The sequence below is a fragment of the Salmo salar genome, chromosome 14, assembly GCF_965601325.2.
Source record: "Salmo salar chromosome 14, fSalSal1, whole genome shotgun sequence".
NCBI lineage: Eukaryota > Metazoa > Chordata > Actinopteri > Salmoniformes > Salmonidae > Salmo > Salmo salar.
In genome coordinates this window covers 34,365,110-34,429,771 of record NC_138304.1, presented here as the reverse complement: position 1 = coordinate 34,429,771, position 64,662 = coordinate 34,365,110, and the positions used below count along the sequence as shown (strand labels likewise).

Below are 64,662 nucleotides of genomic sequence, written 5' to 3'. Positions count from 1 at the left end.
CGAATTGGGGACCCGAAACATCGACCTCTTGGTCACCGCCCCAAGCTCCCAACCGCCAGGCCACTAACCATCCCAAGATCCCCCCACAGTTCCCCTCGAGAGCTGCCCCTCAACCAACCAAGCCACCCCCACAGTCCCCCCTGAAAAACCTCCCACTCCACTCCCCCAAACCCTCCCATCTCCATCCCCCCAAGCCACCATCCCCCTCCAACCCAACCAAAATGTTATAACAATATGGAGGGCTCCGTGAGGCTCCGCATTGAGATGATTGGCTGATGGTTTGTGGGGAAGGTACGTCCTGCATAAACACAAACTCACTTCCTTGACAACTTCCTGCTCCGCTAAGAGCAAGAAGTATGAAATCTGTGACGTCTGTAGACGCTGCATCACAGTAGATGCTGTACGGCCACTTCAGAGGTCAGATGGACCATGCAGATCCAATCCGACGTCTGCATTGGCTGTACAGCATTTACAGTGATATGGCCTCTGCAGAAGTCAAGACATTCATACTTCTTGCGCTTCGCCGACCAGCACAGAACTGTTGTGAAGGAAGTTGTCAAGGAAGTGAGTTTCTGTTTATACAGGACCTCACGCCCTCACCTACCGTCAACCAAACATGTCAATGCGGAGCTATGCGGAGCCCTCCACATTGTTACAAAATTTGAAAGGTGCACAGCGATGCAGTACGGAGCTCAATTTGGCGTCTGCATGCCTCCGGAGGCTCCACAAATTGCGTCACACAATCCATAGGGTGCCTCTGACCACATTTTTGGATCAAGCAAAAATTGGCTCTTAGCAACACCAAGTTGGGTTCCAGCAAATCCGTAAACGCAGTCACTCTGCTCTTTTTATAGGCTACAAGATAGATTTTCTTCTAACTGAATTATTAAACTGAAGTTTATAGTAAAGGCTACAAAAATGCTAATATTGAGGATGCCCACTGTTTTGAGCAATGTGGGTTAAATTTACAACCCACTACCTCGTTTTATTTAGGACACAGGAGTTTGGCACTGAAACAATCATCTGATAGGAGCTGGGCCACTCCATTTATTTGCTCAACTTGTTGGTATTTGTATTTCCCGCACCTTTTCATACGCTTTCTAGGATCACAATATTAAACATTTCTTCATTTTTTGTTATATTGGTTTACACTTAGACATATTGGGTTTTAATGGTATTATTTTACCATAGTTTCACTCTTGGTTTATTCTTGGTCCATCTGCATGGAATTACTTTTGTGCCTTTAACTTGTATTTTTCATTAGGTACAGCACATGGGAAGTTAATGGAAAAAGTTATTTGTATGTACACTACGTTATCACGCACAGCCTTTTATCAGTTTGATGGAAACATCTCTGGTGGGAAAATGCAAATATTGTTTTATGAAAATGTTTGAATATTCGCATTAAAATCTGTTGCAAATTGGATGGAAACCAAGCTAATGATATCATGATTGCATGAAACGCTTTCCTCTTTGCCTGCAATTTTCTGGTTAAGTTACCCTGCTCTTTTTTTTGGAGTGACAGGTCAGCCTCACCCAATGATCCAGTTTGTTTACATCCTAGCTAAATATTGGTACTATGTTAGATAGGCTACTGTGCACCTGGATAACTTGCACGCAACTCGTTTGTTACTGTATAAAGTACCTTGATTGCTAGTTCCAGAAGCTAGATTTGTCGATTGTATCCGCTGAACTATTATCTATCTTCAGCCCCTAACTATGTTAGCTAGCTAACAGGCTAAGACGTTGAATCACACAAATGACTGTGGTCATTTCTAGATACAGTAGCTGCAGTAAAATATAACCAAAGCCAAAACCAATTTTTCTAACCACACCAATCTATGCATATATGTCCAGTAACAATAGCTCCAAGTTATGTGTACTTGCCCAATTTGAAGAGAGTAGATGGATAACTTTGCCATAACATTCTTTAAGTTAGTCCTTGGTGAGACAGTTGACAAAGGTCTTGCTTGACTCAACACTGTTAAAGCTGCAAGACATGGGCATTATAGCATACAGAGTTTTGTCACATGCGCCGAATACATAAGGTGTAGACCTTGCAGTGAAATGCTTACTTACGCGCCCTAACCAACAGTGCAATTTTTAAGTAAAAAATAGGTATTAGGTGAACAATAGATAAGAAATAAAAAAAACAGTAAAAAGACAGTGAAAATAACAGTAGCGAGGCTATATACAGTAGCGAGGCAATAACAGTAGTGAGGCTATATACAGGCACCGGTGAGGCAATATGTACATATAGGTATGGTTAAAGTAACTATGCGTATATGATAAACAGAGAGTAGCAGCAGCGTAAAAGAGATATTGGCGGGTTGAGGGTGGCGGGACACAATGCAGATAGTCCGGGTAGCCAATATGCGGGTCACCGGTTAGTCGGGCTAATTAAGGTAATATGTACATGAATGTATAGTTAAAGTGACTATGCATAGATGATAAACAGAGAGTAGCAGCAGCGTAAAAGAGGGGTTGGGAGGGTGGGACACAATGCAAATACTCCAGGTAGCCATTTGATTAGCTGTTCAGGAGTCTTATGGCTTGGGGGTAAAAGCTGTTAAGAAGCCTTTTGGTCCTAGACTTGGCGCTCCGGTACCGTTTGCCATGCGGTAGTAGAGAGAACAGTCTATGACTGGTGTGGCTGGGGTTTTTGACAATTTTGAGGGCCTTCCTCTGACACCGCCTGGTGTAGAGGTCCTGGATAGCAGGCAGCTTAGCCCCAGTGATGTACTGGGCTGTACGAACTACCCTCTGTAGTGCCTTGTGGTCAGAGGCCGAGCAGTTACCATACCAGGCAGGGATGCAACCAGTCAGGATGCTCTCGATGGTGCAGCTGTAGAACCTTTTGAGGATCTGAGGACCCATGCCAAATCTTTTTAGTTTCCTGAGGAGGAATAGGCTTTGTTGTGCCCTCTTCACAACTCTCTTGGTGTATTTGGACCATTCTAGTTTGTTGGTGATGTGGACACCAATGAACTTGAAGCTCTCAACCTGCTCCACTACAGCCCCACTGATGAGAATGGGGGCATGCTTGGTCCTTCTTTTCCTGTAGTCCACAATCATCTCCTTTGTCTTGATTACGTTGAGGGATAGGTTGTTATTCTGGCACCATCCGGCCAGGTCTCTGACCACCTCCCTATAGGCTGTCTCGTCGTTGTCAGTGATCAGGACTACTACCACTGTTGTGTCGTCTGCAAACTTAATGATGGTGTTGGAGTCGTGCCTGGCCACACAGTCGTGGGTGAACAGGGAGTACAGGAGGGGGCTGAGCATGCACCCCTTTGGGGCCCCTGTGTTAAGGATCAGCGTGGCGGATGTGTTGTTAAATATCCTTACCACCTGGGGGCGGCCCGTCAGGAAGTCCAGGATCCAGTTGCAGAGGGAGGTGTTTAGTCCCAGGGTCCTTAGCTTAGTGATGAGCTTTGAGGGCACTATGGTGTTGAACGCTAAGTCAATGAATAGCATTCTCACGTAGGTGTTCCTTTTGCCCAGGTGGGAAAGGGTTTCTGGGATAATGGTGTTAATGTGAGCCATTACCAGCCTTTCAAAGCACTTCATTGTAATCATTGTGATTATATTAGCAGAATACCTTATTGAACATGTGACTAGTGGCTGATAACATTTTGGCACTGTAAAATTGTCTGAACACAGTTCAGCGACAATGGATAAGTCTGCCCTTCTCTTTCTCACCGGTACAGTTAGAAATATTTGTAGTATTATTGGGGACGAAGTGATACCCCTCCTCGGCTTCTCTCAGCTATGGAGACACCAGGCAGTGTCAGAGGAAGGCCCTAAAAATTGTCAAAGATCCCAGCCACACCAGTCATAGACTGTTCTCTTTACTACCGCATGGCAAATGGTACCGGAGCGCCAAGTCTAGGACCAAAAGGCTTGTCAGAACTGCCTGTGAAAAAGCAGGTAAATTATGCAAAAAGTTTAACATGGGGGGGAAACATATAACAAATAATCAATAGCTAGGCTTCCATCCAATTTGCAACCGATTTTCATGTGAATATCCTAAAATCTGCATAAAACAATACGTGCATTTTCCCACCAGAGATGTGTTTCCATCCAAATTACTTTTTGCGGGGAAAAGGTTGTGCGTGATGACGTTGTGCACATAAAAAAAAAGTTGCCGTTAAATTCCCATGTACCAAATGAAAAATACAAGTGAAATGGGTTTCCATCACATTTTCAACTCTACTGATGGTGTTGTCCCAAAATATTTTGCATTATATAGCAAATGTGCCCATTCTGATCTTGACACATGCGCTCTAGCCTAGCCAACATCTTACATATACAGTGCAGATAGGCTAACTACAATATGAGATTATTATGGATAAGAGCGATTTTATTTGTATTTGTCAAACAGCAGCCAAGCATCGATCATCATATCACCAGAATAAGATCCTCAATATTTATTGGAAAGGAGCATCAACCTCATCACCACACAACATATCATCACGTGACTCCAAGTTTATTTCAATATGATGGTTTTTATATCAATATTTGCGTATAAAGGTTTTTCCACCGTCATTTCTCAAATAATTAATTTTACCGACACAAAAAGATCCCACCATGTCAAACGAACAAATTGTATTTATAAAATTGTACTGGCATTTCATGTTTCCATCAGCCGGTTGTGACTTTTTTCATGCATCAAGTAACATGAAATGATTTGATGGAAACATTGTGAATGAAAAAGGAACTAATAAGTGCACGAGTTACAATTCAATAACTGTTTTTTATTGTTCACGATAACTACAGTGCATTTGGAAAGTATTCAGACCCTTAGACTTTTTACACATTTTGTTACACTACAGCCTTATTCTAAAATTGATTAAATAAAAAAACATCCTCATCAATCTACACACAATAACCCCATAATGGTGAATTTATTAATAAAATAACAGAAATACCTTATTTGCATAAGTATTGAGACCATTTGCTATGAAACTCGAAATTGAGCTCATGTGCATCCTGTTTCCATTGATCATCCTTAAGATGTATCTACAACATGATTGGAGTCCACCAGTGGTATATTCAATTGATTGAACACGATTTGGAAAGGCACACACCTGTCTATATAAGGTCCCACAGTTGACAGTGCATGTCAGAGCACAAACCAAGCCATGAGGTCGAAGGAATTGTCCGTAGAGCTCCGAGACAGGATTGTGTCGAGGCACAGATGTGGGGAAAGGTACCAAAACATTTTTGCAGCATTGAAGGTCCACAAGAACACAGTGGCCTCCATATTCCGAAATGGAAGAGGTTTGGAACCACCAAGACTCTTCGTAGAGCTGGCTGCTCGGCCAAATTGAGCAATCGGAGGAGAAGGGCCTTGGTCAGGGAGGTGACCAAGAAGCCAATGGTCACTCTGACAGAGCTCCAGAGTTACTCTGTGGAAATTGGGAGAACCAGAAGGACAACCCTATTTGCAGCACTCCACCAATCAGGCCTTTATGGTAGAGTGGCCAGACAGAAGCCAATCCTCAGTTAAAGGCACATGACAGTCCGCTTGGAGTTTGCCAAAACGCACCTAAAGACTCTCAGACCATGAGAAACAAGATCCCCTGTCTGATGAAACCAAGATTGAACTCTTTGGCCTGAATGCCAAGTGTCACGTCTGGAGGAAACCTGGCCCCATCCCTACGGTGAAGCATGGTGGTGGAAGCATCATACTGTGGGGATGTTGTTCAGCGGCAGTGATTGGGAGACTAGTCAGGTTCGAGGCAAAGATGAAAGGAGCAAAGTACAGTGAGATCATTGATGAAAACCTGCTCCAGACCACTCAGGACCTCAGCCAGGGGCGAAGGTTCACCTTCCAACAGGACAATGACCTTAAGCACACAGCCAAGACAAGGCAGGATTGGCTTCGGGACAAGTCTCTGAATGTCCTTGAGTGGCCTAGCCATAGCCCGGACTTGAACCCAATCGAACATCTCTGGAGAGACCTGAAAATAGCTGTGCAGCAACGCTCCCCATCCAACCTGACAGAGATTGAGAGGATCTGCAGAGAAGAATGGGAGAAACTCCACAAATACAGGTGTGTCAAGCTAGTAGAGTCATACCCAAGAAGACTCGAGCCTGTAATTGCTGTCAAAGGTGATTCACCAAAGTACTGAGTAAAGGGTGTGAATACTTATGTAAATGTGATATTTCAGTTATTTATTTATTTATAAATTTGCATAAATGTCTAAACCTGTTTTGCTTTGTCATTATGGGGTATTGTGTGGAGATTGATCAGGGTAAAAAACTATTTAATCAATTTTAGAATAAGGCTGTAACGGCTTGGGGGTAGAAGCTGTTCAGGGTCCTGTTGGTTCCAGACTTGGTGCATCAGTACCGCTTGCCATGCGGTAGCAGAGAGAACTGTCTATGACTTAGGTGGCTGGAGTCTGACAATTTTTAGGGCCTTCTCTGACTCCGCCTGGTATAGAGGTCCTGGGTGACAGGGAGCTTGGCCCCAGTGATGTACTGGGCCGTACTCACAACCCTTTGTAGGGCCTTGCAGTCGGATGAAATGCAGTTGCCATACCCAGTGGTGATGCAGCCAGTCAAGATGCTCTCAATGCTGCAGCTGTAGAACTTTGAGGATCTGATGTCAGGTTGCAAATCTTGTCAGCCTCCTCAGCCCCCAGCTATGCCCTGGACACCACAAGTGAATTAATTGCCCCCCATCTATCTTCAGAGTTCGTACTGTTAGGTGACCTAAACTTGGATATGCTTAACACCCCGGCCGTCCTACAATCTAAACTAGATGCCTTCAATCTCACACAAATGATCATGGAACCTACCAGGTACAACCCTAAATCCGTAAACACGGGCACCCTCATAGATATCATCCTGACCAACCGGCCTTCTAAATACACTTCTGCTGTCTTCAACCAGGATCTCAGCGATCACTGCCTCATTGCCTGCGTCTGTAATGGGTCTGCGGTCAAACGGCCACCCCTCACCACTGTCAAACGCTCCCTAAAACACTTCAGCGAGCAGGCCTTTTTAATCGACCTGGCCCGGGTATCCTGGAATGATATTGACCTCATTCCGTCAGTAGAGGATGCCTGGTTATTCTTTAAAAGCGCTTAACCTCACCATCTTAAATAAGCATGCCCCATTCAAAAAATGTAGAACTAAGAACAGATATAGACTTGACTGCCCTTGACCAACACAAAAACCTCTTGTGGCATACTGCATTAGCATCGAATAGCCCCCGTGATATGCAACTTTTCAGGGAAGTTAGGAACCAATATACACAGGCAGTTAGGAAAGCAGAGGCTAGCTTTTTCAAATAGAAATTTGCATCCTGTAGCACAAACTCCAAAAAGTTCTGGGACACTGTAAAGTCCATGAAGAATAAGAGCACCTCCTCCCAGCTGACCACTGCACAGAGGCTAAGAAACACTGTCACCACCAATAAATCTACGATAATCGAGAATTACAATAAGCATTTTTCTACGGCTGGCCATGCTTTCCACCTGGCTACCACTACCCAGTCAACAGCTCTGCAAACCCCACAGCAACTTGCCCAAGCCTCCCCCATTTCTCCTTCACCCAAATCCAGATAGCTGATGTTCTGAAAGAGTTGCAAAATCTGGACCCCTACAAATCAGCTGGGATAAACAATCTGACCCTCTCTTTCTAAAACTATCCACCGCAATTGCTGCAACCCCTATTACTAGCCTGTTCAACCTCTCTTTCATATCGTCTGAGATCCCTAAAGATCGGAAAGCTGCCGCGATCATCCCCCTCTTCAAAGGGGGAGACACTCTAGACCCATACTGTTACAGACCAATATCTATCCTACCCTGCCTTTCTAAAGTCTTTGAAAGCCAAGTTAACAAACAGATCACCGACCATTTCGAATCCCACCGTACCTTCTCCGCAATGCAATCTGGTTTCCGAGCTGGTCATGGGTGTACCTCAGCTACGCTCAAGGTCGTAAACAATATCATAACCGCCATCGATAAAAGACAATACTGTGCAGCCGTCTTTATCGACCTGGCCAAGGCTTTCAACTCTGTCAATCACCGCATTCTTATCGGCAGAGTCAATAGCCTTGGTTTCTCAAATGACTGCCTCGCCTGGTTCACCAACTACTTCTCAGATAGAGTTCATTGTGTCAAATCGGAGGGCCTGTTGTCCGGACATCTGGCAGTCTCTATGGGGGTGCCACAGGGTTCAATTCTCAGGCAGACTCTTTTCTCTGATTACATCAATGACGTCGCTCTTGCTGCTGGTGATTCTCTGATCCACCGCTACACAGACAACACCATTCTGTATACTTCTGGCCCTTCTTTGGACAGTGTTAACAAACCTCCAGACGAGCTTCAATGCCATACAACACTCCTTCCATGGCCTCCAACTGCTCTTAAATGCAAGTAAAACTAAATGCATGCTCTTCAACCAATCGCTGCCCACACCCACCCGCCCGTCTAGCATCACTACTGTGGATGGTTCTGACTTAGAATATGTGGACAACTACAAATACCTAGGTGTCTGGTTAGACCATAAAATCTCCTTCCAGACTCACATTAACCTGTTAGGGCTAGGGGGCAGTATTGACACGGCCGGATAAAAAACGTACCCGATTTAATCTGGTTACTACTCCTGCCCAGTAACTAGAATATGCATATAATTATTGGCTTTGGATAGAAAACACCCCAAAGTTTCTAAAACTGTTTGAATGGTGTCTGTGAGTATAACAGAACTCAAATGGCAGGCCAAAACCTGAGAAGATTCCATGCATGAAGTGGCCTGTCTGACAAGTTGTGTTTCATCTTGGCTCTTTTTATTGAAGACTGAGGATCTTTGCTCTAACGTGACACTTCCTACGGCTCCCATAGGCTCTCAGAGCCCGGGAAAAAGCTGAACGATATCGAGGCAGCCTCTGGCTGAAACACATTATCGCTTTTGGCAAGTGGCCGATCAGAGTACTATGGGCTTAGGCGCGTGCCCGAGTCGACCGAATGCTTTATTTTCTTTCGTCTGTTTACCTAAACGCAGATTCCCGGTCGGAATATTATCGCTTTTTTATGAGAAAAATGTCATAAAAATTGATTTTAAACAGCGGTTGACATGCTTCGAAGTACGGTAATGGAATATTTAGAATTTTTTTATCACGAATTGCGCCATGCTCGTCACCCTTATTTACCCTTTCGGATAGTGTCTTGAACGCACGAACAAAACGCCGCTGTTTGGATATAACTATGGATTATTTTCAACCAAACCAACATTTGTTATTGAAGTAGAAGTCCTGGGAGTGCATTCTGACGAAGACAGCAAAGGTAATAACATTTTTCTTATAGTAAATCTGACTTTGGTGAGTGCTAAATTTGCTGGGTGTCTAAATAGCTAGCCCTGTGATGCCGGGCTATCTACTGAGAATATTGCAAAATGTGCTTTCACCGAAAAGCTATTTTAAAATCGGACATATTGAGTGCATAGAGGAGTTCTGTATCTATAATTCTTAAAATAATTGTTATGCTTTTTGTGAACGTTTATCGTGAGTAATTTAGTAAATTCACCGGCAGTGTTCGGTGGGAATGCTAGTCACATGCTAGTCACATGCTAATGTAAAAAGCTGGTTTTTGATATAAATATGAACTTGATTGAACAAAACATGCATGTATTGTATAACATAATGTCCTAGGTGTGTCATCTGATGAAGATCATCAAAGGTTAGTGCTGCATTTAGCTGTGGTTTGGATTTATGTGACATTATATGCTAGCTTGAAAAATGGGTGTCTGATTATTTCTGGCTGGGTACTCTGCTGACATAATCTAATGTTTTGCTTTCGTTGTAAAGCCTTTTTGAAATCGGACAGTGTGGTTAGATTAACGAGAGTCTTGTCTTTAAAATGGTGTAAAATAGTCATATGTTTGAAAAATTTAAGTTTTTGCATTTTTTAGGTTTTTGAATAACACGCCACGGGATTACACTGGCTGTTACGTAGGTGGGGCGATTTGGTGCCACCTACCCTAGCCTCTCTAGGCTAGGCGGGACGAATTCGTCCCACCTACGTAACAGCCACGGCTATCCTGTGGCGCGATTTTCAAAACCTTAAAAATCCTATTACTTCAATTTCTCAAACATATGACTATTTTACAGCAAAACATTAGATTATGTCAGCAGAGTACCAAGCCAGAAATAATCAGACACCCATTTTTCAAGCCAGCATATAATGTCACCAAAACCCAGAAGACAGCTAAATGCAGCACTCACCTTTGATGATCTTCATCAGATGACAACCCTAGGACATTATGTTATACAATACATGCATGTTTTGTTCAATCAAGTTCATATTTATATCAAAAACCAGCTTTTTACATTAGCATGTGACGTTCAGAACTAGCATACCCCCCGCAAACTTCCGGGGAATTCGCTAACATTTTACTAAATTACTCACGATAAACGTTCACAAAAACCATAACAATTATTTTAAGAATTATAGATACAGACCTCCTCTATGCACTCGATATGTCCGATTTTAAAATAGCTTTTTGGTGAAAGCACATTTTGCAATATTCTAAGTACATAGCCCAGGCATCACGGGCTCGCTATTTAGACACCCGGCAAGTTTAGCACTCACCATAATCATATTTACTATTATAAAAATTTCATTACCTTTTGTTGTCTTCGTCAGAATACACACCCAGGACAGCTACTTCAATAACAAATGTTGGTTTGGTCCAAAATAATCCATCGTTATATCCGAATAGCGGCGTTTTGTTCGTGCGTTCCAGACACTATCCGAAATAGTAAAGAAGTGTCACGCGCTTGGCGCAATTCGTGACAATAAAATTCGAAGTATTCCATTACCGTACTTCGAAGCATGTCAACCGCTGTTTAAAATCAATTTTTACGACATTTTTCTCGTAGAAAAGCGATAATATTCCGACAGGGAATCTCCTTTTCGGCAAACAGAGGAAAAAATCCCAAAGGCGGGGGCGGTCGGGGTCACGCGCATAAGCTAGTGTCTCTTGATCGGCCACTTGAGAAAGGCGATAATGTGTTTCAGCCTGGGGCTGGAATGACGACATTCTGTTTTTTCCCGGGCTCTGAGCGCCTATGGACGACGTGGGAAGTGTCACGTTAGAGCAGAGATCCTTAGTAAATGATAGAGATGGAAAAGAAGTTCAACAAATGGTCAGACAGGCCACTTCCTGTAAAGGAATCTCTCAGGTTTTGACCTGCCATTTGAGTTCTGTTATACTCACAGACACCATTCAAACAGTTTTAGAAAATTTAGGGTGTTTTCTATCCATATGTAATAAGTATATGCATATTCTAGTTACTGAGTAGGAGTGGTAACCAGATTAAATCGGGTATGTTTTTTATCCAGCCGTGTCAATGCTGCCCCCTAGCCCTAACAGGCTAGAGAGGTTAAGCATCTCCAATCCAAAATGTATTCTAGAATCGGCTTCCTATTTTTCATCAAAGCATCCTTCACTCATGCTGCCAAACACACCATCATAAAACTGACTAGCCTACCGATCCTTGACTTCGGCGATGTCATTTACAAAATAGCCTCCAACACTCTACTCCGCAAATTGGATGTAGTCTATCACTGTGCCATCTGTTTTGTCACCAAACCCTAATATACTACCCACTACTGCGACCTGTATGCTCTTGTTGGCTGGCCCTCGCTACATATTCGTCGCCAAACCCACTGGCTCCAGGTCATCTATAAGTCTTTGCTAGGTAAAGCCCCGCCTTATCTCAGCTCACTGGTCACCATAGCAGCACCCACCCGTAGGACACGCTCCAGCAGGTATATTTCACTGGTCACCCCCAAAGCCAATTCCTTCTTTGGCCGCCTTTCCTTCCAGTTCTCTGCTGCCAATGACTGTAACGAATTGCAAAAATCACTGAAGCTGGAGTCTTACATCTCCCTCACTAACTTTAAGCATCGGAGCAGCTTACTGATCATTGCACCTGTACACAGCCCATCTGTAAATAGCCAACCCAACTACCTCATCCCCATATTGTTATTTATTTTTTTGCTCCTTTGAACCCCAGCATCTCTACTTGAACATTCATCTTCTACACATCTATCACTTCAGTGTTTAATTGCTAAATTGTAATTATTTCTCCACTATGGCCTATTATTTGCCTTACTTCCCTAATCTTACTACATTTGCACACACTGTAGATATACTTTTCTATTGTGTTATTGATTGTACGTTTGCTTATTCCATGTGTAACTCTGCGTTGTTGTTTATGTCGCACTGCTTTGCTTTATCTTGGCCAGGTCGCAGATGTAAATGAGAACTTGTTCTCAACTGGACTACCTGGTTAACCTCTATGGGCTAGGCGGGACGAATTCGTCCCACCTACGTAACAGCCACTTGAAGCCTGTGGCGCGATTTTCAAAACCTTAAAAATCGAGTACCAAGCCAGAAATAAACAGACACCCATTTTTCAAGCTAGCATATAATGTCACATAAACCCAGAAGACAGCTAAATGCAGTACTAACCTTTGATGATCTTCATCAGATGACAACCCTAGGACATTATGTTATACAATACATGCATGTTTTGTTCAATCAAGTTCATATTTATATCAAAAACCAGCTTTTTACATTAGCATGTGACGTTCAGAACTTGCATACCCCCCACAAACTTCCGGAGGAATTCGCTAACATTTTACTAAATTACTCACGATAAACGTTCACAAAAAGCATAACAATTATTTTAAGAATTATAGATACAGACCTCCTCTATGCACTCGATATGTCCGATTTTAAAATAGCTTTTTGGTGAAAGCACATTTTGCAATATTCTAAGTACATAGCCCAGGCATCACGGGCTAGCTATTTAGACACCCGGCAAGTTTAGCACTCACCATAATCATATTTACTATTATAAAAGTTTGATTACCTTTTGTTGTCTTCGTCAGAATGCACTCCCAGGACTGCTACTTCAATAACAAATGTTGGTTTGGTCCAAAATAATCCATCGTTATATCCGAATAGCGGCGTTTTGTTCGTGCGTCCCAGACACTATCTGAAATGGTAAATCAGGGTCGCGCGCATGGCGCAATTCGTGACAAAAAAAATCTAAATATTCCATTACCGTACTTCGAGGCATGTCAACCGCTGTTTAAAATCAATTTTTATGCCATTTTTCTCGTAAAAAAGCGATAATATTCCGACCGGGAATGTCCATTTAGCTAAACTGAGGAAAGTAAACAAAGCTTTCGGTCGACGCGGGCACGCGCCTGAGTCTCACAGTACTGTAACCAGCCACTACCCAAACGCGCTACTTTGTTTCAGCCAGAGCCTGCAAAGCCACGATTCAGCTTTTTGCCGCCTTCTGAGACCCTATGGCAGCCGTAGGAAGTGTCACGGGACAGCTAAGATCCTCACTCTTCAATAAACAGAGACAAGAAAAACGACACCTTGTCAGACAGGCCACTTCCTGCCTGAAACCTTGTCAGGTTTTTGCCTGCCAAATGAGTTCTGTTATACTCACAGACACCATTCAAACAGTTTTAGAAACTTTAGGGTGTTTTCTATCCATATGTAATAAGTATATGCATATTCTAGTTACTGGGTAGGAGTGGTAACCAGATTAAATCGGGTACGTTTTTTATCCAGCCGTGTCAATACTGCCCCCTATCCTAAACAGGTTAATTAAATAACCTGGTGAAAAATTTATAAATTAATACAAATTACACATTTTGTTGTGTTACAGCCTGCATTTAAAATGGATTGAATTGTGATTTTTGCCACTGGCCTACACACAATACCCCATAATGTCAAAGTGGACTTTTGTTTTTAGACATTTTTACAAATGAATGACAAGCTGAAATGTCTTGAGTCAATAACTATTCAACCTCTTTTGTTATGGCAAGCCTAAATAAGTTCAGGACTTCAAATGTACTTAACAAGTCACATAATAAGTTGCATGGACTCACTGTGTGCAACAATAGTGTTTAACATGATTTTTGAATGACTACCTCACAGAGTTGTGGACTCGAGTCACATGAATGAACCCCAATGACTCGGTGGCGCGTGATGTGTACAAGGAAAGCAGGTACGAGGTCCGCAAATCCATTAGGGACGCAAAAAGACAATACAGACTCAAACTTGAATTGATGTTTGACAACTCAGACATGCATGTGATAACGACTACAGACTATCACAGACAACAAAGGAAAATCCAGCTGTGCGGTGCCCACCGAAGCCTCCCTCCCACACAAGCGTAACACATTCTATGCTTGCGTCAAGGCAGAAAATACTGAGCCATCCTGGAACACTGTCGCTGCTCTGGATGACCAGGTGCTTTTGCTCTCTGAGGCTGACATGAGAAATCTCAAGAGTGAATACTCCCAAAGCCGCTGTCCCAGATTACATCCCTGGCGCGTGCTCAGAGTGTGTTGACCAGCTGGCGGGCATCTTCTCAGACATCTTCAACCTGTCCCTCTCCCAGGCTGTAGCCCCCACCTGCTTTAAGGAGACCACCATCGTTCCAGTACCCAAGAAAAACAAGGTGACATGCCCAAATGACTATCGCCACGTCGCACTCAACTCAATCATCACGAAGTGCTTCGAGAAGCTGGTTTTAGCTCACATCAAGGCCAGCATGCCAGGCACACTGGGCCCATTCAAATTTCCCTAAAGCTCCAACAGATCCATGGAAGATGCCATTTCCATTGCTATTCACACGACCGTAACACATCTGGACAAGAGGAACACCTATGTGAGAATGTTGTTAACTGGCTACAGTTCAGCGTTCAACACTATTATTCCCTCCAAAATCGACACTAAGCTCAGAGCCCTGGGTCTGCACACCAACCTCTGCAACTGGATCCTGGACTTCCTGACGGGCAGACCACATGCTGTGAGAATTGGCAACAATTCCTCATCCACACTGACTCTTAACACAGGGCCCCCCTTGGGGTGTTTCCTCAGTCCTCTGCTGTACTCCCTGTTCACCCACGACTGCGTGTCAGTTTCTGTGTTATTTGATTGTTGTTTCCTTAGGTTACCACTTCGAACTGCAGGCATCAACGTTTCCCACCGAGGGTTCCAGAGTGGCATACGCTATCTCCTTGCTCTCAGGACAGTCTCTGGCCTGGGCCACGGTCATATGGGAGCAGCAATCAGAACGGACTCAGTGAGGTTCTCAAGGATGAACTGGCTTCCCCTGACACTCTGGATGAGTTTATCGTTCTGGCCATCCGGATTGACAACCGGCTTCGGGAACGCTGTCGCGAGAGGACGGAGGGGTTCTGAGTTATTTCCAGTGTTTTGCGTTCCGCTGAGGGAGTCGACTCTTTGTTTGTTCCACTGCCTTAAGCTGTGTCTGCTTGTCCTGTACCCCGTCAGAATTCTCCTTCAGAGGAGCCGATGCAATTGGGACGCACAAGACTTTCCGCTCTGGAGAGAAGGTGCAGGATTAACAAGCAACGTTGTCTTTACTGTGGACAGTCTGGACATTTCCGTGCCTCCTGTCCTGAGCTGATCAGAAACAGGATGACTCGTCAGTAGACGGGAGAATACTTGCGAGTCAGATACAGTCTCCAGCTGCCGACACGGTACGCACCTTGCTTCTGGCCAACCTGCAGTGGGACAATGGGCAGATGAACATTCCTGCTTTCATAGAATCTGGGGCTACCGGCTGTTTTCTGGATCGTTTTCTGGATACATTAGCTCGGCAACAGGGGCTGCCTCTCACTAAGCTGAACAATCCGTTGTCGGTCACTGTGCTGGATGGTCAACCCCTAAGGTCTGGGAAGGTGAAGCAACTCACCATGCCTATTCAGCTACAAGTTCTGGATTATCATGTGGAGTTTATCCAGTTATATTTGGTCTCCTGAGCTTCCCCTGGTTCTTGGACATCCGTGACTTTCTATGCATAATCCTGAAATTGACTGGCCCTCGGGAAGAGTTCTGGGATGGAATCCTTCATGCCAGTCCACCCACCAGCAACTCTCTCCACACCATTCCGGCCCTGCTTGTCTGGAGGCTTCCGATTCTCCTGTTCCCCCGGCTGGGGGTGACAAGCCTGATCTTTCCCACATACCTTGGGAGTACTGGGATCTGGGTCAGGTCTTTAGCAAAGAAGGGCCAGCGAACTGCCTCCTTAGAGATCCTACGATTGTTCCATCAACATCCTGCCCGGCACCACCTCTCAGAGAGGAGGGCTGTATTTTCTCTCAGGTCCAGAGACTGCAGCCATGAACAGTTACAGTTGAAGTCAGAAGTTTACATACACTTAGGTTGGAGTCATTAAAACTTGTTTTTCAACCACTCCACAAATTTCTTGTTAACAAACTATAGTTTTGGCAAGTTGGTTAGGACATCTACTTTGTGCATGACACAAGTAATTTTCCCAACAATTGTTTACAGACAGATTATTTCACTTAAAATTCACTGTATCACAATTCCAGTGGGTCAGAAGTTGACTGTGCCTTTAAATAGCTTGGAAAATTCCAGAAAATTATGTCATGGCTTTAGAAGCTTCTAATAGGTTAATTGACATCATTTGAGTCAATTGGAGGTGTACGTGTGGATGCATTTCAAGGTCTACCTTCAAACCCAGTGCCTCTTTGCTTGACATCACGGGAAAATCAAAAGAAATCAGCCAAGATCTCAGAAAAAAATGGTAGACCTCCACACGTCTGGTTCATCCTTGGGAGCAATTTCCATACGCCTGAAGGTACCATGTTTATCTGTACAAACAATAGTATGCAAGTATAAACACCATGGGACCACGCAGCCGTCCTACCGCTCAGGAAGGAGACGCGTTCTGTCTCCTAGAGATGAACGTACTTTGGTGCGAAATGTGCAAATCAATCCCAGAACAACAGCAAAGGACCTTGTGAAGATGCTGGAGGAAACAGGTACAAAAGTATCTATATCGACAGTAAAACGAGTCCTATATTGACTTAACCTGAAATGCCGCTCAGCAAGGAAGAAGACACTGCTCCAAAACCACCATAAAAAAAGCCAGACTATTGTTTGCAACTGCACATGGGGACAAAGATCGTACTTTTTGGAGAAATGTCCTCTGGTCTGATGAAACAAAAATAGAACTGTTTGGCCATAATGACCATCGCTATGTTTGGAGGAAAAAGAGGGAGGCTTGCAAGCCAAAGAACACCATCCCAACCATGAAGCACAGGGGTGGCAGCATCTTGTTGTGGGGGTGCATTGCTGCAGGAGAGACTGGTGCACTTCACAAAATAAATGGCATCATGAGGCAGGAAAATATGTGGATATATTGAAGCAACATCTCAAGACATCAGTCAGGAAGTTAAAGCTTGGTCGCAAATGGGTCTTCCAAATGGACAATGACCCCAGGCATACTTCCAAAGTTGTGGAAAACAAAGACAAGGTATTGGAGTGGACATCACAAAGCCCTGACCTCAATCCTATAGAACATTTGAGAGCAGAACTGAAAAAGTGTGTGCGAGCAAGGAGGCCTACAAACCTGACTCAGTTACACCAGCTCTGTCAGGATGAATGGGCCAAAATTCACCCAACTTATTGTGGGAAGCTTGTGGAGGGCTACCCGAAACATTAGACCCAAGTTAAACAATTTAAAGGCAATGCTAACAAATAGTAATTGAGTGTATTTAAACTTCTGACCCACTGGAAATGTGATAAACGAAATAAAAGCTGAAATAAAAAATTCTCTACTATTATTCTGACATTTCACATTCTTAAAATAAAGTGGTGATCCTAACTGACCTAAAACAGGGAATTTTTACTAGGATTAAATGTCAGGAATTTTGAAAACTGAGTTTAAATGTATTTGGCTAAGTTGTATGTAAACTTCCAACTTCAACTGATTATTCGGTCGTCCACTTAAACCGCAGGAGCAGGTTTTTTCTTTGTTGGAAAGAGGCATGGGGGATTACATCCCTGTATCGATTACCTGGGTTTAAATAACATTACCATCAAGAACCATTACCGTCTTCCTCTTATGTTGTCAGCCTTTGAGAGACTCCAGGGAGCTACGGTTTTCTCAAAATTGGATTTACGGAACGTGTACAATCTGGTGCACATCAGACAGGGAGACAAGTGGAAGATAGCATTCAACACGCCAAATGGACATTATGAGTACCGTGTCGACTTACAACCGCTCCAGCCGTTTTCCAGGCCCTTGTTAATGATGTGCTGCGTGACTTCCTTAACCAGTTCGTGTTTGTGTACCTTGATGACATCCTCATCTTCTCCAGGTCCATGGTTGAACACATCCAACATGTTCGCCAGGTTCTACAAAGACTCCTCTCTCACCAATTGTTCGTGAAGGCCGAAAAGTGTGAGTTTCACGTTCCACATATCTCCTTCCTTGGGTACATCGTGTCTCAGGGCTGTGTATGGATGGACTCCTAAAAGGTAGAAGTGGTGGTCAACTGGCCGCAACCCAGCACAATCAAGCAAGTCCAGCGTTTTAGGGTTTTTGCTCATTTCTACCGGAGATTTGTGAGAGACTTTACTTTGGTGGCTGCGTCATTGACAGCGCTCACCAAGGGCAACGCTGGGCATGTAAGCTGGACCCCTGCTGCTGAGAAGGCGTTCCAGAACCTGAAACGTTGGTTTTCTTCTGCACCCATTCTAGTTCATGCGGGTCCTTCTCTTCCCTGTGTGTTAGAGGTGGATGCCTCTGCCGTTGGCGTGGTTGCAGTTCTGTCTCAGTGCTCGGCTAAAGACCAAAAGCTTCATTCCTGTGCCTTCTTCTCCAGGCGTCTCACTCCAGCAGAGAGGAACTATTATGTCAGCAATCGGGAGCTGTTTGCAATCAAAATGGCTTTGGAGGAGTGGCGGCACTGGTTGGAGGGTTTGGAACATCCATTCATGGTTTGGACTGACCACAAGAACCTGGCCTACATCCAGGAGGCTAAATGCCTCAGACCCCGACAGGCTCGTTGGGCTCTTTTCTTCACTTGGTTCAGATTCACATTATCTTAATGTCCAGGGTCTAAGAACGTGAAGCCGGATGCCCTTTCTCGCCAGTTCTCCAGCTCCAGTGAGGATTGGCAGCTTGGATCCATCATCCCCAGGTCGCTCATCCTAGCACCAGTGTCCTTGGGTATAGAGACTGTAGTCTAGCACCAGTGTCCCGGGGTATAGAGACTGTAGTGAGGGAGGCGCAGGGTAGGGAGGCAGTTCCTGACGGCTGTCCATCTAACAAACTTTTCTTCCTCTTGAGGCACAGTCCAAGGTACTTCAGTGGGCTAACTCTGTTTCTGAGTTTCTGAGGAGGAGGTTTTGGTGGACCTCTGAGGAGGCGGAAACCCGGACCTTTGTGGCTGCCTGCCCGACATGCATCCGGAACAAGACTTCTCGTCAGCAGCCTCTGGGGCTTCTTCATCTGCTGACAACACCTCCTCAACCCTTCATCACAGGTTTTCCATCCTCAGAGGGCCACACTGTCATCCTGGTCATTGTGGACCACTTTTCCAAGGGGGCACATTTCATTCCACTGCCTAAGCTTCCATCTGCCCATGAGACTGATCAGCTACTTATTCAGCATGTTTTCCGCCTTCACATACTTCCTCTGGACATCGTCTCCGACCGGGGCCCCCAGTTTGCCTCCAGATTCTGTAAGGCGTTCTGTACTCTTCTGTACCCTCAGTCCAACGGTCAAACGGAGTGGGTGAACCAGGATCTGGAGACCGCCTTACGGTGCAGTGTGTCTGCCAACCCTGCCACTTGGAGTCAGCATATTCCCTGGGTGGAGTATGCACACAACACTCTCCAGTGTTCCTCCACCGGCCTGTCACCATTCCAGGTTTTGTTACGGATACCAGCCTTCTCCGTTTCCAGATCAGGAGAATAAGTGCCGGTTCCATCCGCTCAACGTCTCATCTCTCGTTGCCGCCGGACCTGGTAGTGGCTAACCATATGATGGATTGCGGTCTCTCCTTTTCCATAAGAAACAAACATGTAAATATGTAATTCATTTGGGTGAACTATGCTATCCCTTTAAAATAGGACCATAGAAAATTCTGCCTCGAGGTAGCTCTCCAAGAGGGTTGGCTACCACTGATCTATGTTTACAAATACTGGGTGTTTCTACAAATTACTCCACATTTATGATAAGTCTAATGAATATCAATCTTCAGGTGGTTGAGACTGATTTGTAAAACATTTCCATCATCTTACTCTAGGCACTGGGCTATATTATATTGTCATATGCTGTCAAAAGGATGCATTCTGTGACTAATTAATTTGTTGACAATTATGTGTACAAAACAGAGCTACAAGTTGCCTAACTACTCTTTTGACAGTTGAGTTCATCAACTTAGTTCAGAAGATAACAAACATGCCTGTCCAGTCTGCCAGTGGCTGTCTGCTTGACTCTATTCATGAGGGGTCTTTCACTACATTTATAAACTGCGTGGTTTGAGCCCTGAATGCTGATTGGCTGACAGCCGTGGAATATCAGACCATATACCATGGGTATGACAAAACATGTATTTTTACTGCTCTGATTATATTGGTAACCAGTTTATAATAGCAATAAGGCACCTTGGAGGTTTGTGGTATATGGCCAATATACCACGGCTAAGGGCTGTGTCCAGGCATAGCCTGTGTCATGCCTAAGAACAGCCCTTAGCCGTGGTATATTGGCCATATACCACACCCCCTCATGCCTTATTACTTAAACGCGCACCTACTAAACCAAATCACAAGCTTCAATCTGCCGCTTTTCACAGTGCAGTGGCAGGAAAATGAATAAGAAAATAGAAGCAGTACTTTTTTCAATGCCTGAGAAATAAGAGGTGTGGTGCGTGAAGAGGGTCAAATGAGTGAGAGTTGGCAGCACTGAATCAATATTTCAGTTGTATGAAGGCTTAAAAATCCTTCTTAAGCCTATCTCCTCCCCATTATCTAAATTGATTGAAGTGGAAGTAAATGACATCAATAAGGGATCATTGCATTCATCTGGATTCACCTGGTTAGTCTGCCATGGAAAGAGCAGGTGTTCCTAATGTTTTGTACACTGTGTAGTAGACGATCCATGATTCAGAACGTGAGTGGATTACCGTGAAAACAACAGGCGAGCGAACATCTTGGAAGCAGTCTTATTACCTCAGTGAACTGAACACACGAATCTTCTGGAAATTACCCATCGTCGTGACGTAAACGCACGCAGTGCATTGTGGGATTCAAAATGGAGTTTGTTATCAAGATGTCAGCTGAAACGTCCCGTCTCGGACTTATTTAACGCATTTTATTTAAATGTCAAGTTGCTGTTTTTCGCACACGTACCAAACAATGCACTGTATGGGATTGGTTTGTTTCGCTAGGGCCGCGGTTGGTCCAAACTCTTTACTTCGACTCTACTCACGCAATTTCAATGCTAGAAAATGTTCCGATCGCCGGTACCAGTGGACAGGTGCTTGGTGCCCAGCAGGATGGACCAACATCAATAATTACAGTCAGGAAGCACGTAAGAATGTATTGGGACAGTATGTTTGCTATCATCTTCCACACAGGACCTTACTGAAAGTTCAAGGGCACGATACAAGATCGTTTCTTCAAGGTATTGTAACCAATGACATGGAGCTCTTTGCAAAAGAGGAACAGAACGTTTTGTATGCGCACATGCTGAACGTTCAAGGAAGAACACTGTATGACATTATCATATACAGGTAATGCCTTATTGTAACAGCTACATCTTGTTTACAGTCAGGCTAGCCATAACCTCCATTGTGGGCGTGGCTTGCTTATCTAACTACTAAGTTTCACATGGAAGTTACTGTGCAGCAGTTAAGACTGTTTCAATTAGTTACTAGAAACCCAGGCATGGTATACATTTGAAGCACTCCCACATGATGGCTGACATGTTCTTTCTTTTATTGTTATTTAGGTTGAAAGAAGCAGAAGCGGGTTGTGGTGTTCTGGTCGAGTGTGACACCACCATAAAGGACGTCATTTTGAAACATTTGAAGGTGTACAAAATCCGCCGGCAGGTGAAGATCAGCACCTGTCCAGAGCTTTCTCTATGGGCTGTGTTGCCTCAGGGAACAGCCCCAGGCCACGAGAGGCCTAAGCCAGATCTCACTGCCCCAGAAAAAGCTCTGATGTGGGAGGAAGATCCGAGAACTGAAGCCATGGGCTGGAGGTTGGTGGTGGACAACAAAGTCGATCCTCTGGAAATGATTCCATGGTGTCAGCAAGGCGACTCAGAAGAGTACCACAGGCACCGCTATGCAATAGGTAGGATCAGCCAACTAGAGGTTTAAGTGGTTTGCTTGCCTCATCTAATACTATGTGGTGTAGCCAACTCTATGGTTGTATATTGTCAACTACTGGGTTGTTTGTCATGCCATATACAATAGAACAGTTGGTTGCAGCATACGGTATGGGGTGGCAGGTAGCCTAGTGGTTAGAGCGTTGGACTAGTAACCGAAAGGTTGCAAGATCAACTCCCAGAGCTGACAAAGAAAACATCTGTCGTTCTGCCGCTGAACAAGGCAGTTAACCCACTGTTCCTAGGCCGTCATTGAAAATAAGAATTTGTTCTTAACTGACTTGCCTAGTTAAATAAAGGTAAAAAAATAAATAAATGGCTAGCAGGGCTGTTGGATTGAAATGATTCCTGTAATCACCCTATATTTCTCTTAGGACTTCCTGAGGGGGTGAAGGACCTTCCTCCCGGGGTGGCTCTTCCTCTGGAGTCCAACCTGGTCTACATGCAGGGCATCAGCTTCAGTAAGGGCTGTTACATTGGCCAGGAGTTGACCGCCAGGACTCATCACACCGGGGTGGTGCGCAAGCGTCTGATGCCTGTACGCATGTCAGCACCAGCCGAAGGCCTGGAGGAAGGAGTATCGCTACAGACCCAGTCTGGCAAGCCAGCCGGGAAGCACAGAGCTGGGGTTGGAGAGCTGGGCCTGAGCCTGATCCGCCTGGCTCACGCTAAAGAGCCACTGACACTCAAGGCGTCAGAGGACACCACAGTGACTCTAGAGGCCTCCGTGCCAGACTGGTGGCCCAAAGACACTAAAGCAAAATGAGGATAGAGGTATTTATTGACCCCCAACAATATGAAACATACATATGTTCAAAAGAGCCATAGAATTTCAACATGGATAGGGTCCATAGTTACATCTTCTCATTCCAAATCTATCGAATACAGTATTTCACTGGTACCACTAGCAACCATGTCTGACATAGCTTTACTTTGTTTGCAGTATTGAAATTGCTTTAGACTTCCTGAAATTATAATTTGCGTATCTTCCTTGACACTATGCTGTTTGTCAGTTGTGCACCACCATTTACTATCTATTGTCAGAAATATTACTATGCATCTCTGGTGTAATAAACATACAAGGACACAAACTATGGATGTTTCTCATTTTCTCAACATCTTTCACACAAAACATCCATAAACGTATGTATTTCAAGACATCAGGCAAGTCATTTGGGCTACCTATCTCTGAAACCAAAGCCTTATCAACCAAATGTATTGATAAAGATGCTCAGAAAGGGATACAGTGGCCTACTCCTGGTAAAGGGAGTGCTGCCCCCTAGTGGAGTGTATGGTTTCTTTAATCTGCAGCAGTAAACTTTCAGGTTTCTTATTTTTTTATTTCACCTTTATTTAACCAGGTAGGCTAGTTGAGAACAAGTTCTCATTTACAACTGCGACCTGGCCAAGATAAAGCAAAGCAGTTCGACACATACAACAACAGAGTTACACATCGAATTAACAAACATACAGTCAATAATACAGTAGAAAAGTCTATATACAGTGTGTGTGCAAATGAGGTAGGATAAGGGAGGTAAGGCAATAAATAGGCCATGGTGGCAAAGTAATTACAATATAGCAATTAAACACTGGAATGGTAGATGTGCAGAAGATGAATGTGCAAGTAGAGATACTGGGGTGCAAAGGAGCAAGATAAATAAATACAGTATCGGGATGGGCTAATTACAGATGGGCTATGTACAGGTGCAGTGATCTGTGAGCTGCTCTGACAGCTGGTGCTTAAAGCTAGTGAGGGAGATATGAGTCTCCAGCTTCAGTGATTTTTGCAGTTCGTTCCACTCATTGGCAGCAGAGAACTGGAAGGAAAGGCGGCCAAAGGAAGAATTGGCTTTGGGGGTGACCAGTGAGATATACCTGCTGGAGCGCGTGCTACGGGTGGGTGTTGTGTGAGCTCAGAGTTGAATGGTCCAGTTTCTTAAAGTCTTTGCAGAGCATGCATTCTAGAATGTGAGCCACCCTCTGCAGGTCACAGGCAGCGTGGTGAGGTCCTAACGTGGTCAGGGTATCTGAAAGGTGCAGGGGGTAATTTGAGGTGGCGTTTCCAGAGCAAGAGCTCAAGAAAGACATGCGGTTGTCAGTGATGATCTTTAGGAAAGAGGCAAACTCCCTGTAGTCAATCCCAGAGCAAGACTTCATGATGACCTGGAAAACAAAAACACTTTAGTTACTACAGACCACACAGCTTTTTAAAAATAAATCTGCTTTTGACATACAGTATCTCCAAGTGTTCCTCCACTCCTCTATCTCCCTCTGGACAGCAGACAGCTCGTTCTGAAGAAACTGCCACATAATGTACACATTGCAGCCATTCAATCAGTTATGGTTGATAGAGATGGTGTCTTCCTGCAGGATTATGAGACAAAAATGGGGTTATTACAGTTCAAAATTAGCCAGATGAGCTTATATGTGCTTAACTGGCAATGATTTGTAAATAAGCTCTTGCACCACATCCAAACAGCAGCACTTAGCAAATTATAAACCTGATGGTGCCAACCACAGAGCACAAGAATGATCTCCCCCGCTTCCTGAATGATCTCTAGTGGCTGGCAGGCCTCAGAGTGTGGGAACTGCCCCTTGTCTTGAAGCATGGGGGTAGTGATGTCATAAGCAAGGTTGCCATGGCTGTCTCGTAGAAACTCTTGGCCGGGGAATATAGGAGACATTTTTTCCTGCCACAGATATTCACTGACCAGCTGTAGGAGCGAAATGCATCAGTGTGGAATGGCATCCTATAGTGATGAGAGAAACAAGCACATGATGTTAAGGGAGAGTGAGATAAGAGGATATCCATATTAGGGTCTATAATGAAATATGTTTTGTTATACCATGAGTCTTTGGGTCCCATGTAGACGAAGCGGTAGTCGTCCACCTCCAAGGTATTCCAATACTCATTCAGCCAGTCAGAAGAAAAGAAGACTGGGGTGGTGTAAACATGTTCAGGAAAATCCCTGTGGCAGACAGGAGGATACAGTTGAGCAATGTCTAAATCAAATCAAATTTCACATCAAATCAAATTTTATTGGTCACATACACATGGTTAGCAGATGTTAATGCGAGTGTAGCGAAATGCTTGTGCTTCTAGTTCTGACCATGCAGTCATATCTAACAAGTAATCTAACAGTTTCACAACAACGACCTTATACACACAAGTGTAAAGGAATGAATAAGAATATGTACATATAAATATATGGATGAGCGATGGTCGAACGGCATAGGCAAGATGCAGTAGATGGTATAGAGTACAGTATATACATATGAGATGAGTAATGTAGGGTATGTAAACATTATATAAAGTGGCATTGTTTAAAGTGGCTAGTGATACATTTATTACATCCAATTTTTTCTAGTGGCTAGAGATTTGAGTCAGTATATTGGCAGCAGCCACTCAATGTTAGTGATGGCTGTTTAACAGTCTGACGGCCTTGAGATAGAAGCTGTTTTTCTAGTCTCTCGGTCCCAGCTTTGATGCACCTGTACTGACATCGCCTTCTGGATGATAGCGGGGTGAACAGGCAGTGGCTCGGGTGGTTGTTGTCCTTGATGATCTTTTTGGCCTTCCTGTGACATCGGGTGGTGTAGGTGCCCCCAGTGATGCGTTGTGCAGACCTCACTACCCTCTGGAGAGCCTTGCAGTTGTGGGTGGAGCAGTAGCCGTACCAGGCGGTGATACAGCCCGACAGAATGCTCTCGATTGTGCGTCTGTAAAAGTTTGTGATTGTTTTTGCTGACAAGCCAAATTTCTTCAGCCTCCTGAGGTTGAAGAGGAGCTGTTGCGCCTTCTTCACCAAGCTGTCTGTGTGGGTGGCCCATTTCAGTTTGTCCATAATGTGTATGCCGAGGAACTTAAAACTTTCCACCTTCTCCACTACTGTCCTGTCGATGTGGATGGGGGGATGCTCCTTCTGCTGTTTCCTGAAGTCCACGATCCTCTCCTTGGTTTTGTTGACGTTGAGTGTGAGGTTATTTTCCTGACACCACACACCGAGGGCCCACACCTCCTCCCTGTAGGCCATCTCATCGTTGTTGGTAATCAAGCCTACCACTGTAGTGCCATCTGCAAACTTGATGATTGAGTTGGAGGCGTGCATGGCCACGCAGTCGTGGGTGAACAGGGAGTACAGGAGAGGGCTGAGAACGCACCCTTGTGGGGCCCCAGTGTTGAGGATCAGCAGGGTGGAGATGTTGTTTCCTACCCTCACCACTTGGGGGCGTCCCGTCAGAATGTCCAGGACCCAGTTGCACAGGGCGGGGTCGAGACCCAGGGTCTCGAGCTTAATGATGAGTTTGGAGGGTACTATGGTGTTAAATGCTGAGCTGTAGTCGATAAAGAGCATTCTTAAATAGGTATTCCTCTTGTCCAGATGGGTTAGGGTAGTGTGCAGTGTAGAGGTTAACCGATTAATCGGAATGGTCGATTAATTAGGGCCGATTTCAAGTTTTCCTAACAATTGGAAATCGGTATTTTTGGATGCCGATTTGGCCGTTTTTTAGTTTTTTTACACCTTTATTTAACTAGGCAAGTCAGTTAAGAACACAATGACAATTACAACAATACTGAATGAACACTTATTTTAACTTAATATAATACATCAATAAAATCAGTTTAGCCTCAAATAAATAATGAAACGTTCAATTTGGTTTAAATAATGCAAAACAAAGTGTTGGAGAAGAAAGTAAAAGTGCAATATGTGCCATGTAAGAAAGCTAATGTTTAAGTTCCTTGCTCAGAACATGGGAACATATGAAAGCTGGTGGTTCCTTTTAACATGAGTCTTCAATATTCCCAGGTAAGAAGTTTTAGGTTGTAGTTATTATAGGAATTATAGGACTATTTCTCTCTATACGATTTGTATTTCATATACCTTTGACTATTGGATGTTCTTATAGGCACTTTAGTATTGCCAGTGTAACAGTATAGCTTCCGTCCCTCTCCTCGCTCCTACCTGGGCTCAAAACAGGAACACATCAACAACAGCCACCCTCGAAGCAGCGTTACCCATGCAGAGGAAGGGGAACAACTACTCTAAGTCTCAGAGCGAGTGACGTTTGAAACGGTATTAGCGTGCACCCGGCTAACTAGCTAGCCATTTCACATCGGTTACACCAGCCTAATCTTGGGAGTTGACAGGCTTGAAGGGGTGGGTGTAATTTGTGGAACGTTCCAACAGGAATTTGTTCCTAAAAACGTAAAGTAAAAGGTTGCCAACCAACAACGCATACAAAGTAGCAACGCATACAAACCTAGCTAACTAGCTGCCGAATAGGCATCAACTCACCACGTAGCTTATTCTTAATGTTTGTCCATAGGTAAACAGACATGTGAGGAGAGACATTTTTCAGAATAAACGTGATGAGTGAAAAACGCTATGAAATAGACCACTCCCTACCCGGTATCTTATTCTGCCGCTATACAACTTTGTATGCGTTGTTTTTTGGAAACCTTGTTATTTACGAAGTTTTTGGAATAGATTCCTGTTGGAACATTCCACAAATTATACCCACCCAGGTTGAAGTCATAAACAGCGCAATGCCTGAAGCACAGCGAAGGGCTGTTTGAATGAATGCTTACGAGCCTGCTGTTGCTTACCACCGCTCAGTCAGACTGCTCTATCAAATCATAGACTTAATTATAATATAATAAACACACAGAAATACGAGCCTTAGGTCATTAATATGGTCAAATCCGGAAACTATCATCTCGAAAACAAAAGTTTTTTTCTTTCAGTGACATACGGAACCGTTCCGTATTTTATCTAACGGGTGGCTAAGTCTAAATATTCCTGTTAGGCATTGATGTATATGGTTAGGTACATTGGTGCAACGATAGTACTTTTTTTCGCAAATGCGCTTGTTAAATCAACACCCGTTTGTCGAAGTAGGCTGTGATTCAATGAAAATTAACAGGCACCGCATCGATTATATGCAACGCAGGACACGTTAGATAAACTAGTAATATCATCAACCATGTGTAGTTAACTAGTGATTATGTTAAGATTATAAGTCTAATGCTAGCTAGCAACTTACCTTTGCTTCTTGCTGCCCTCGCGTAACAAGTAGTCAGCCTGTTAATCCTTGTGGAGTGCAATGTAAGGCAGGTGGTTAGAGCGTTGGACTGGTAACCGAAGGTTGCAAAAACGAATCCCCCCTGAACAAGGCAGTTAACCCCCGTTTCTAGGCCGTCATTGTAAATAAGAATGTGTTCTTAATCTGACTTGCCTAGTTAAATAAAGGTGTAAAAAATAAATAAAAATCTGCAAATCGGTGGCCAAAAATACCGATTACCGATTGTTATGAAAACTTGAAATCGGCCCTAATTAAACGGCCATTCCGATTAATCGGTCGACCTCTAGTGTGGAGTTGCTGACTAACGGCGAATAAAGTATAAACTATCAAAATAAAGAAAGTCGCACACTCCATGTATAATCTCCCGGCAATTTAATGGGTATTTACCAACGTTTCGGCATCACTGTGCCTTCCTCAGGGTGATGCCGAAACATTGGTAAATACCCATTAAATTGCTGGGAGATTATACATGGAGTGTGCAAGTTTCTTTATTTTGATAGTTTATAATCCTTCAGATAGAGACATCCTTTTGGTGACGAGTGTCCATTCTGGATGTATTCTTTCCAGTAGTGAATAAATTCCTTGAATGGAATAATTTGCTTGGGGTTTGCATTGTATTCTTTCGCATTACTGTTTGCAACAGGAACCAGAGTCTCATCTGCAAGGGTAAAAAATAGAAAAACCTTATGTGAAAACAACTTATAAATGGGTTATTTGTTCATCATAACTGCAGCACGAATTATATCAGATAATTCCACAGACAATGAGATATGGCTGTCAAATCACAGATCAGAACAGCCCATGCATAGGCTAATCAAACTCATTCATTTCACACCAACATTATGAATAGAAAGTTACTGGGCATTGTAATTGATCTGTAACAACATTTATTTACCAAATTGCTGCAGCAGTTTCTGGAAGGTTGGTTTCCCCTCTTCAGTGACCCACTGTTTTCTGCACGTCCAGTCTAGTGAATTTCCTCAAGAACATGCATGGGTGGTTGGGAAGTTAAGTACTTTTTAAAGAATCTGGAATAGCTCAACTCCTTCTCTATGTAATCCACAAAGTGCGAAGACCAGAATTGTTCATAGGATTGCCTTGGTATTTTGACAAGGCTGCAGCAGTTATGGTAAGACTCACTGTCCATGATATTCAATAATGTAAACAAATCCTGGATATAGCTAACTAGTTAGCAAGCAATTAAAACTGGCGACGTACCTACGATATAACCACATAATGACATGGTATGTCACGTGAATCCCACTTCCACCATTTTGGGATTTGCATTACAAAGATACATCGAAAATTTGGAGGGTCTGGTTCGTTTATTCGAACCTAAAAATAGCTTTCTATTTGACATGCTATGATATTCAGTTTGCATTGCAGGGAACACATTTATCGATGCACAAGCCCAATATTAATTACAAAGCTACATTTGTTTTATTTTTTTGCACCTTATTGTTTCCGTACATCTTGGACATTGTCTGCTAATTCAACGTTGTCTTAAAAATACAATGTATGTAGTACATATAAGCAACGAAATTAGACAATCATGTTAATCTACACATTTAAGGTAGCAGGATCATTGTTTCTAGACGGACTGTAAACATGTCTGTACTGAGAACCTGCCGTTGTTCCACTTCCTAAACAAATCAGTCGCCTGCAAACAGCTCTTTTTATTTAATTTTACGAATTATTAAACTGACAGATTCAAATATATATATTCACAGAAGAACTGTACTCGAATAAAAATAACTTTTGCACAATCGATAATATTATCGCCTTGCCCAACATTGCAGAATTGTTGCCATTGATTTCCTGGTATAGTCATAACCCTGCAGGAGTTCACGTGCCAGGTTTCTAAAAAGTAAACAAAAACATGAACGTTGAATGGTCGCTAGCTATTTTGTTTGGTTTCAGCTATCCTTTAGTTTGCACACGAATGTAATTCAATGCTAAATACATTTTCTTTTATTTTAGAGGTAAGCTTATGAAGAGGACTGCTGGCTGGATAACTAGCTAACGTTAGATAGCTTCCTGGTGTATTATGATTGTGCATGTTTTTCTAGACAGCTAGCAAGCTGAGCATATACATAGTGGCCCTAGCAAAGTAACGTTAACTAGTACACGGTAACGTATGTTTCTAGCTGTAACGTTACTGCCCTACAGTAGCTCTAAATAGCTAGTCCAAAATTAATTGATTACCATGATGACATCTAGGTAGCTACTTGAAATACCTAGCTAGTAGTTCCAAAGGTTTAGGGTCTAATCTTTAATCTCGATTAACATCTTGACCTTGATTCAAATACTCTGTTATTTCTAATATGACATCTGAACTTATGTTCACCCCTCTTTACCTAAGTGAGCATCTGAAGCCAAGTCAAGATGACAAGCCCAAACCGAGACATCCCCATCCACAGCTGGCCAGGCTCCTACTACATCAACAGCGAGAAGCGCTGGGAGGCTGGGACCCTTTCCCTGACCCGCACCATGCTGCGCTTCACCTCAGACCAGAGCAAAAAGAACCTGGTTGGCTTCCGCCTCACTAGGATCATGGAGATCAAGATGGAGTCGTCCAGCGTCATATTCAGCACTCTAACTGTGTTGGAGCAGGGGAATCTCAAGCACTGGTTTGGCTCACTGAAGCCCAACCGGTTGGTGGTCTACAATGTCCTGGAGCATTTCTGGAGGGAGAGGTTGTTGTCCCCTGCTACTGAAGTCCAGGGGGCAGAGGCACAGCCCACCAAGGGGAGGGAGCTGATTAACCTGGTGGCGGGGGCTCAAAGACGGCTAGAGGACACAGGGAATGTCCTCCACCACCAAGGAGAGCAGTTTGATAACGTCATGCATGGCCTGGACAAGATCGACTCTGATCTGGGCGTGGCAGACAAGTAAGGAGGATTTTGATATTGTATTCTACCTCTGGGCCTTGTCATGTAACTGTTTTATTATTTTTTTGTTTTCAAATATTGTAACTTTCCATGGATATTGTCTGACGTTTTGATGCCTTTCTATTTACATGTAATTGGTTAATCTATAGTAGTGAAGAATTGAGATTGGATAGCGATAATCCAGAAGATGTTTACCTTTCTTGATTTGTGTGATCCGTCACTGAATTGGATGGATTCCTCTAACTTCTGTTACCACTCCGCAGGCTACTGTCTGAACTGCAGTCTCCCCCTTGGTGGCCTTTTGGCAAATTACCCTGGAAGAGTCAGCAGGATGCCAATGCTGAGCATGCTGACAGAGAGGCCACTTGTAAGGGAACAGCAACAGGCAAGCACAGAGTGATCACCAGCATACCAGCCATCGTTTCCAGAGGTGGAGACTCGGACCTGAAGCCTGGCTGCTTGATGGTGATGGTCTCCTCTTTAGAAGTCCGAGACACAAACTATGTGCTCCTCCACCGCTTTGAGAGGGATGAGGTGGATGACATCCGGGTGCACAACCCTTATGAGATCAGTGTGAGGCAGAGGTTCATCGGGAAGCCAGACATATGCTTCAGACTCCTGTCGGCTAAAATGCCGGAGGCCATGTCTGTGCTAGAGATGCAGTATAAGAAGAAGGTAGAGTACACAAGTGAGTACTCTGCCTTTAAGACGACCCCAGCCACAACCCCAGGTGACAAGGATCAAGGTTCAATATGGAATGCAGGTAAGAACTGTAGATTTCACTTCTGAAGTCACAGGCAGGTGTTCTTCTTTGTTTATTTTGTATTGTACATTGGTTTGTATTTGACCACCAAGTGGCAGTAAAGGTCTGTGTATTTTAGCATTAGTTCAATATACATCTTTGAAATTGCTTTAGGCTCTCTTGAGGCTCAAATGTCATGATACACTCTAGATCAGGGTTCCCGAGTAGGCGGCTCGTGGGCCAAATTCGACCTGCGGTTGATTTTATTTGGCACCCCAAGTTTTCTGATTAAAAACATATATAATTTTTGTTGTTTGACATAAGACTGTAAAATCCCCAGGATATCAGCTCAAAGTGTATTTTAATTTAGGAAATCTGTTCCCAAGTGCTCCCACACATAACTAGAGAGGCATTGGTGGTCGTATTCCAATGTAATCAAGGTTTTAAAGGATTCTATGTTTGTCAAATACTGTATCTGTTTGGGATTCTTGCGGTCAATTTTGCTGTATACAAATTATTTATATCTATGTTGACCCCTGCTCTAGATTATTGATTTATTACACAATTCTGCCTTTTATGTTATGAGCTTTCCCCCATACATTATCATGGGGATACTGTTACGCTCATAGGATGATCATTTGTTTGTTTGAGTTGCCTTCTCACTGTATCTCTGTCCCCCTTCCGTGGCAGTAGGCTTACAGCAGTACCAGGAGACAGAGGTCCCCAGGACGGTCCCAGCAGGAGAGCTTTCCCAGGTGCATTTACATGTCCTTAAGCCAGAGGTTACTCAGGCTGAGGTTCAGGAGCTCCGACAGGTGAGAGATCTCTCCTTCTGTATACTAAAGCATGTGATCTATGGAAGCCTAACCCTATAACAGTCTAAAGTTATACTGCCCTTACATTGTCTCTCTTTCTGCTTAATACCTGTTCTGTAGACACCTGTTTTGTATGTAGAGGAAATGCATAATTGAGTAACCATGTTACGATTCAGTAAAGGTATTCCATTTCAATAGCAGGTTTTAAAGAACAAGTATAACTTTGCCTATGGAAATCATGGGAAGATAAATGCTCTATTTCTATTCCAAACAGAGATTCACTGTAATGATTTAGATTTGTCAAATTATATTTTATGTGTAAGTCGGTGAGACCACAAACCAAACTCCAATGGGTTTAAGAGAGAGAGAGGAGAGAGGGAAAGATACATGGCCAGTTATTTGGTTGACTTTTCTGGTCAGACAGTGTATAAAGTATTTCCATTCAAAGCCATAATGTTGAACAGGGTGAGCTCCATACATGGTCTATGGTCGCGAGACATAAACAGTGACGCAAATGTAGTCAATTATTTTTTATTTAACACATTATTATAAGTTGCTCAGAATGCTGTATTCCATATTAAACCTCTTCAAAACACAACATTTTGTATATATCTAAGACCACATATGTAATTGGTTGGTGAACCGTTACAGGTATGTTGTCATTTTCATAATCCTCCTGAAACATAGGCTACAGTCTCTCCAGACATGGATGTTTCTTACTGTCCCATAAGCAATTCTATAAAGCTGAATGAAGCTAAGATAGAATGAGCCTTTTGTGGAAACTGCGTTTACAACGGAATAGTTAGTTAGGTATTACAAGTTAAGTATTGACCACTTCAGAATGGTCTCAATACGATTGTATCTCAATATAGTTTTATATATAATCATTTTACAAACAAATCGATCATGTAAGTGACGTTTTTCTCATTTAGTCTGTGTACAATTCAGGGATGTGTAATCTTTCTCTATCAATGGATTATTATGTTGTGCTGATAAGTCTTAATGGTTCTTTTGAACTACAAAGCCTGCCACTTTCTCAAGTGATACAATAGTACACTTTTTGACACACCCAACCCTTCTCTTGAAGTCATTCATATTATGATTAGAACCTATAGTGAGAGCCCCTCGTTGAGAGCCACTTTCAACCTTATTTCCTACCCAAGTATATAGCAAATAGACCCTTTTGTCAAAAGATATTTGATACAGATTATCAATAGGTTTATTGTTCAAATCAGTTAAATATTTACAGTTCTTTATGTCCTAAACAAATTCCTACGAGTCACCTCACCTCACCTTTCATCAGTTTACTGAGGTTATTAGCCTGCTTTTTAAACTTGTGTGTATTTTACTAACATATCTGGCTAAGTTAATACACCCAAACAAACCTAATTTTCAAGCAATGGTGTGATGATATTAAACTTGAGCAGTAGGACTGAGTTAAAGGTCCTGTGCACATTGTTTCTGTGTCACTTACTGGCAGTTGAAAACGCACATAATGTCAATGGGTGTGTGTGTGAGCATGTGTAGGATAACATAATATTAGTTCAGAAACCACGGTGGTGGGGTTTGGAGTGAATGTTTATTAGGTTTTGCTTGGCACAACGCTGTTTATTTTAGATGTTCCATTGACCATTACATACACAGTTGTTGGAGCTTGGAGATGGAGTTGCAGAATTCCCTGAACACACGGAAAGTTGAAATAACATTTAATTTGACTTGTTTGTTATCGATGACCAGAGGAGCACCTCTGTCAAACCACCATGTGCTTGAGTATCATATACTAGTCACATGAATATTGTTTCACATGGAGATTGTGTCTTGAACTAGTGATGTAAATTCAGTTATTATAGATAGTTTTTTTCTGTCTCCTTGGCCCCGGCAGGCAGTGGAAGAAGAATTATGACTGAGAAGAAAGTGTTATTCCTCCTCTCTGCTCATCTCCCCCGTCTTTTCCACTCACTGACTCACTTCCTCTCCTCTCAGGACATAACGCCTAGACAAGACACTTTTTCCCCCACAACAAGAAACAAAATGACTCCCACAGACCTAGGTCAAATACATATGTCAAGTACTTGAGCTGCACTTGATTTACTTTGCCCTGTAAAATGAAACAGAAGAAATGGATCCAAACGTGCGAACCACACGCTAAATCAAGTGTGTGTGTGTGCCTATATGTTTCTCTCCCTGTTCTCGCAGATGCTAATGCAGCTGAAAAGTCTTGCTCTGGATGCTGAGACTGAGCTGGAGAGGCAAGACGAGGCCCTGGATGTTCTGACCACCTCTACGGACCAGGCCACCATGCACATAGACAAACACACCTGCCGCATGAAAAGGCTGCTGTAACTAACTGACTTACAACACAATGCAGAAATGTACTGTGTGTTGCTGTTGCCTTACGACAAATATATTCTGTTAGAAAGTTGTTGTACTGTACCTCTATATTTGAGGTTCCATAACCATTGAAACCAGATTTTACCATCTGCTTCGTTGCAACACATCAAGTTATGTCTTAGCCTCAGGTGTAGTCATACACCCTTACCTCATTGTAACGTGTAAAATATAGAAATCAATGTTCCTCTCAATGTGGTAATTACTGACCAGTCCACTAGATGTCATTTACACCAAGGTGAGGAAGCGTTCACTCTCATCAGCACTTTGTGGAGATATTGTCCTCTTAGCACTGACAAACCATGAATAGATCCAAACTTGGTTGTTGTTGACGGGAGGTTGGACAGACAGAATGGTCTCTGTCACACATGTATACCATGGTTCCGGATGTTGTACTTAAATCACAATGAGGAACAATTGTCACACGTGTTTTTTCCTTCTTCTTTTTCAGTTGCAGGTGTCAGTAAAGCCATCCCCCTCCCTCCATGCACATGGTTTCCCTCCAGGTCCAAGTGTTGCATGTTTCTGCTGAGTAAAGCGATGCATCGAGTGGAATCTGTAGAACTGTAAGGTTTGCAGTGGGTATGTAACATGTAGCAAACTCCGTTGAAACTGTGTCCCTTGAAATACACAGAATAGTGTACAGAGCCCCTACTCTAAGTCAATTCCTATTCCATAATGTTCCGTACTAGAGAAAGCAGGGAATAACTCACAATAAGTTGTCTCTCTAACATTGTCACTGGATTTAGGAATATCTGTATAATCTTATATGAATAACTTGCATATTTCTATCCTGTACTGTACTCGATGTTGTACTGAAATTGAATTATTGTCTCGCTATCATATGTGAACTTGCGCTAAACTGTTATTTAAACTCAATATATCTGGTAAATATCTGGTAAATAATGCTTTTCTCCGTACAAATAATGCCCAAGGCTCCCCTTGCTACTGTACTGTAGAGAGCAGAGGAAGTATTTGAGTGGCGTGTAATTATCCAATAAAACACATTTACATAAAATACAGACAAATGGCTTTAAGTACTACAGTACAACCCGCCCAGTTCATAAAAGGCAAATGACACTGAAACAAAATATAAATGCAACATGTTAACGGTTGGTTTCATGAGTTGAAATAAAAGATCCCAGAAATATTCCATGCACGCAAAAAGCTTATTTCTCTCAAATTTTGTTCACAAATTAGTTTACATCCCTCTTAATGAGCATTTCTCCTTTTCTAAGATAATCCATCCACCTGGCAGGTGTGTTATATCAAGAAGCTGATTAAACAGCGTGATCATTACACAGGTGCACTTTGTGCTGGGGACAATAAAAGGTCACTATAAAATGTGCAGTTTTGTCACACAACACAATGCCACAGATGTCTCAAGGTTTGAGGGGGCGTGCAATTGGTATGCTGACTACAGGAATGTCCACCATAGCTGTTGCCAGAGAATTTAATGTTCATTTCTCTACCATAAGCTGCCTCCAACATCGTTTTAGAGAATTTGGCAGTATGTCTAACTGGCCTTACAACCGCAGACCAGGTGTAATCACATCAGCCCAGGATCTCCACATCCGTCTTTTTCACCTGCGGTATTGTCTGAGAGAAGCCACCGGGGACAGCTGATGAAACTGTGGGTTTGCACAACAAAGAATTTCTGCACAAACTGTCAGAAACTGTCTTGGGAAGGACATCTGCGCGCTCATTATCCTCACCAGGGTCTTGACCTGACTGCAGTTCGTCTAACTGACTTCAGTGGGCAAATGCTCACCACTGGCACGCTGGAGAAGTGTGCTTTTCACGGATGAATCACGGTTTCAACAGTACCGGGCAGATGGCAGTCAGCGTGTATGATGTCGTGTGGGCGAGCGGTTTGCTGATGTCAATGTTGTGAACAGAGTGCCCCATGGTGGGGATATGGTATGGGCAAGCAAAAGCTACAGACAATGAGCACAATTGCATTTTATCAATGGCAATTTGAATGCACAGAGATACCGCGACAAGATCCTGAGGCCCATTGTCATGCCATTCGTCCGCCGCCATCACCTCATGTTTCAGCATGATAATGCACAGCCCCATGTCGCAAGGATCTGTACACAATTTCTGGAAGCTGAAAATGTCCCAGTTCTTCCATGGTTTGCATACTCACCAGACATGTCACCCATTGAACATGTTTGGGATGCTCTATCTACGTGTAAAACAGCGTGTTCCTGTTCCCGCGAATATCCAGCAACTTCGCACAGCCATTGAAGAGGAGTGGGACAACATTCCACAGGCCACAATCAACAGCCTGATCAACTCTATGTGAAGGATATGTCTATGCGATTGAAATGTGTCGCACTGCACGAGGCAAATTAAGGTTACACCAGATACTGACTGGCTTTCTGATCCACGCCCCTACTTTAAAAAAAACCCTAGTTAGTTAACAAGAAATTTGTGGAGTGGTTGAAAAATGAGTTTTAATGACTCCAACCTAAGTGTATGTAAACTTCCGAGTTCAACTGTAGGTTGGAGTCATTAAAACTCTTTTTTTCAACCACTCCACAAATTTCTTGTTAACTAACTTGTTTTGGCAAGTCGGTTACGACATCTACTTTGTGCATGACACAAGTCATTTTTCCAACAATTGTTTACAGACAGATTATTTAAATTCACTGTATCACAACTCCAGTGGGTCAGAAGTTTACATACACTAAGTTGACTGTGCCTTAAAACAGCTTGGAAAATTCCAGAAAATTATGCCATGGCTTCAGAAGCTTCTGATAGGCTTATTGACATACTTTTAGTCAATTGGAGGTGTACCTGTGGATGTATTTATTTTAAGGCCTACCTTCAAACTCAGTGCCTCTTTGCTTGACATCATGGGAAAATCCTAAGAAATCAGCCAAGACCTCAGAAGAAATATTGTAGACCTCCACACGTCTGGTTCATCCTTGGGAGCAATTTCCAAACGCTTGAAGGTACCACGTTTATCTGTACAAACAATAGTACGCAAGTATAAACACCATGGGACCACGCAGCCGTCATACCGCTCAGGAAGGAGACGTGTTCTGTCTCCTAGAGATGAACGTACTTTGGTGTGAAAAGTGCACATCAATCCCAGAACAACAGCAAAGGACCTTGTGAAGATTCTGGAGGAAACAGGTACAAAAGTATCTATATCCACAGTAAAACGAGTCCTATATCGACATCACCTGAAAGGCCGCTCAGCAAGGAAGAAGCCACTGCTCCAAAACCGCCATTAAAAAAAGCCAGACTACGGTTTGCAAATGCACATGGGGACAAAGATCGTACTTTTTGGAGAAATGTCCTCTGGTCTGATGAAACAAAAATAGAACTGTTTGGCCATAATGACCATCATTATGTTTGGAGGAAAAAGGGGGATGCTTGCAAGCCTTCCCTGTAGCTCAGTTGGTAGAGCATGGTGTGTGCAACGCCAGGGTTGTGGGTTCGATTCCCACGGGGGGCCAGCACAAAAAAAAAAAGAAATGTATGCATTCACTACTGTAAGTCGCTCTGGATAAGAGCGTCTGCTAAATGACTAAAATGTAAATGTAAAATGTAACACCATCCCAACCGTGAATCACATGGGTGTAAGCATCATGTTGTGGTGGTGCTTTGCTGCAGGATGGACTGGTGCACTTCACAAAATAGATGGCATCATGAGGTAGGAAAATTATGTGGCTATATTGAAGCAACATCTCAAGACATCAGTCAGGAAGTTAAAGTTTGGTCGCAAATGTACAATGACCCCAAGCATACTTCCAGAGTTCTGGCAAAATGGCTTAAGGACAACAAAGTCAAGGTTTTGGAGTGGCCGTCACAAAGCCCTGACCTCAATCCTATAGAAAATTTGTGGGCAGAACTGAAAAAGGCGTGTGTGAGCAAGGACGCCTACAAACCTGACTCAGCTACACCAGCTCTGTCAGGAGGAATGGGCCAAAATTCACCCAACTTATTGTGGGAAGCTTGTGGAAGGCTACTCGAAACGTTTGACCCAAGTTAAACAATTTAAAGGGAATGCTACCATATACTAATTGAGTGTATGTAAACTTCAGACCCACTGGGAATGTGATGAAAGAAATTAAAGCTGAAATAAATCATTCTCTCTACTATTATTCTGACATTTCACATTTCTAAAATAAAGTGGTGATCCTAGCTGACCTAAGACAGGGAATCTTTACTAGGATTAAATGTCAGGAATTGTAAAAAATAAAAAAAAAATAAAAAAAAAAGAGTTTAAATGTATTTGGCTAAGGTTTATGTAAACTTCTGACTTCAACTGTAAATATCTGTATTCCCAGTCATGTGAAATTCATAGATTAGGGCCTAATGAATTGATTTAAGTTGACTGATTTACTGATATGAACTATAACTAAGTAAAATCTTTGAAATTGCTGCATGTAGCGTTTATTTTGATTCAGTGTAGTTACCTTTATTAATTTAAGAATGATAATGAATAGAAAACAAAATGGGCAACAAAACAACACTCGGAGAAAGGCAAAGCAAGGCAACACCCAATAATAACAAGGTTCACATGTGACAAATTGGCATGGAGATTGTCAAAACTATGGCAAACGAGATGGAAGTGGAAGCTATTTACTATTGAAAGTGCTCCATGCGTGTCGGTCCCTGGCCTGTTGAATGAAAGTGAGTGCAGAGTAAACAGGCCTGTTGTTATTACATCCTGTTGGCACCAGGAGTTGGTTTGGTATCTGCTCACCGCCCCTGTTGGGGCCGGAGCTCTCTCTCACGCACACCACCCAAGTTGTGGCCACGGGTAGGGGCCGCTAGCTTTCACGAGAGAGGGGACCACCAGGAGCCAAATGTCCAGATTAACCAGATTTGGTAGCAGGCGATGGGGTGGCGGTTTGTAAAGAAGACTGGCGACCTCTCAAATGTCTCAGCCCGGGTCCATCACTGGGATGTGATCCTACACTAAAGATGTAATAAATTGAGAATGAACACTTGTCATGAGTTACAGTGCATTCGGAAAGGATTCAGACCCCTTGACTTTTTCCACATTTTGGTACGGTACAGCCTTATTCTAAAATGTATTTTAAAAATTAAAATGATCATCAGTCCACACACAATACCCCATAATGACAAAGCAAAAACAGGATTTTAGAAATGTTTGCTAATTTATTAAAAATAAAAAATGAAATACCACATTTACATAAGTATTCAGACCCTTTACTCAGTACTTTGTTCAAGCACCTTTGGCAGCGATTATAGCCTCAAGACTTCTTGGGTATGACGCTACAAGCTTGGCGCAACTGTATTTGGCGAGAGTTTTTCCAATTCTTCCTGTTTTCAGATCTCTCCAGAGGTGTTCGATCGGGTTCAAGTCCGGGCTCTGGCTTCAGAGACTTGTCCCGAAGCCACTCCTGCGTTGTCTTGGATGTATGCTTAGGGTCGTTTTCCTGTTGGAAGGTGAACCTTCACCCCAGTCTGAGGTCCTGAGCGGTCTGGAACAGGTTTTCATCAAGGATCTCACTGTACTTTTCTCCATTCATCTTTGACTCGATCCTGACTAGTCTTCCAGTCCCTGCCGCTGAAAAACATCCCACAGCATGATGTTGCCACCACCATGCTTCACCGTAGAAATGGTGCCAGGTTTCCTCCAGACGGGACACTTGGCATTCAGGCCAAAGAGTTCAATCTTGGTTTCATCAGACCAGAAAATCTTGTTTCTCATGGTCTGAGAGTCTTTAGGTGCTTTTTGGCAAACTCCAAGCGGGCTGTCATGTGCCTTTTACTGAGGATTGACTTCCGTCTTGCCTCTCTACCATAAAGGCCTGATTGGTGGAGTGCTGCAGATAGGATTGTCCTTCTGGAAGGTTCTCTCAATTTCCACAGAGTAACTCTGGAGCTCTGTCAGAGTGATCATCGGGTTCTTGGTCACCTCCCTGACCAAGGCCCTTGTCCTCCGATTGCTCAGTTTGGTCGGGCAGCCAGCTCTACGAAGAGTCTTGCTGGTTCCAAACTTCTTCCATTTAAGAATGATGGAGACCGCTGTGTTCTTGGGGACCTTCAATGCTGCAGAAATGTTTTGGTACCCTTCCCCAGATCTGTGCCTCGACATAATCCTGTACGGACAATTCCTTCGACTTCATAGCTTGGTTTTTGCTCTGACATGCACTGTCAACTGTGGGACCTTATATAGACAGGTGTGTGCCTTTCCAAATCATTGTCCAATTAATTGAATTTACCACAGGTGGACTCCAATGAAGTTGTAGAAACATCTCAAGGATGATCAATGGAAACAGGATGCACCTAAGCTCAATTTTGACTCTCATAGCAAAGGGTCTGAATACTTATGTAATTCAGGTATGTTTTTTATTTTTAATACATTTGCCACATTTAAAAAAATAAATGTTTTTGCTTCGTCATTATGGGGTATTGTATGTAGATTGCTGAGGATTTTTTATTTTTATTTAATAAATTTTAGAATAAGGCTGTAACATAACAAAATGTGTGAAAAGTCAAGGGGTCTGAATACTTTCCAAAGGCACTGTATTTGACAAGAAAATTGTTGCCAGAGAAAAGGGGGTTATACCAAACACTTCTTCTAGTCTGATCAAAGATGGTAAACTGGAGAGCGTTTCTTCCGTTGTTGATTTGAGCGTTAAACAGTTCCATTCATTTGGGAGACCTGGTGTCCCGAACTCCAGAAGCATACCACATGGTTATGTGCATTCTTAGCCTCTAAAAAAAGGCGAGGAAGGGAGAGAGTGAACACATACTGCCGTGGTTTCGAAGCAGCCCTGCTATAGAAGGAAGTGGTGTCGGTCTGGTCTGACCACAGATGCATGAGATCCGGCGTTGCCTTCCTAGCGGATGGTATGGAGACACCATGCAGGCCTGGACTTCCAAGTCTGTTTACTAGATTGTCCCTGTGGTAAGGTCGTTCTTTCCAACAAGGAGCGTGTCTCAATTGAAAGCCAATCAATCAAGTTCTGCTTGGAAAGAGCTTCACAAAGGCTGTGGGATTCTGTCAGGGCACATGTGGGTTGCTCTCTACTCTCGAAAATAAGGAGCCATGTGATTGTTATACCAAGTCAGAGTTGTCATTTCCAAGGGCTTTGAGGTGGATGTTGTTATTGCTTTCTGTAAAAATAGTGCTCAAGACATCTCTCATGACATCCTTTGTTATTTATTTACCATGGTTCTGTCTTTAGGTTACCTTGGCAATATTACCACAGATTGCATCAGTAAAATAATACATGTTTTCAGTGTTGGTAAATGTAAAATATTTAACTGACAATTTTTCTGTTTATCATGCAAATTAAACTCTCTCAATGTTGGTATGGATTTTGATGTTTATATTCATCAATGTGATTCATTTTGAGAATGGATTCCAAGGTCTCTAATTGGAAATGAGAGAAATACACAATATTATTTTATTCCTGTGTAGCTCTATACTATTAGAGTATGTCTGTGTGTTTGTAATGGTTGGACTCTTGACTCACGTCCTGGCTGGTCTCCTACTGGTGCAGGTGTTGCTGCTGCTGTGTTCGTTTCACCACGCAGAGGGAGGCTCCAGTTTCAGGAAATTAGGCCTGTTGGTTAATGCTAGAACTGGGAGGAAAAGTTCCTGGAAGGTGGTTGAGTCAAACCGGGGGGGCTGAATTGGTTCCCTTTCTATTAGAGAAAAGATATCACACCCACTTCTTATAGAAGGCTTTGATTGAAAGTCAATTGACGTATACACATTTTACAATACGTTTGCTGTAAACTTACAGTACATGAATTGCATTTTATGTGTTTTCAATCCATTTTTATAACATTCCTCCATAGCCCAGTTGACTTCAATGATTGATGTGATAAAAGTAGTGGTAAGAGTTTGGGTTCTGTTTGTGTACCTGTTGTTGTAGATGAGGATTTGGCTTCAAATTAATTTAACTTCCCATTGCAATCCCATCAGAAGATGCCCTATGTTTTACTATTAATGTGGTACTTTCCCAGATGCTGAGAGACAGAATGATATCATATACCTCTTGCACTTGTTATTGCTATCTTTTCTTTGGTCTTCAGACGGAGGTGCACTTTGTTGGATTTCCGTTTCTCTTTATTCAGAGAGTGACTCTCATCTCTGCTAGAGGGAGTTAACTGCGAGTCGCCCTGGCCAAAGTAAATTCCAACCATGGTCGGGTCTTTCTGAAGCAACTCTAATGAAGGTCTGCTACTCCATAAGCATGGGTGTGTGAACAGCACCAGCCTACTGTATTGAACAGCTGAAATAATTGTGTGATCACTATTTTTGACATATTTCAACTTAAATTGACTTGTAGGGACTTGTATGTAGTGACAGGTAGGTTTTAGCTGAAGAAGTAAACCAATGTGGGATTGTTACCCATTATCTAATATTTACACAGTAAACATCTTAAAATATACAAGATTCTAATTGTTCTCAAGCTGTGCCACTGTTCATGATTAAATATAGGGAAATGTAATCATTGTTGTTGAAGGACTGATAATGGGTGAATTTCCTTTGAGATCGTATCCTAATGAGTGGTGTCTCAGTTATGTATGATCATGACACTTGTTGGCTGTAGATTCAGAAGAGGGCAGCAGTGAGTTGCTTATTCAAGGGAATGTTGGGCTGCAGTTAATTGAGACAATTATTAGACCTCCTGAAGTTTCAGTACTTGGGTCTGGTGTCTTATTTCTATTGAAGCTGTATGTAAAGTTTTCACTATTTTGTTGTGATCGATTTGTGTTAGTTTACATTCCAGATATGTTAACCGATGCTTCACTCTGAACTAGATTTGTCAATGGGCTTCTTATTGAGCAACCCTCATATTGTAAGCTAAAAAAAAAAATCAACCCTCAATGTGACAGTCAATGTTCTTTCTCTATTTCATTCCAATTTTTGGTTCCTTATTTTCCTCTTCGTAATGATATAAAATACAAATCTGCCCCATCCTCATTTCTACTCTTTCATATTATGGAACAGTTACAGGGAATTGGAAACCATTTCCCAAATAAACATCTTCTTGTTTTCTTTCTGAAACTTACCCTAAAAACGCCTCACACTTCTCTTGTGTCTGCCGAATGAAAACACAATGGTCAGGAGTGTAGCCTACCTTTGGCAAAGAGTTAGGAGCTAGGGATGGGGTCTTTTTGTGATGACTGGATTATGTATTCATTAAAATCACATCTATACTGCTCCCCAAACAGGTTGTCAGGCTGGGAGCCAGCTCACACCGCATCAGTACTTTTACGAGTGGGCCCCCCAGAAACCTTCAGCGAGACTGTTTTTAGTGGCTCTTGCTGCAAATGGAAACACTTAGCTCCCACAATAAATTACCCTGCAGCCAGAGATGGTGATGCCACACTGCACAGACCCCCAGCCCTGCCACTCTGCCCGGTCAGAGAGATACTTGCACACGTAGCAGCAGAAGTGTTTGGATTGAGCAAAAGTAGCAGTTATGGATAGTGGAATGATGATGGCAGACAGTGAACGGACATAAACAAGAAAAAGGAGTGGGGTTGTTATACTAGGGTGTAGTGTCCTCTGGTGAAGAGTGATAAAGGCAGGAGATATCATAGTCGTCGCCCCCCCCCCCGAGATTGAGATTGGGTTCGTGTCAGGATAGAGTTGAGTGTCTGGCTCTTCATTTTTTTGGAGGGAAATAGATAAACAACCATTAGTGTTGTTGGAGTTCAGTGCTCTCCAGGGTAATACCCCCATCTCACCAAAGAACTACTATTCAATATAGCTACTATTATTCTGAATATGCTTTGTATGATTAACAGATACATTATAAAAGCTCTATAGGCTATTGTCAAATCAAGTAGCACTTTCTCGGCCAATCAATGACATACTCTCTTTCTACCAGACTCAGATGTGGTCAAGTTCAAACATTACAACAACACACTTACAGGTATTTTACTTAAACTGCTGTATTAGAAGTCCAGGTGCATAAGGAAATAATAGTTGCAAAATGGTGTGTTGCCTTTGCCTAAGAATACCTACCCAAATAAATAATCCAAATTATTATGCCTGCTGGTTCTAACTTGTGTTTGACCGCCTAATGATGTAATTGCAGCTGACCAAACTGATTGTTGTTGAAATATTGCCCCGCTGTTATAGCTATGTTGTGACAATGTTGTGTGTTCACCGAGAGGGCCAACGGCACAACCATAACAAACACAGCTGAATGTGGAGTTTCCATTTCAATTGCATGACGGGGCACGCAGCGTCTGGATGGGACTTCGGAAAAGGGAGCTCAGTCATCTGCTGTGCTCTGCTCTGTTTGGCTACTGGCCAGCATGGTAAGCAGAGCCCTGACAGTACAACCGACCTGTGAAGTCATTGTCCAGATGCACTTAAACATTTCCAAATGCAAATGATACATAAACAGACGGACAAAATCAGTTACAGGTTGTGCACAACAGAATGAATGCAGGGACTGCAGGAGCATGTTTGACAAAGTAAAGCTGTGCCAGATTAAAGGGTTGCGCCTTTAATGAGGGTGTGGACCAAGAAGGTCAGGTCAGAGAGACTGTGACGTAGGCTGAGGTTCAAATTGTATTAGTTTTCATTCAAACACTCCCAGTGTGATCGAATCTGCCTGGAGCGCCTGATGGGCAGGATTTTGCACTCATGAGACTATTCCATTGATTCCATTGCGCTACGCAAACTCAATTAAGCAACATAAAATTGATCAGAAATACAGTGTAGACATTGTTAATGTTGTAAATGACTATTGTTGCTGGAAACGGCAAATTCTTTAGGGAATATCTACATAGGCGTACAGAGGCCCAGTAGCAGCAACCGTCACTCCTGTGTTCCAATGGCACGTTGTGTTAGCTAATCCAAGTTTATAATTTTAAAAGGCTAATTGATCATTAGAAAACGTACTTTGGTGTGAAAAGTGCAAATCAATCCCAGAACAACAGCAAGGGACATTGTGAAGATACTGGAGGAAAAGGGTACAAAAGTATCTATATCCACGGTAAAACGAGTCCTATATTGACATAACCTGAAAGGCCGCTCAGCAAGGAAGAAGCCACTACTCCAAAACCGCCAGAAAAAAGCCAGAAAAAAAGATCGTACTTTTTGGAGAAATGTCCTCTGGTCTGATGAAACAAAAATAGAACTGTTTGGCCATAATGACCATCGTTATGTTTGGAGGAAAAAGGAAGACGCTTGCAAGGCGAAGAACACCATCCCAACCGTGAAGCCCCGGAGTGGCAGCATCATGTTGTGGATGTGCTTTGCTGCAGGAGGGACTGCTGCACATCACAAAATAGATGGCATCCTAAGGAAGGAAAACGATGTGGATATATTGAAGCAACATGTCAGGAATTTAAAGCTTAGTCGCAAATGGGTCTTCCAAATGGACAATGACCCGAGCATTCTTCCAAAGTTGTGGTAAAATGTGTTAAGGACAACAAAGTCAAGGTATTGGAGTGGCCATCACAAAGCTTTGACCTCAATCCTATAGAACATTTGTGTGCAGAACTCAAAAGGCGTGTGTGAGCAAGGAGGCCTACAAACTTGACTCAGTTACACCAGCTCTGTCAGGAGGAATGGGCCAAAATTCACCCAACTTATTGTGGGAAGCTTGCGGAAGGCTACCCGAAATGTTTGACCCAAGTTAAACTGTTTAAAGGCAATGCTACCAAATACTAATTGAGTGAATGTAAACTTCTGACCCACTGGGAATGTGATGAACAAAAAAATAAAAGCTGAAATAAATAATTCTCTCTACTATTATTCTGACATTTCACTTTCTTAAAATAAAGTGGTGATCCTAACTGACCTAAGACAGTGAATTGTTACTAGGATTAAATGTCAGGAATTGTGAAAAACTGTATTTGGCTAAGGTGTATGTAAACTTCCGACTTCAACTGTAGCCACCATCCAATGACCCACCCGCCGCGCTAAATGTCATTATAGCCGTATAATTTGTATTTATTTTCTTTTAGCTGAGGGATAGGCTCTATAGCCTAACCTAGGCCTACTAAACTTTCAGCCTACTTTTATTTATTATTTGTAGTTATCATGTTCACATAAGCCCACACCATTTATAGGCTGTCGATTACGACACATTTACAGACCTAACGAAAGGGTCAATGTGTCATTTCTATACCTATGGCCTTATCCTGTTGATATTTCGTTTTAATAAAAAATTAACAACTTATCCTGTAGATCCCTCTTAAGGATCTGCCCCAACATGTATGTTTTATTTGGTCCAAACGATTAGCCCTATGTCTTTTGGGTGAGGTATTTTTAGGCTGGGCTATTGATTTTATTTTTTTACTGTGGTCTGGACAGGGGCTACATTGTCATTTACTTAATGCGTGGCGGAGAGGATGAGGCATTTCTTTGGGGGGGATGTTGTGTGTTGCTAACTGCTCCCGTTTTTTTTGGGATCACAGAATTGAGACTCAGCGTGGGGTTAAATAGATCCAACGGGATATGTCGAGTTGTTTGGGAACTCGGCTGGGATGTTCAGAGATTTTTTTATATACACCATTTATTTTTATTTTATGTGATCACAGCTGTAACTATTATCCACCTGTACCCAGAGATGACTTGCACTAGAGTTCGATTACTGTTCAATGACGTTGACTAGTACCTTTAATCTACTGACATGGAACTGCCATGGTCCAGGTCATGCAATAAAACTGAAAAAGATACTATGTGCTCTTAAAAAGGAAAAAGCAGACATTGCGCTATTACAAGAGACACACCTCTGTGATGCCGAACATGCCAAACTCCGCAGAGCTTGGATGGGACAGGTGTATTTCTCATCTATCAAATTAAACAGTAGAGGCACAGCCATACTTATCCAGAAGCATGTTCCATTCATAATTGACAAAAACATATCTGATCCGGAGGGGAGATTTATTCTGATAACTGGATCACTGTGTGGGCAACCAATTATTATCTTAAACATATACGCCCAAAACACAGATACTCCTGCTTTCATGTCAATGAGCATTGTGTTTCCTTTGAAGTGCTGGCTGGAGATTTTAATTGTACCCCTCAATCCAACCCTGGACAAATCATCTCAAATCCCCACCACAAACCCTAGATCTGCAAAGATGTTGAAATCTCTTACTAAAGAGATGGGACTGATAGATATCTGGAGAGAGACTAATAACCCATCTATGGACTATACATAATGTCCATAATATCTACTCCCGTATAGATTACATTTTTTCCCCCAAAGATTTTCATAAATTCAGCCACGTGTACAATCGGACCCATAGCACTTTCAAATCCTGCCTTTGTCCACCTCCGCTTTGACCTCTGCAAAAACATCCCGAGGTCGAAGAGCTGGAAATTCAACACCATGTTATCAAAGGAAGCGTTCCATACCTTGGTTACTACATGGATAGACAACTACACACAAGACAACAAAGACTCTCCTGTTTCTCCGGCCACAATGCTGGACGCTGCCAAAGCCACACTAAGAGGTCATCTAATTGTATATGCTTCCTCTAAGAAAAAAGCACTGGAAGCACACAGGTTAGATCTTGAGAGGGAGCTCGAACGCTGTGAAAAAGTACATGAACAATCCCCAGACAGCACCTCTTGGAGTCAGCAGCCAAAGCCAAACTGAACTTGGACTATACTTGGACTCGGGAGATAAAAAAATATGTTTTCTTTACTAAACAGAAATACCATGAGTATAGCAATAGGCCTAGTAGATTGTTTGCTTACCAATTAAAACAAGAGCAGTCAGAGCGTACAATCATGGCCATCCGAACAGCAGAGGACGAGGTCACATGTGGTCACACCCAAATAAGATACATTTTACTTTTCATGATTTGTACTGCAAACTATATACTTCTGAGAGAAGACATACACATGCAGAACTCTATTCCTTCCTAGAGGGAATCTCGCTAATCACTCTTCTTCCCAAAATAATAAAAGCGGACCAAACTGGATTTATTAGAGACAGGTACTCTTCTGATAACATTGGCCGTCTTTTTGATATTATTGATCAAGTAAACTCACAGAAGACCCCTGTCCTGCTGGCTTCACTGGATGCTGAGAAGGAGTTCAACAGGATGGAGTGGAGCTTTCTGTTCTGTCTTAGAAAAGTTCAATATGGGCCCAAACTTTGTTAAATGGATAATGTCCCTATATTCTCATCCAAATGCCATGGTGACTACTAACGGTCTGAACTCTGACAGACTCCCTTTGGGACGTGGCACAAGACAAGGGTGCTCGCTGTCCCCCCTGCTCTACTTGTTGGGGACGGCGCCTTTGGCAGAGTTGATAAGGAGCAATCCAAGTATTATGGGTGTTTTCTGCAGGCGGCCTGCAGCACAAGATTTCGCTCTACGGGGAGGATGTCTTGCTCTACATATCCAACCCTGAGAAATCCCTCCCATTTTAGACACAATTGCTCAGTATGACAAGTTTTCAGGATATAAGATACATTTGAACAAATCCACTGTTTGCCCTCTCAAGCTTACACTTACACTTTATGAAGACAATCTGTCCGTTCCAATGGAAGACATAGGGGTTTCAATACCTTGGGATCTTTGTAACACCAGATCTGAATTGCCTTTTCAATGAATATTATCTCCCACTCCTGGATCAAATCAAGAACGATCTCCAAACCTGGATCTCCCTCCCAATTAGCTTAGTCAGAAGAATCAATGTTATCCGTATTTACATTTACATTTTAGGCATTTAGCAGATGCTCTTATCCAGAGCGACTTACAGTAGTGAATACATACATTTCATACATTTTTTTCCGCATACTGGTCCCCCGTGGGAATCGAACCCACAACCCTGGCGTTGCAAACACCATGCTCTACCAACTGAGCCACACGGGACGTATGAGCATCCTCCCTAGATTGAACTATTTATTTCAGATGCTCCCATGCTATCTCCCAGTTTTCTTTTTCAAAACAACTAACCAAAGCATCACCAAATGTATATGGGACAATAAAAACCTAGGATGAAGTTCTCCACTCTATCGAAACCTGAATCTAAGGGTGGACTTGCCCTTCCCTTCCTTCAATTGTACTACTGGTCTGCCCAAATCCGCAACATGCTAACATGGATCACAAACAGACTTGACTCAATGTGGATTCAGATAGAAGCCCAATCCTGTGGTTCATTGCCCCTAAGCACAATTATATTAATTAATAACTTTAGTGAAGTTGGCCACATAGCCAAAACCTTTGTGATTTACAGCACCCGAATAACATGGAGGGACTGTAAGAAATACCTTGGCATTTCCTCCCAAATATATTCTCACTCGCCTATAGTATGCAACCCAGACTTGAAAAAGCCTTGAGTGATGCCAACTTTAATCTTTGGCATACTCTAGGAATCAGGACCTTTTCAGACCTGTTTCATCAGTAAACCACTACACTGAAATCTTTTCAAGAGCTCTGCAGTGAATTCAATGTGCCAAGATCAAATTATTTTTTATATCTTCAAATTAGACACATCATTTCCTCATTTACTTCCAAGAGGAGGTTTAGAGCTCAGCTGAATGAAGTTGAGACCCTTCTTGATACAGCACAATCCATCAAAGGCAAAATCTCCTATATCTATAGACTCCTTTCTGAGAAAGGGGGCTCCTCCTTTACTCTTTTGAAAATAATCTGGGAAAAGGAACTTTGTCTGATTATCAGTGATGAGTTATGGGCGGATGTTTGTGACAGGGTATACTCTACTAATGTAAAAGTGAAAGAAACTAATTACACATTTTTGTGGACATTTTGTTACGCCCCAGTGAGACTCCATAGAATGAGTGCAGACATTTCTCTTAACTGTAAAATATGTAACTCTGAAAGTTGTCACGTCCTGACCATAGTAAGATGTTATTTTCTATGGTAGAGTAGGTCAGGGCGTGACAGGGGGTGTTTTGTGTTTTTCTATGTTTTGTATTTCTATGTTTAAGTTCTAGTTTTTCTATTTCTATGTTTTTTTTTTGTTGATCTCCAATTGGAGGCAGCTGGTCCTCGTTGTCTCTAATTGGAGATCATATTTAAGTAGGGGTTTTTCTTCCTGGGTTTGGTGGGGGATTGTTTGTGAGTAGTGTTTGTTCTCCTCTGCGTCACGTTTTTTTTTTTTTTTGTCTATTCAGTTATTTTTATGTATTGCATGAGTTTCACAGAGTAAATAAAATGTGGAACTATCAACACGCTGCGCTTTGGTCCCCTATCTACGACAGTCATGACAAAAGTGGAATTTATATGCATGTATTTTGGAGTTGTAGAGAGATTACCAGATTTTGGCAATCTATACATACTGCTGCACAGAAAATACTAGATGTACAGTTTGATATGACCCCGTGTATCTATCTTCTTAATGCCCAGTTTGTTTGTTTTGTTTTTATATTATATTTTATTATATTATTTATGTCTGTCACATCTGTTAATGCGGAATGTGTTTTGTTAGTTGATTGAAAAACAAGAAAACTTAATAAAACTTTAAATCGAGAAAAGAAATCCCCCCAAAAATCTGCCGTTTCCAGCTACAACAGTCATTTACAACATTAACAATGTCTACACTGTATTTCTGATAAATTTGATGTTATTTTAATGGACAAAAAAAAATTGCTTTTCTTTCAAAAACATGGACATGTCTAGGTGACCCCAAACTTTTGAACGGTCGCATATGTGTTTTCCAGATGTTGAAATCAGGCTAATTTTTGGTTCTGATGAAAGTTGAAAATAAGTCATTTATAGACATCTCTGTTTGGGACAAATCAAGACTGGTCCAGATTGGTTCACATTTGGTCTGGACCAAAAACCACTGTCCGTGAATGTGGAAATCAAAATAAAGACATCCAAAAGGCGTCGGCGTCGGTCCGTGCTTACTGAGGTGTAGCCTACAGGGTTGCCTGAAATTGAATTTTATGAATGCCCATATATGTGGTAAGCCTACCGTTTGTAAAACACAGAAAAAAGGACATCTTGACAGGACCAAAGAAATTACGTCCAAAAGACGTCTGCTCGTGCTTACTGGGGTGTAGCCTATCATATCGGCCAGCACTGGAATTTTATCAAATCAAATTTTATTTGTCACATACACATGGTTAGCAGATGTTAATGCGAGTGTAGCGAAATGCTTGTGCTTCTACTTCCGACCATGCAGTCATATCTAACAAGTAATCTAACCTAACAATTTCACAACTACCACAACTACACACAAGTGTAAAGGAATGAATGAGAATATGTACATAAAAATATATGAATGAGCGATGGCCGAACGGCATAGGCAAGATGCAGTAGATGGTATAGAGTACAGTATATACATATGAGATGAGTAATGGAGGGTATGTAAACATTATATAAAGTGGCATTGTTTAAAGTGGCTAGTGATACATTTATTACATCCAATTTTTTCATTATTAAAGTGGCTAGAGATGAGTCAGTATGTTGGCAGCAGCCACTCAATGTTAGTGATGGCTGTTTAACAGTCTGATGGCCTTGAGATAGAAGCTGTTTTCCAGTCTCTCGGTTCCCGCTTTGATGCACCTGTACTGACCTCGCCTTCTGGATGATAGCGGGGTGAACAGGCAGTGGCTCGGGTGGTTGTTATCCTTGATGATCTTTTTGGCCTTCCTGTGACATCGGATACAAACTTGAAACAACTGATCATGACAATGAGGTGAAACTCCTGGACAACAGTTATGATTGTCCATTCCATATTGTCCATTTTACTTTGACCTGTCCTTTTTTTTAGGATATGTTGTTTGTTAACCTCTTACATCTAGACGTTCCGCTAGCGGAACACCTGCTCCAATATCCAATGATGGGCGTGGCGCGAAATACAAACTCCTCTAAAATCCGAAAACTTCAATTTTTCAAACATATGACTATTTTACAGCATTTTAAAAGACAAGACTCTCGTTAATCTAACCACACTGTCCGATTTCAAAAAGGCTTTACAGCGAAAGCAAAACATTAGATTATGTCAGCAGAGTACCCAGCCATAAATAATCAGACACCCATTTTTCAAGCTAGCATATAATGTCACAAAAAACAAAACCACAGCTAAATGCAGCACTAACCTTTGATGATCTTCATCAGATGACAACCCTAGGACATTATGTTATACAATGCATGCATGTTTTGTTCAATCAAGTTCATATTTATATCAAAAAACAGCTTTTTTACATTAACATGTGACGTTGAGAACTAGCATACCCCCCGCAAACATCCGGTGAATTTACTAAATTACTCACGATAAACGTTCACAAAAAAACATAACAATTATTTTAAGAATTATAGATACAGAACTCCTCTATGCAGAACCCCGATTTACTATTACAAAAGTTTGATTACCTTTGTTGTCTTCGTCAGAATGCACTCCCAGGACTGCTACTTCAATAACAAATGTTGGTTTGGTCCAAAATAATCCATCGTTACATCCAAATAGCGGCGTTTTGTTCATGCGTTCAAGACACTATCCGAAGTTTAAATAAGGGTCACGAGCATGGCGCAATTCGTGACAAAAGATTTCTAAATATTCCATTACCGTACTTCAAAGCATGTCAACCGCTGTTTAAAATCCATTTTTATGCAATTTTTCTCGTAAAAAAGCGATAATATTCCGACCGGGAATCTGCGTTTAGGTAAACAGACGAAAGAAAACAAAGCATTCTGTCGACGCGGGCACGCGCCTGAGTCTCACAGTACTGTAACCAGCCACTACCCAAACGCACTACTTTGTTTCAACCAGAGCCTGCAAAGCCACGATTCAGCTTTTTGCCGCCTTCTGAGAGCCCATGGGAGCCGTAGGAAGTGTCACGTAACAGCAGAGATCCTCTGTAATGGATAGAGATAATGAAGAAGGGCAAGAAATTGTCAGACAGGCCAGTTCCTGCATGGAATCTTCTTAGGTTTTGGCCTGCCAAATGAGTTCTGTTATACTCACAGACACCATTCAAACAGTTTTAGAAACTTTGGAGTGTTTTCTATCCAAAGCTAATAATTATATGCATATTCTAGTTTCTGGGCAGGAGTAATAATCAGATTAAATCGGGTACGTTCTTTATCTGGCTGTGAAAATACTGCCCCCTAGCCCTAACAGGTTAACATGACAGCACATTTTTTATTTGATTGAGCACCATTTAGGTTAGGCTATTTGAGTTAAGCTGTTTGATCTGAGAAACCTGCATGATCATTACACTGTCATACATTTTATCTCCAGTCTGTAGGCTACAGAAAACACCACTTACTCTTTATTCCATTTCCTATATCGGCTACATGATTTACGTTAGATCATTTTTTTGATGTAATGTTGGTGGTGCACTGCAGAGATGCGTCTCTCAAACAGCACCCTGGAGAGGCGCGCTGGGAATGGACAAGCAAAATATTTTACTCCTCTGACAAAGTGGGCACTGTTTATCTAAGGGCGGCATCAGCGCTCACCTAAAAAGCCCATATGCCACTGGTTGAGAGAAATTGGCATTGTTTTTGTACATAATTATGTGAGGTTTTATGTGTTGTTGTTGGAGGTGCGTCTTGGTCAGTTTAGCTCAGAAAATGCCACCTTCGTCAGTCTGCCACCATAGGCGGCCACCTAATCCTGCTTAATGAGTGGGCCGGCCGTGGGCATTCTCATTTTCGTTTGTCAGATTTTTACAAATGCAATTCTTGTAAGGTTTTGACCTTATTCCGCTCTTCTTGAGTGTTTCTTGCCATGGTTTTCACTGTTTTCTTAGAAGCACAGATGATTAGAATATTCCTATCACTGTAATTTTGCATTTATTTGTAAACATCTTTCAAGCTTTAACACATTGTGACAGAGGACACAGTAAGGTAAAGGAGAAAGCAAAACACATGGTAGACAGATTGATTCCATTTAAATGATAAGATTTCTTTTTTTTTTCTTTCTACAAAATACAAACTTATACATACGAACAACAACGTACAGATGTCCACAAACAATGACTAGATCTCATCTGCCCAGACCCGCAAGCAGGCACATCTCTAGTGCCTGCATTTTTACAATAAATCAGAAAATGTCCAAGATTTTCTATTCATGTACCATGCAGGTCTTTCTCTGTCTCTCTTTCTCTCTCTCTACCATCCGTCTCTCTCCATCATCTTCTCTTTCTGTGGGTTTATTTCCATAACCGCAAGGAAATTTTGGACAACACCTATTTTGTGGAAACCCCTTCCACAATCCCAAATGGTTTGTCCACGTAACCTCAGAGGAACAGCCAGCAACTATGTAACTTGAGAAGATTGAGTACACACACACACACACACTAGACTGTAGCCTGGTGAGCCTATTGAGAAGCTAAAACAAAGATTACCAGATGCTTACCCAGTCCAGTCCTACCATATGTGAGTGAGGTGGAGGATACTGTGCAAATGTGGTAGAGGGAGAGAGAGAGAAGAGGGGTGTGAACCTTTGACCTGCAGTGTTCATTACAGATTGAAAAAAATAAAAAACCCTGAATGTCTATTGACCATAAAGCTAATGGAAAACAATGACGTGCTATGTCATCTGTCAGTTGGTTGGTTTTCCTCCTGAGGAAATGTAGTTTTCCTCTCAGGATATCAGTCAGGAATCCCCTTCTTCACTGATGAAAACCATGGAGCAGTCAAAACAGTTGCTCTGTAATTCCGCATGCGGCCTGGTTTCAATTAAAGCTTTGAATATCAAAGACAATCACTCCCATTTTAATGTGCCTTTTTTATGTGTACCCAGTATATTTTGATGGAACATTTGTGGGTGGAGCACTTGCTAATTGGTATGGAAAACTTGCACCTGTGGTAGACCAATGTTTTGAGAGTCAGAAAAATTTAATATTTGCGTTCTTTTGGTCTCTTTTGAGGAGGAGTTCGAGTTTATCCCAAAACATTTTCAGACCACAATCGCATCTGACCATATTAGGCAGTCAGGCAGTGAACAATAGACATATTTGGTGCTTCTGCTCCAGCTCAGTTATAACTGTCAAGTAACCTACCAAAACCTCAGCTGGCCCTAATGATATACATTTGCCTTGCACCAAGTTCGGGAACAAAACATGAAAATAAACAGAAAACTTTGGGAATCGGGGACGAGGGCCACTTGCCAATAAGAGACAACTGTGCTGCCAGACTCCCAGGACTGCCCCTGTGGCTAAGCCCTGTGCCACCACCTCATTAGTGGTAATCATGAATGAACGAAAATGCCAAGTTCCTTTTGATCAGATCATCTTGTGTCAGAGTTGTGTACTAGCAGGTTGAGGGAGTATATTATGTCACTGTTTTCACGGCTCAAAACACAACCTTCTGGGATATTTATTGTGACGCTTTCTGTATTATGTCATTATATGACCCACTCTTACACAGCAATGTCACAGATGACAGCGATGTTGAATGAATACTACTCTATGGGTTTATACATCATTCTAGTATGTTAATTTTGAACAATAACCAACTGTACCAACCCATTAGAATAGTCTAATATTCGGGACCCTGTGTTGTGCAAAATTAATTGACAATAGGCCTACTTGTATTTTGACCAGCACATAAAATGAAACCAAAATCCCCTATTCTACATTTTTCTGATGAGGTTGTCACAGTGAGTGAGTTGTTTTTGTTTTCTTCCTCTGCATGCGTTCGGCAGGGGAGGATCCATCAAGACATTCTTTCCATTCTGGAGGAAGGAGAGGTGGAATCACTCCGTCTATATATATGACGATGTGCGTCATTCTCCTCCCTCCTCTCCTGCCCTGTGGTTTTCTGGACCGGGGATATCTATATTCTATTATGTTAAAGTTACTGTGGTGATCTCTCATTTGTGGTGGAACCCTAATCCCTAAATTAGAGGGGCAATATCATCAAATATTCCTTACATCTGCAAACCGAATGAGAGAGAAGTTTCCCTTCTAGATAGAAGGCTGGTAGAGGGTTCATATGCCCCACTGGGTCAGGTACACTGTAGACCACATATTTACTGTACATAATGGCTGCAGTGGTGAAGCCTTTGTGGTTTATGAGTTATGATGCAGGGGGAGATGCTCTCTTAAGAGATTTACCACAAGGATTTACAGTGCAGATGCAGAAAACATATTATCTTAGGTAAGAGATATACTGAAATACTGTAAGAGAAGGATTTGCATCTCTTCTTGGATTGTTATAGTCAGCTGATGCATCAGTCATCAACTTGAGTTGACCATCATTTAAAAAAAGTCTTAAAGCATATGCATATTGGCCATGTCAGGTGCGCAATGGGGATATAATGTGCTTGGATATTTTACTGCAAGACTCAACCACGACATTTCTAGTCCTGACCTTTTCACGATGCTTGAAAAGAGATCTGGCTGTTACATTGTAATAACATATTCATCTTTTCTGCATACCAAACATGATTTTAATGATAAAATAACACTTAGTTAAGCCCACCATATCCCTTGTTCAACAAAACCCTTCCTTGAGTGAAACGTGATTTATTTGAGTATGAATTTAATGGCATTAAAACAATTCTAGTTGTGTGCCATCAACTGTTCCTTCAAGGAATCCCGTTACATTGAAAATACAGCCTGGAAAAATGTAAATCAATTGTATAAGCATAGTATTCTGACAGATACATTAGAGCACTGCTCTGCTCAGCACACTACAATAATGGGTGCTGGCTGTGGCCTAGGAATAGCGCCACCTGTTGGAGGACAACATATTACTGTAACAGTACTATTAGTAGGGTTGCAAAATTACAAGACCTCAGAAAAAAAATGTAGACCTCCACAAGTCTGGTTCATCCTTGGGAGCAATTTCCAAACGCCTGAAGATACCACGCTCATCTGTACAAACAATAGTACACAAGTATAATCACCATGGGACCATGCAGCCGTCATACCGCTCAGGAAGGAGATGCGTTCTGTCTCCTCGAGATGAACGTACTTTGGTGTGAAAAGTGCACATCAATCCCAGAACAACAGCAAAGGACTTTGTGAAGATGCTGGAGGAAACAGGTACAAAAGTATCTTTATCCACAGTAAAACGAGTCCTATATCAACATAACCTGAAAGGCCGCTCAGCAAGGAAGAAGCCACTGCTCCAAAACCGCCATTAAAAAAGACAGACTACGGTTTGCAAATGCACATGGGGACAAAGATTGCACTTTTTGGAGAAATGTCCTCTGCTCTGATGAAACAAAAATAGAACTGTTTGGCCATAATGACCTTCGTTATGTTTGGAGGAAAAAGGTCGGACGCTTGCAAGCCGAAGAACACCATCCCAACCGTGAATCACATGGGTGTAAGCATCATGTTGCGGTGGTGCTTTGCTGCAGGAGGGACTGGTACACTTCACAAAATAGATGGCATCATGAGGAGGGAAAATCATGTGGCTATATTGAAGCAACATCTCAAGACATCAGTGAGGAAGTTAAAGCTTGGTCGCAAATGGGTCTTCCAAATGGACAATGACCCCAAGCATACTTCTAAAGTTGTGGCAAAAAAAACAACAAAGTCAAGGTATTGGAGTGGCCATCACAGAGCCCTGACTTCATCCCATAGAAAATTTGTGTGCAGAACTGAAAAAGCATGTGCGAGCAAGGAGGCCTACCAACCTGACTCAGTTACACCAGCTCTGTCAGGAGGAATAGGCCAAAATTCACCCAACTTATTGTGGGAAGCTTGTGGACGGCTACCCAAAACATTTGACCTAAGTTAAACAATTTGAAGGCAATGCTACCATATACTAATTGAGTGTATGTAAACTTCTGACCCACTGGGAATGTGATGAAATAAATAAAATAAATCATTCTCTCTACTATTATTCTGACATTTCACGTTCTTAAAATAAAGTGGTGATCCTAACTGACCTAAGACAGTGAATTTTTACTAGGATTAAATGTCAGGAATTGTGAAAAACTGAGTTTAAATGTATTTGGCTAAGGTGTATGTAAACTTCCGACTTCAACTGTATTAACATAAATAAGTGTGTAAACAAATATATATATTTCATGCTGAAACCCTCATCAAACACCAATGGTATTCACTAAGTTGATGGTTTATATTTAGGTTAATGTTTTACAGCTTGTCATTCAAATGTTTTTATTTTTTTATATGTTTTACATGTGATAAGGCCACACAGAGGGACAGAAATAATTACAGACACTTGTGATAATCTGAAGTACCCAAAAAGGCCACTAGATGTCATGTAATAAAATCCCCCCAAAAATGGAAAGTTACCAGATTCTGGTAGTTTACTGGTAAACTTTGAAAGTTACCAGTAATATACCCTTTCTTTGCAACCCTAACAATTAGCAATAGGACAAATGATCTCAATCCTCATTCAAATGGCAATGGTGTTGAACACTGATGCATTTCTTGAGTATTAGATGAAGATCTGCTTCAATTTTGCCACACAAATGAGTCAATTCATTCACATGTGAATAGGAGGGCTTGAACTTGCAGCTGGGTGATGACATTGATATCCACAAAGTATGTCATTCTATGTCATCAAAACAATAGGTTATGACACAGCGTTGTAATATTCCATCTGGAACAGAGATCTGAGTAAAAAAAAAGAATCTTATTGTGAAAAACATAGGAACCTTATTTTGAGCACATTGCCTGGTATCTAAAACACTGCTTCAATTTACTCCAACAGAACCCCAACAAGTGAAACCGCAGTCTTTTGTGGGTCACTCCACTCGCTCACACCCATTGTCACAAGTCTCTTAATGTGATTTATAGGAGTCTAGCATTTCACAATATAAAAACTAGAATTTATTAGTTTGGTCCTCGTCAATTTGTTTTCCGCCAGAGACGCAGCTGACCTTTTGTGAGAATATGAAAAATAAATTTTGGGCTCGTTTAGATTAGTTACAGAACCATTAAGCCGCTTCCTCCCATAGGTTCCACAAAGTCCTAAGAGCACACAAACACGTTGCTCAATGATCCCATTAGAGCATTACTATATACTGACCCAATCCACCACCTAGTAATAATTAGCCCTAGGTCATCATGTCTCGGGTACAACTGGGCCAAGAGATATGTTGTAAGCAATTTTGTGTAAGCATGCTCTTGATTATCATGTAGAAAATATCTCCTTTGGTTCTCTAGTCCAGACATCTAAAGGAACCTGAACCTGTTGGGAGTTCCTTTCCATAATATTTCTCTTACACTCTCCTTGGGTAATTTTTTTGTTTCATATACCCACTGTGCTGTATTATGATAATTTATTGTGTTCCAGGTGTTGAATGAAGTTATTTAATCTCCTCAGTTTTTATGCAAAGTCATATTGCTGGGATTTAGGAATGGTTTTCATAATGTGGGCACACCAGCCACCATGCATCGTCTGACTCGGTCTTTGATTAGGCAATAACGACTGTTGATATTATGGGAATTCATGGGAAGGACGCATACAGATGTAGGATCTTAATTTGAGCCAGTTTGCTACGGAAAGGAAATAATCCTGCAGCAACAGGAAATGTGAATTATTATGTGGATTATAATTCTTTGACATTTTTGTAGGGGTTGATACTTGATTTTCTCTTATGAAAAATGTATGACATTTCAAAGTGGAAATTACAAACTTCAGAGGCGTTTTTAAACCTCAAATACACTACATGTTTTTAATTTCCTTGATTGCAGGAAAGTTCTCCTGCAACATGGTGACAAATTAAGATTTTACACTAGATTACCTGGACCCCACCCAATGTAATTATCTTGCCTATTTTGAAAGGAGAGAAACACTTATTCATATATCTCTGAGTGCCAGGCATTAGTTTAGTGTCTTTCTCTTAATACGAGCCAATGATCTCATTCATTCCAATAAAATACATTTTCCACAGTACCATTAGTTACCCTGAGAACTGGGAGGATTTTTGTGGAGTAACTTCCTTCTCATTGACTCCTCAAACTAAATGCACATATGGGGCTGTTTCTCTGCAGTGAGCATCAGCCCAGGACTGTAATTTAAGACTTGTGACTGACTGTTGGGGATGGTGACCTCCTGTGTGTGTGAGTAAGCCTGTGCAGGCTGCTAGCGCGAGGCGGGCCAGGGCCAGAGAGAGGGGGACAGGACAGGGGTTTTACTAGGCCCACCCGCTAGGAGAATGCAACAATTTCCTCTTCATAAATCAAAATGGACACAGTCTGTCTGGGGGCCTTCAATAGAAACAGACTAGAGAATGTCCAGTTTCCTTTATAGGGTCTGAAATTAACTTCCTTGTTTGGAGGATTGCCAGCCATTGAATACGTTTTTCACTTTGGACCAAAATGTACACATCTCACACTCAGATAAATAGTCCTAAAACCTACCAAATCTTCCCAATTATCTTCAGCCTTTTTGAATAATCTACGGAATCCTGAGCAAACCGTTATCGTAAAAAGAATGTGCTAGGGCATCAAAGCTGCATCACAAACTAAACCGAGTCATTTAAAACGAATTAGATTCATCTCACTGTTATTGATGATGCTTGATTTTGTAAAGTTGCGAGAGGAATTCCTATGAAAGTGTAACTGTCTTGGTTAACGTCACGTCTGCTCCACCAGTCCCTCCCATTGGTTGTGTTTGGTCATTAATATTACTTTACACGAGTAAAGATAGTCATTTTCAACATTTACGGGCTCCTAACCAACTGTGCTATTTTGTTTGTTTTTTCGCATTGTTTTCAACTCATTTTGTACATAATGTTGCTGCTACCGTGTCTTATGACTGAAATTAGCTTCTGGACATCAGAACAGCGATTACTCACCTCGAACTGGACGAAGATTTTTGAGTTAATGAGTCCGACGCGAAGGATTTACTACTTTGTCAAGCAAGGCCAAAATCCCCGTCATCAGTGTGAAGAAAAGACAGAGAAAAAAGGGGAGGAGGGTGGGGCGCCTTGTAAGAATTCTCCGACGAGTAGGTAAACCTCCACTTCCCTCCGTATTATTGGCCAACGTGCAATCATTAGAAAACAAACTGGACGATCTACGATTAAGACTAACCTACCAACGGGACATTAAAACTGTAATATCTTATGTTTCACTGAGACGTGATTGAACGACGACACGGATAATATAGAGCTGGCTGGCTTCTCCACGCATCGGCAGGACTGAGCAGCTACGTCTTGTAAGATGAGGTATCGGGGGTGTTTGTCTATTTGTCAATAACTGCTGGTGCGCGATGTCTAATATTAAAGAAGTCTCAAGGTATTGCTCACCTGAGTTAGAATACCTCATGATAAGCTGTAGACCATACTATCTACCAAGAGAATTCTCATCTATATTATTCATAGCTGTCTATTTACCGATGCTGGCACTAAGACCACACTCAACGAGCTGTATAAGGCTTCTGGACATTAAACAAGAAAATGCTAATCCAGAAGCGTCTCTCCTAGTGGCCGGGGACTTTAATGCAGGCAAACTTAAATCCAGAGGGAAAAAAACTCTAGACCACCTTTACTCCACACACCAAGACTCATACAAAGCTCTCCCTCACCCCTCATTCGGCAAATCTGATTATTATTCTATCCTCCTGATTCCTGCATACAAGGAAAAACTAAAGCAGAAATTCCAGTGACTCGCTCAATACGTAAGTGGTCAGATGACACAGATGCTACGCTACAGGACTGTTTGGCTAGCACAGACTGGAGTATGTTCCAAGGATTCATCCAATAGCATTGAGGAGTATATCACCTCAGTCACCAGCTTCATCAATAAGTGTGTCAACGACGTCATCCCCACAGTGACCGTATGTACATTTCCCAACCAAAAGCCATGGATTACAGGCAACATCTATACCGAGGCTAGTGCTGCCACTTTCAAGGAGCGGGATACTAACCTGGACGCTTATAAGAAATCCCGCTATGCCCTCAGACGAACCATCAAACAGGCAAAGCGTCAATACAGAACTAAGATTGTATCCTACTACACCGGCTCTGATGCTCGTCGGATGTGGCTGGGCTTGAAAAATATTATGGACGACAAAGGAAAACCCAGCCACGAGCTGCCCAGTGACGCGAGCCTACCAGACGAGCTAAATGCCTTTTATGCTTGCTTCGAGTCAAGCAACACTGAAGCATGCATGAGAGTACCAGCTGTTCTGGACGATTACACTCTCCGTAGCCAATGTAAGCAAGACCCTTAAACAGGTTAACCTGTTTGGGATGGGGGCAGTATTTTCACGGCCGGATAAAAAATGTACCCGATTTAATCTGGTTACTACTCCTGCCCAGAAACTTGAATATGCATATAATTAGTAGATTTGGATAGAAAACACTCTAAAGTTTCTAAAACTGTTTGAATGGTGTCTGAGTATAACAGAACTCATATGGCAGGCAAAAACCTGAGAAAAATCTAAGCAGGAAGTGAGAATTCTGGTGCTTGTAGTCCTTTCAAGTCATTGCCAATCGAACACACGGTGAGTTAGGGTTCATTTTGCACTTCCTAAGGCTTCCACTAGATGTCAACAGTCTTTAGGAAGTGGTTTGAAGCGTCTACGATGAACAGAGACCGAATGAGAAGGCATGGAAGTTGGTGAGGCAGGGAATGACATCACTTCATTGGGGCGCGTTCACGAGAAAGGATGTTCTGTTCAAAAACCTTTTTCAAGACACAGGAACCGTCCGGTTGAAATATTACTGAATCTTCACGTTCTAAAGGCCCTAAAGGTTGATGTTTTACAACGTTTGACATGTTTGAACGAACGTAAATAAAAATATTTTTGGGAGTAGCTGAACTGAACGCACAAACAACAATAAGCTATTTGCACATAAATTATGGATTTTATCGAACAAAACAACATTTGTTGAGTACCTGGGATTCCTGGAAGTGCCTTCTGATGAAGATCATCAAAGGTAAGTGAATATTTCTAAAACTATTTATTAATTTAGATGACTCCAACATGGCGGCTATCTGTATCGCCTAGTGTTTTTTTCTGAGCACAGTACTCAGATTATTGCAAAGTGTGATTTCCCAGTAAAGTTATTTTGAAATCTGGCAATGCGGTTGCATTCAGGAGATGTTCATCTATAATTCTTTGAATGACAGTTTAATTTTGTATCAACGTTTATGACAAGTATTTTTGTAAATTGTGGTGCAAATTCACAGGCAGTATTGGAGGCAAAATATTTTCTGAACGTCATGCGCCAATGTAAACTGCTGTTTTTATATATAAATATGAACTTTATCGAACAAAAAAATGCATGTATTGTATAACATAATGTCCTAGGAGTGTCATCTGATGAAAATCGTCAAAGGTTAGTGCTTCATTTAGCTGTGTTTTGGGTATTTGTGATGCATGCTAGTTGCTTAGAAAATGGCTGTGTGGTTATTGTGTCGATGTACTCTCCTAACATAATCTAATGTTTTTCTTTCGCTGTAAAGCCTTTTGGAAATCGGACAACGTGGTTCGATTCAGGAGAAGTGTATCTATAAAATGGTGTAAAATAGTCCTATGTTTGAGAACTTTGAATTATGACATTTTGTGGTTTTAAATCTGGTGCTCTGATTTTTCACTGGCTGTTGAATAGTGTGGGACGATTTCATCCCACCTCCCCTAGAGAGGTTAACCTGTTAGGGCTAGGGGGCAGCATTTGCACGCCTGGATAAAAAAAATGTACCCGATTTAATCTGG

General features: G+C 42.1%; 2 protein-coding genes across 6 annotated transcripts; both read left to right on the top strand.

Moving 5' to 3' along the window:
• Positions 1–21,098: 21,098 nt before the first annotated feature.
• On the top strand, positions 21,099–23,322 carry iba57 (iron-sulfur cluster assembly factor IBA57). Of its 2 annotated transcripts, none has more exons than XM_045694216.2 (3): positions 21,099–21,520; positions 21,848–22,197; positions 22,606–23,322. In XM_045694216.2, the coding sequence occupies exons 2-3, from the start codon at positions 22,062–22,064 to the stop codon at positions 22,995–22,997; spliced, it is 528 nt and encodes a 175-aa protein (XP_045550172.1). In that variant the 5' UTR covers positions 21,099–21,520; positions 21,848–22,061; the 3' UTR covers positions 22,998–23,322. The 2 variants fall into 2 exon arrangements, with proteins under 2 accessions (XP_045550172.1, XP_013996060.1); XM_014140585.3 differs by having other exon boundaries at positions 21,104–21,629.
• Positions 23,323–29,285: 5,963 nt separating this feature from the next.
• On the top strand, positions 29,286–42,458 carry snap47 (synaptosome associated protein 47). Of its 4 annotated transcripts, none has more exons than XM_014140582.3 (5): positions 29,286–29,444; positions 30,678–31,206; positions 31,470–31,969; positions 32,639–32,763; positions 34,960–42,458. In XM_014140582.3, exons 2-5 carry the CDS (start codon positions 30,701–30,703, stop codon positions 35,104–35,106), a joined length of 1,278 nt encoding a protein of 425 aa, XP_013996057.1. In that variant the 5' UTR covers positions 29,286–29,444; positions 30,678–30,700; the 3' UTR covers positions 35,107–42,458. The 4 variants fall into 4 exon arrangements, with proteins under 4 accessions (XP_013996057.1, XP_013996058.1, XP_013996059.1 ...); XM_014140583.3 differs by lacking the exon at positions 29,286–29,444 and adding an exon at positions 29,949–30,182; XM_014140584.3 differs by lacking the exon at positions 29,286–29,444 and adding an exon at positions 30,027–30,297 and having other exon boundaries at positions 32,642–32,763.
• Positions 42,459–64,662: the final 22,204 nt, after the last annotated feature.

Bases quoted from the DNA above. Each gene is read 5' to 3' on its own strand.
- iba57 (XM_014140585.3), top strand. From the start codon at position 21,217: ATGTCAAGTTGCTGTTTTTCGCACACGTACCAAACAATGCACTGTATG. The intron at 21,630-21,847 runs GTAATGCCTTAT...ATTGTTATTTAG, and splicing joins TATGACATTATCATATACAG to GTTGAAAGAAGCAGAAGCGG. The intron at 22,198-22,605 runs GTAGGATCAGCC...TATTTCTCTTAG, and splicing joins CAGGCACCGCTATGCAATAG to GACTTCCTGAGGGGGTGAAG.
- snap47 (XM_014140582.3), top strand. From the start codon at position 30,701: ATGACAAGCCCAAACCGAGACATCCCCATCCACAGCTGGCCAGGCTCC. The intron at 31,970-32,638 runs GTAAGAACTGTA...CTTCCGTGGCAG, and splicing joins AGGTTCAATATGGAATGCAG to TAGGCTTACAGCAGTACCAG. The intron at 32,764-34,959 runs GTGAGAGATCTC...CTGTTCTCGCAG, and splicing joins AGGTTCAGGAGCTCCGACAG to ATGCTAATGCAGCTGAAAAG.